Here is a 61717-nt window from a genome sequence, read left to right on the forward strand (position 1 = left end):
ACACTTTCCTGTTAAGAGTAATCCCTGTAAAGAAATGACATAATTTAGAAAATCATATTGTCAGTAACACTCAAACAAACTGGTTTAAAAAGGGAATTATCGTTATTGTCCACTAGAAGGCACTGTCATACTACATGCATGTAGGCAGTGCAAGCACAGGATCTCTGTCTGTCTTTCTGTTTGTCTCCTTAGCCTGATACGGTAACACAATAAACTAAAAACACATCTACATATTGGACAAACTGTGCTCTTACCGACATCTGGAGGGCAAACAGTACAGAGTGTACTTTTTTTTATTTTTTTACCTTCACTGCTTGTATTTCCGCATGTGGGTGGAGACTTCAAAGTGGGACAGGCATGCTTGTGTTACGTTTGGGGAAGTTGCTCAACATCGGAAATAACATATTTTACTGGACTGTGAGCAAAATGTCAGTTTGTGGTGTTCTGATTTCATGGGTGCACCCAATGGCGGACTAGTAGGACCAATAACAGCGCTGTAAGTTGCACACCATGTCAGTCTAAAACACAAACTCAGGTTGTGTCAGTATTTTGTCGAAGAATGAACAATTCAGTAACTCCCTCTACTTACATCCGCAACCTCAGTTATACTTTACGTCGCAAATTGTCCGACTTTTTGGACCCTCAAGACAGGTGGATAGATGTTATTGTCTCGATACGGAAGCCGAGTGGTGAGTTGAGGTACTCTCAGCATCATGTGAGGTAGGTGATCATGGCAGACGAGCTGATGTAATTACTGTGTTATTGTTTCAGTTTAGCTCGAGAATGCTAGTATATACATATATCTGTCTATTTTATATGTGATCTGTCTATCTACTGCGTTTCTCTCTCAGGCGTTTTGAAGGCCTTGTGGGGGAAAGTCCCACAGTGGCTCTGCTGGCTGACTGGGGGACCACCAACAGTACAGTGGGAGACCTTGTGGACATTTTGAAGAGTCACAAGTTACTGGCTGCTGCTAGTATCCTGCTACCTGGTATGATTAAAAAAAACGCTTTTATAACAATCACAGATTACATAATAGAGACACAACCCTATCTATTAAGAGTCAATGGTAATAGTCTGCAATATTTGACAGTGTTGTATAACTCACACACTCAACACCTACATCATCCTCAATAAAACAGTTTTCCAATGTTTGTTAGTTTTTTTCATTTTGGTCAGACAGTTAAATACATCAGTCCAATATGTTCAGTGAGTGAACAGCAACTCACTCATACTTCATTAATTAAAGTCACACCGAGGGAAGAGCTACTTTCCATCTGCAGTCTACAGGCAGGTAGACACAAACACTATCGAATCATGATGTAGGCCACATTGCCTTAAAGGTCAAGTGATCCCTGGGGAAAAAGATGCAAAACTGCAATAGCAAAGAGCACTTAGTACCAAAGGTATTGGTAAAACTTCAACCTGAAAAATAATAATGGCTTTCATAAATGCCAGTGGAAGAATTGTGAAAAATACAGATACTGACTTAACCTGTATTATTAATTAGATTTTATTTGTCATACAATGACATGGCCTTCTTCATGTGGGATTACATTGTGACATACAATACCACATAGAAAGAAATACTTACATAAATTGCCATTTATGATCAAAAAGACAAATGAAACAATTGCCGTACAACACATAAGGGGGAAGAATACTGCTACTACTTCACATCTACACATAGATAATAAAATCTCAGAATTTTACAAAAGTAATCACAACCATTTTAAGGTATTAAGATTATGCTTGTGACACCATATCAACAAAATAACTCATTTTAATTTGTTTTCATCCACACCCAGTGGAAGAGTTTGTCTCAGCAGAGACACAGCCGGCGTGTCCAGCAGTACAAACATACAGCGCCCTTCCAACTCGACGAGTGGAAGAGATGGAGACACAGCCACCACCTGACAGCTCCGTCCTGCAGCCTCAGATTCTACTGGAGAGCAGTGAGCCAGAACACACAGGTGCTCTTCTTTCAAGTTGAGTTCAAGATCATTTTTATGAGATATGTTAACACAGTCGCCTGAAGAGAGGCTAGTATGAATATAATGCTGCTTCTGTGAAAGAATGACCAGCAGGTGGCAGCACTGGGAAGTTAACCACAACACTTCAAATGACACTTTTCTGTGTGTCTCTCATTAGGTTTCTCCAGTTTCTTGTACAATGAGTTGATGCAGATTACAGGCAATTTTGATGACCGGCCCATATCAGACGGCGGCAGCAGACTCGGAGAGGGAGGCTTTGGCACCGTGTACAAAGGTCTCCTTAATGACAAACCTGTTGCAGTGAAAAAGCTCAATCCTGTAAGTGAAACATATTTGTATGCCAATCTCATACTTTTGCAGAACTTGTAAATCACAACGCAAAATATAATCTCATTTAGATGGATGACGTCTCCCTGGACGAGCTGCAAGTTCAGTTCAACCAAGAAATCCAGACTCTGAAAGCGTACGTGTTCTGCCCATATCCTTGTTAATCAGGTTGGTCCAAAGCCAAAAAACGGCTTTGGACCAGCAAATACCTTCAGATTGAATAGATACTTACTTCCCAGATTTTGTAATTAGCAAGCAAATATTCTCCCAAAATGTCGAACAATTTCTTTAAGCTCAACATAGACTCATATATTTGCAGATGTGGTTTGATGAGATTTGTTCCACAGGTTGAAACATGAAAACTTGGTTGACATGGTTGGATTTTCTTCTGATGGACAGCACCCGTGTTTGGTGTATGCCCTCATGGTCAATGGTTCTGTGCTCGACCGACTAGCTTGCTTGGTAAGCACCATTTTTTTTTTTTTTTACAAATACAGACTCTGTCTTCTAGTGCTTGTGCTTTTTACACAGATACATTTGATTGTATGCGTTTCGTCAGGAGGAAAGTCGTTCACTGTCCTGGCGACAGAGGTGTTTGATAGCTGAAGGGACAGCGAGAGGCTTGGAGTATCTGCACAGCAACCATCATGTCCACAGAGATGTTAAAAGGTACATGAAGTGAGGTGTTTCTTCATTATCAAGGCCCTTTTTATATTATCCAGTCTTTTCGCTAAACTAAGTTTATAATAGCTTCATAACAGAGGGATATGAGAGTGTCCAACATGTCCAATTATATCTGAGGTATATAGTTTCACATTTTAGGACATTTTTAGGATTTTATATACATTAGACAAGATATAATGTGCTCATTTAGTGAGTTTTCGAGGAACTGGTATGTGGATTGTGTTACCTTCGGGCAGAGCTAGACTAGCTATGTGCATTTTGATGTTATACTGTTGTCATAATCTTTCTTTCTTTTCTTTCTTGTTAGTGCAAATATCCTGTTAGATGAAACATTTGTGGCAAAAATCTCAGACTTTGGGCTGACGAGAGCATCGGCCAAGCGGACATCAACAACCATAATGACGGAGAGGATTGTGGGTACCCGTGCATATATGGCACCCGAGGCGCTGAGAGGAGAGATCACATCAAAATCTGATATCTTCAGCTTCGGAGTGGTAGACTTTCTACAGACACACACACGCACCTGAGTGCATGCACGCACACACTGAGGGGGATATTATGTCAGGAAAAAGCAAACTGCTTCAGTAATGTAAAAATATTGAACACAACTCAGCAGTTTACTTAAGTGCAAGGTTCCCTCAAAGTACTGACACACACATAATTGCAGGACATAAACATTATAGTATACATTTCTTCCCATTTGTGAAAATAGAGCTCTGTTATGTATCATCTGTCATTATTAAAAATAAAAAAAATCCAAATCAGTCGTGGGCTGCAGCTGTACTGTATTAGCAGCTGTAAATGTCAAACACAATATTCATTGTAGGACATGCGTTGAATGATTTATGGGATCAGCAGTGTATAAAACCGCCTGACCTTACCATATAGTGCAGTATATACAGCGTGTATGTCTTATTAGGGCAGCTGTGGAAACACTGCAGTGTCTGTGAAGCTACCTGGCACATGGCGGAGTAATAAAGGCTTTCTGACATCCCGAGCCACGTGAGTGACCCCATCTCTCTGCCATCTACAGGTGTTGTTGGAAATATTGTCTGGACTCTCGCCAGCCGATGAAAAGCGCGAGCCACAGTTCTTGGTGAGCGGCACAAAAGAGGCTTTCACTGTGTGTCTATCAAGCTGCAGATAACAGTTTATTAAAGGCTCTGCATTTAATTAGTAAAGGCATCGGTTAGTAGTCAAAGAGCGATCTGAAGGGATTCGATCCAGTTTCATCTGTGCTGATCATACGCTCTTCAAATGGTTCTACACGCATCTACAGTGTAGTTCCTCCAGCATGATGAAATCAATAACATTAGCTTGAAAAGTAAGCAATCATTTTTCCTTAAGTCAATACCTTTAGTCACCTGTAGTGAGAGTTCCCCTCCCTCACTCATCACAGATGGAGGTGAGGTATGATATAGATGATGAAGACGAGGAGCTGACTCTTGAAGACTTCCTGGACAAAAAGATGAGCGATTGGGAGCTGAGCCAGGTGGAGAGCGTCTACTCGCTGGCCTGTAACTGCCTCCACGACAGGAAAAACAGACGGCCAGTCGTCAAAGAGGTACAGTGGGGAAGAGACGCCGGCAGATATTAAGATGTTAAGTTTAAGCCATGTGCACTACTTTCTCTGTGTCACCTTCCGCTCCAGGCGCACTGATAAGTCTGGTGAAGGAAGTCCCAGCAAATCCCATGACGCAACCAAAACTAGCCAAGTTATCGAGATACACTGAAGATGTAAAACATCGGAAACATAAATATTTAGTTACATTTTTATAAAAGGTTCAGTAAACTCTTTCCTAAAACAGCTGGGCACTATAGATTTCGGTAAATGTTACCCAAACAGGAGTAAATAGTTTGTATGGGACTATTTTCAGCTGCGGATTTTCTTGCGCCAGTGAGTATTATTGGCTGCAGGACGGTGTACGAGGGATCAACTGTAACACTCTAAATGAAAATGCTACAATGCAAAAGTTCATGTATATTTCATTTGTAGACTGTTTTAGTTATTAACATTAATATTTGTCTTAACAGGTCCTGTTGGAACTAAAAGGAGTTGTCAAATGCATGTTACTGGATTTTACGGCACAGGAGTGAAGCGTAGCATCCCAGAAAGGTCACGGTGCGCACACTGACTCATCCATTTTCTTCTAAAGAGTTTGAGAAATTAATATTACTTGTAGACTGTGAAGGATAGAAATTTTTTTTTTTTGTACTGTCTTTTGTTAAAATAAACTGCATTTAAAAAAAATCTTATTACCTTCATGTTTTATATTTTTAAGAAGAATGTGGCTTAGTTTAGTTACGACAGGTTTGATATCTTAATATAAAGTAATTGTTCTTACCGCAGTGTGTTTGTCATGTATTTATTGTGAAGGAATAAAATCAAAGAAACAGAAAATGTGTGATTTAAATATTTTATTTTTCTTCTTTAAATGAAAGATTGGTAAGAAAACAAATAAGACCGAACATGATTTTTTTTTTTTTTCTATTAGAATGACACAGTATGAATACAGGAAATGATTTTCCCTTCAGACATGAGGTGAGCTAAGTAGTTTGCCTAATATTAATCAGTAGACCAGTGGATGTGGCGACATTTTTGATCAAGGTAATTATAACGTTCCCTTTATTATCCGGTTGCCCTCTTGTTTGGGAACCAGCCATGTTTGAGTGGCTTCCTCTGAAAGAAATCTGAGATGTATTGATGGAATATTTCTGGAAGCCCTGGTTCTTTCCACTGTGATCCTCACCGACACAGACCCGACTGTTTCTTAATCATAGAGCATCACACAGCTACAATATGTACATTTACAGCACTTGCATAGAAAAATAAGTTTCTCAGCAGATGATTTTTTCATGTAAACCACAGTTATATCAAAAAAGAAGTCAACTTTCCAATATAAAATGCACTGTTAAAATGAATCGATGGACACCGATGGGATCACGTTTGTGCTTTGGAGCACTTCACTGTGCAAACAGTGGGAGACAAATTCAACATGTTAAACACGAACACATTAATTGACACAGACTTAAGGAATGCATGTTAAGAATTCAAGGATGTGAACACAAAATGGGGGGGGGGGGTTATCATATTGGCGCAAGTTCACATTAGTCACATTTTCAGTCTCAGAGCTGGCAACAATGTAAAAACCTCAAGTTTAACTTTGGGCCTCTTGGAGTCATTGTAAATAAACGGTGACTCTACTAACAGACATGAATATGGTTCCATTTGACAAGCTACAAATGGAAACTCTGAAGTGTGTCATTGCTCAGTTGTCCTTGGCGTGCATAGTTGGGTCTCTGGGGAACTTTGTGGGAATTTGAGGTTGTCGTCTTATTCGTTTTAAACAAGCGTGTCAAATATGATTTCTCCCCGTCGCAGGAATGTTCCGCTGTGGAACGTGCTCAGGGTGGTGGTTTGGGCGCTGAGGTCTGTTTAATCCCTCTCCTCTCCCTCTGCGGGTGATCGGGTGATGCGGCGGACGCCTCTCTTCCCAGTCGGGCCTTTGGGCTTGGCGAAGGCCTGCTTGTGTGCGTGCTGCTTGGGATGCACCTCATCGTACAGGAAGTCACCGGTCAATTCATCCCCGTTGTCAATCTCCAACTGGGAAACGGACGAAGAGAGCAGATGAAGTCAAATGATCATAATAGTGGGTCGACTACTTGTTGCAGCTCTAGTTGAAGCCACACGCACATAGTCCTGACAAAGTGTTGAACTCTCACTAAATGTCTCCTAAAGATGTTATTTCTGTGATTGTTGCCTATTTATTCATGGCTATTCAATATTTTATAGAAATATTCAAGATTTTAAAAAGCAGGTTTTCAAGTTTGTGACAAAAAAAAAAATTAATTAAAAATAGATGTGTATGCTGTTGACCAGTCTTTTATCAGGATATAGTTTCTCACCTTTTTCTCAATCTCAATCTGGAGATTGTTTTCCACCATGTCGACCAGGGGATTTTTGCAGCTGGAATACAACATCCTCTCTCGGATGCTACAAGTGTACCCGGGCATAGAATAGATGAAGACTGCAAAGGGGAAAAATAGAACAATGAGAGGAGTGGACTAAGAGTACTGTTTGGAGCAACATAAGAAACGTAGCCGTTTAGACATAATGGGGGGGTGTAGAGAGAATCTATTCACCTGTGGACTCTAAGTAGTCGCCTTCGTGGGAATGTTTGTAGAGGAAGAAGTGGTAACGTGCAGACTCTTTAGGGATTCTCATCGGCAGGTCTTTCAACTCTGTTGGCTCAGTGTTGGACAATCGGATCAGCTCCTTGACAGCATCGACTTCCTGTTGACAAAGAAATGAAAAGTTACTGTCGAGGGTGGTGGCGCTTCTGTTTTGAATGCCAGACAAATTAGAAGAATCAGGATGGGGAGGGTGAATAAAAACAACAACAACATCATCTCCCCTCGCTCGCAGGTGTCATCAACAATTGCCTTCATTGGATAAATAGAACAAAACACACTGTTGTCTTGAAAAGCTTTTAGGATAACAGACGTAAAAGGGAACCGAGACAAAGCAGAAACGGTGGCACAATTATTCCTTTGTACTTTGAGATGATCTGATGTTGTGACATAAAGCCTGTGAATTTCAATGAGAGGGACAAAGGCTTTTGGGCAAAATGAGTAACTCATTGTATCGGTCCGTAAACAACTCCAGACCAAACAAAACAATTCTATCTCTCCAACTATATATATATAATGAAAGACAGAGAATTGATTTGCTTATTCAAAAATATTGATTCGAGCGAAGGTCATCGACTGACTAATGATTTGCTCTTAAGGACTCACCAGTTGTACGTAATTGATTCTTTTGTCCCTAAAGCGTTCAAGTGCTGCGATCGCGTCTTGGTGAATAGGGAAGGCCACGCCCTGCAGAGTCTGCTGCTTGGTGTCCACGCCGATGTCCGTCTGCACCTGAACACACCACACAACCAAAAAGGCCCTTTAGCTTTCCATGATCAGTGAGGTCGTTAATAAAGCTGCTCAGAGCGTTATTCAGCAAATATGTAATTTGCCTTCCAATAAAACATTTATATGAGTACATTCAAAAAAAGTTGATTCTTTATTAATAGCTATATTTATGTAGAAACATGCTCCAACACCCACATTTAATTACTAAATCAATAATGGGAACCTGTGGTAAACAGGAAGTGTGTCATTTCTAACATGTTCTGGGCGTGGTCACACAAACCTGTCTACATACACACATAAACATCCAGATGCCACATTCTGTTGACAAGCTGCTAGTGACATTATGTCATCATGCTGACGTTATCAAGACAAATTCTACCGCTCAGGTCTTTAAATGTAATCATACGAAGGGACAAATCCGTGTTCCGTCAGGAGGTTTCCACTCACGATAATGACTTGTGGATAAGTAAAGTAGAATAAATGTCTTTCATTTCTCCGTCATCAGGACGTAGAAAAGGTTTAACAAGTGCAACAAGCCGCTTGCCGGAGCACGATGATTACATGAGGTGCTTGTATCGGCAGTGACAAGGCGCCTCCATGAAGTCACACAGAAAACTGGAAATGCTGGGGGGGGATTACGCTGATGGATTGCATCTATTTTTAGAGCCCTGTTCCCACAAAATGAAATGCCGTGCAAACATGATTGAGCCTCCGATGTAGCTACCTCGCATACCAAAAAGGATTGTGGGTCTTTTATCCATCTGCTTAGTAAAAGTCAGGCAGTCTCCAAGGCACAGCAATGATAAATATTTCAAAGCCTCTTTTTCATCTAGGCGCTTCAGATTAATGGTATATTATCTTCCTTCAACAGCTGGTCAAGGGGGACGAGCACAAACCTCACTTCCCATTTGCTCTGCTGCTTTTAATTGACCAAACTTTGGAGCCAGAGTGCACTACTCAAAGCACGTCCATATATGGTAAGAAAGACAGTTCTTGTTTGTGTGGTTGGACTGAAAGAGCAGCAATTACAAAAAGTAGTTTCTCAAAGAAGAAGAACAGTTCATGTGGGTCCATCTATAGGAACAGTCCCACAAAGTTGGAAAAAGTGAAACTTCCTTCTTCAGGGTGAACACTGCTGGCGTCATTAGCAGCTTGCAATGGAGATCACATGACAGTATTTCTTCATCTTATCACTGCACACAACAAAAGGCAACGCACAATGATGCGGCTCACCTGTGCTTTGTGCAGAATCAGTGCCACGTATTCAAAGCTGCAGAGCATTCACATTAAGCTCTTTCAACATATATTTGAACACATAAAACAAGAATATTTATCAGATTACTTTATTGTCCAGTAGATTTGCATAAAATGGAAATGTGTCTTTGGCGCTGGCACATAAAACAACACACAACATTCACAATCTATAACTGTTAAAGTGACCGAGTGGCAGTAATAAAAGTGTAGAGTGGCTTTATCTTCCTCTGGCATGTAGCGGTATGTTTTGGGTGTGTGCTGTCTCATAGATTAATCTCTGCCTACATCCTGCTGTTCTAATGAATCAGCATCTTTGCACTGAGATGATACTGCCGGGCAAGCATATGCACACTTGCACTGCTGCTGACCTTGTGCTGTTTGGAAGGATGCATCGCTAGCCTTTATTGATACTCCACGCCGTTTCTGGTGAGATTCAGATCTCACACACACACACACACACACACACACACACACACACACACACACAGACACACACACACACACACACACACATCCCCCCCCCCCCTGAAACCTCACGTACAAGTATGAAGTAGTGTTATCTGTTTCCAGAACTGAGAACAAGCCTAATCCACAACACACACACACACACACACACACACACTTCAGATCAAACTCGAGCGAAACAACTTGTCAACATGGCGCAGTGTCTGTGGACACAAGCACGGTGAGGTGCATTACTTCCTCTCAGATGTTCTTAAATTGAAACTATGACTAAGAAATAAAATCCAAATGTCCTGTCTGTGTTTGTGTTTGCTCGTGTGTGTGTGTGTGTGTGTGTGTGTGTGTGTGTGTACCTCGTTTAGTTTAATCTGCCTCAGTTCCTCTTCTGCAGCAGTGAGGGGCAGGGGAGCAGCCTGCGAGGCCAGATATTTCCTGTATCCACTGAGATTAATTTCATCCTGCGGAGGGAGGGGGGGGGGGGGGGGGAAATAACAGCTCGATCACACATCATACAGCAATATACACAGACTCACTAATGCATCATTTCTCATGACAGTTGTTATTAATGTTATTAGCCTGAAGCTTAACTCTTGAATGTTTGTGACTGAAGCTTCGAGTGGTGGATTCAGGGATCACTTATTGTCATTGTGCAGCACAGGGTTGCACAACAAGCTGCAGCTGTAGCTTAGTCCATTATACTTAACACTAAACAACATGACAGAACCAAAATGGAAGTGTTCGTCTTAGCTGCTGTAAGACTTACCTTTGTGTTACCGAAAATCTCATCCTTGATGTGCCCGCCTCCAAACTCTTTCTTCAGTGTGGCTCTGGTAGCAGCGTATAACATTTTATGTCGCACCTGTTGACAATATGAAGACAAGAGAATCTATATTATTTAGAAAACGTGACATTATAAGTGTCATTACTTTTGTCGTTACGTTACATAACTTGAATCCATTTATTTCTCTAGTCCTTCTTGCTTTTTTGCTCTGTTAAGAGTGCGTTTCACTGTTTCTTGTAGAAACAATAAAGAATAATATGGGATGTTATGAACATAATGCATTATGTTGGAGGATTGTTTACATTCTTGCAAACACTTGGAGTTTACTCGTAAATAAACAAAGTGTCTGTTTATATTCGGTGTCACTCACCGAAATGCATCGAGTGAATCTTTGAAGTCTAACAAATGTGTCGAATGCATTTCCTCTTTCATGAAACATTTGCAAAAGTGTTGATCATTTTGAAACATGCATGTTAACATGATAGCGTTCTTCTTCTTCTTCTTCTTCCCTGCCTGTGTTGATGCATTGCTATGTCTCATAGAGTTAACGCCACCTGTAGAACAAGCAGCGTACAGACACTGTAAGATAGCACTGCTGGTGGTCAACAACTCCTCAGGGTACCTTTAAATGCCCTCTGCAAGATATTTAGGATTGTAGGCCGTGGAAATAAAGTTGACTTGAGTGGATTCAAGGCAGCAACATGCACTGGTTGTGAAAGGATTTTGCAACTTCCAGGCAAGCCTCAACCTGAAGCACTGTGCATTGAGCAAGAGGGCAGGAATGTTAAGCTTGGTTATGGCCGTCAGAAAGTGAATTTGTACTCAATTCCACCGTGCAGTTAAGAGTGCAACAAATATCCTGCATGGCACTTTCCTTTGGCATCGGTCTCTCCTTGTAACATTCCTCTTCCCACTGCTACAGAAACAACAGCAGAATGTCTATCTGTCATGGCTATTTTGGAATCACAGTGACTGTACCAAAAGTGTTTGCTAAAGTTTTAATGGAACCAAGTGACAATGACTTAGTTGACATTGCATGAGTCAAGAACATGGAAAATGCAAAACATGCATTTGCATTACAAGGAAACAACACCAGCGAAGCACTAACAGGGGGCATTTTAAGTCCGAGCTGAGAGGTTTATAGTAAAAGCCGTGTTATTTGGAACGCACCATAATCTTCCCGTGTTTAGATTTTTAAGAGGGCTGTTGTCCACATTTATGCAGTTTTTCCATCAAGCATACCAAACATTGCTTTGATGTGGTGACCCCACCCATCTGATACTCAAAGCAGAGGAGGACAGATGCTGTGAAGTAAGGAAAGCTATTCATTAAAGCCGGTCTGGGCTTAGTTTTCTTACAGTGGAGTTGTCCGGTGACCAGGCCACGAAGATCCACTCGTAGCCCTGGTTGTTAGTGGAGTCCAGCCGGTACAGAACATAGCAGGGCACGTCCTCCTCGAGGAGCGGCACAACTAAGGAGTCATACTCCTGGTCCCACTTCTTTGACGCTTTCCCGGTGGTGCCCATCGTCAGTTGCTCTGGAAAGCAGATGTGTGCGAAAACAATGTCAGCAATGTATGGATTTGTTATGGTGAAATTCTAATGTCAGCCTCATTAGACGTTTGGGAAGAAGTACGAGTTAAGCCTTTTTCTTGGCAGAAGAAGCTGTAAACAAACACTAGGACTCTGGGACGCAGCTTACCACCGTCAATGACAACCTTTAAGACTCGATATTGGTCTCCGCTCCTGGCTTTGGCGAAGACGTCCTTCACATCGTTACCCGCTGAGAAGAGACAGAAGGGGGTCAGTCTCCTACTGTTTTAAACAGACGCTTGCTTGACAACAGCACACTCTTGCTAACATGACCATTTTGAGCCATGGATGCAAGTTTCCACCTAAAAATGTTCTTAGTCTTACTAACCTGTGAATAGAATTATCTTCTCTTTTGGCTTTATTAACATATATAGTTCAAGTATCCCTTTAAACAGACTTCCAGTCAAGCAGAACATTTACAAAAATGCTTTGGTCTGATAACTAGGCATCAAGCAACAATAAAAAAAATACTGAACTCACAGCAAAATATTAAAACATTTAAAACGTGTTATGATAACTAGAAGGTCGTTGTGTGTCAGTAGTACAGATGTGACTGAAGGCGGATCACCCCAAACCCAAGAACAATAAAACAGCTCTGTGATTCCCATTCAAGCCAGCATATTAGACAATTTTAGCTACAATGACTCTGCACTTTTCCTTTCTAACAACTCTGCCAATCCTTTTTTTTTTTGTTAGATAAATCATGCAGGAAGGAACATTTTCTATAACACAGACAGGGAGGTAATGGTTACATACCATAATACATTAAACAGCTTTTCAACAGAGGTTAGTCCATTCAAGCACATGGAATATACTTTGATTTTTCGCAACATGTATACAACAGTGACAAACATGCATGTGTAAATGGAAGCAGTGTTTACTTAGAAAGGACCCTGTATAAAAATAAGCTCAGAGCTTTTGAAGGATATAAAAACTTTAGTCTGCCTTTGACACGTGACTAAAACACACATAAGAACACACCTGATTATAGCTCATTTTAAGATCACTTATATAAAACAATGTTGCACGGTGGCATGGGGTTAGTAGACATGTATAGTCGCAACATATCCGTGTTTATTATTAAACCACATAATGTGCACGTTGGTTTACCTCACAAAATACAGAAATGTCAGCAGCTATATATAACAGGACGTCACGCCCTACTGAAGTCCATTTTTTATAATCACACAGAGCAGGTAATGGCAGTGTTACTCATGTGTTTATGGGAACACCGGCTGGTCTACCAGGCAAACAGTTTGTTTAAATGAAGGCGTCGCCCATCCATTTAAAAAAGGCTAAACTAACATTGCAGGATTAAAGCTTTATGCTGAGAAGCTAATGCATAAATGGCTTTTTGCACTATTGTGGGACAAAAAAAGGGAGAAGCACTAGCCGTGATTTAGGTGGCTGCTAAACTGGCTAAATGCTCAGGGATTATAGTCCTAAAGTGCCCAAACAGGGCACCGCTGATCATCAGACACATCACGGCAGCTCAAAGCTAGCTAGGAGTGGCTAGCTAACTTGACGCTAGCTTCTCGTTAGAATGAATTGTTGCAGGTGCTTAAAGCTCAGCCGGGATTGACACACTAGCACAACTAAATGCATTTAGACAGAGACATTAAAAGCAGAGAAACACATCTACCTTGAATGCCCGTTTGATGTGACATTGTGTCTTTCGTCGGATAAAGGGCTGATGCAGCTGTTCAGGCGAAACCAGGGCAGAGAAGCAGGAAGTAGACTACGTCGACAAGCCCCGCCCCAAGTCTGTCGTCATCAAAATCAAAATCACTGTCAAACTATTTATTTAGATTTTATTCTTTATATATTTTTAATAATTTCTTAATAATGACAATATAAAATGTGTTGTATTACAATAATAAAAAATACCAGTGGTAGACTAAGTATTTATATCATTTTCATAAAGTGTAAATAAACTCCATTACAAGTACAAGTCGTGCATTTTAAATGTCACTTAAATATGTAAGTAAAGGTAAGTAAGTACTGAAGTATTATCAGCAACATGCACCTAAAGTATTCAAAGCAAATGTGCTCATTATGCAGCAGAATGCCCAAGCTTTATTATGTTTTATATTATTGGATTTCTATACATAAATGTATAAGCATTATTTTAATTTTGTATTCCCTGGACGAGTACAGGCCTCTGGTAAAAGAGGGGCAAATTAAGTAAATGCAATATTCGCTTCTGAAATGTAGTGGAGTTGAATTATAAATGGAAATATTCAAATAAAATGCAAGCTACCTCAAACAATATGCTGCAGAGATGCTAATAAAGTAAGTCAGCATTACAGGCAGCTTTACCTTAAGCATTGTACATGTATGCATTTATACATCATACTGTTGTATATGCAAACTAGGTGGTATACTAACATGATTAGATTGGTTATTTATGTATTTAACTATAGGTTCACGACCATGATTAAAGCAAGTCAGTTATTTTTAATGTGTTCTATTTTGATTTAGGTCTCTGATCTTTAATACCAGGGAGATTTCCTCCTCTCATGGCAGCAGATCTTATTTGGCGTGAAATCCTGCAACATCTGGAAGCCACCGGGCTTCCTGTCTGCTCTATGTCCCTCCCACTCTTTGTTAAATAAATAAATAAATGAATGAATAGATTTTACAGCAGAAAAATCATGTTCATCCTGCATCCTGTCACCAGAGGGAATCTCAGGAGCTCTGTGTCACAGCTGGAGTCACACCGGAAATAATGTGAACCTGTCTTCAAAATAAAGGTGTTTATTCTGTCACTAAAAAAGATTACTAATAGTACTAAAGCTAAAACTGGCATAAGCATGCATAGCACAGTTCAGAGTTCAAATGATCTATTAATGATATAAATTACATTTTGAAATACCTCAAAGTTATCCCCTAACCTTAGTATTTTGATTGAGTCTTGTCAGACGAATATTAGTTTATAAATGTCAAAGAAGATATTTAATTTGAGAAAGAACATTTCTGACATTCATTAGGCATTATGTGAATGTGTATTTAAATGTATAAATAAATAGCTTTATTACAAATAGTGCCATACAAACACTCATTTATGAAACAACAAAGATAGTGTTATCTATGTACCTGTACTACATACAGGAACTAATCAAAACAGCAGTAGCACACGAAATGAATACAAGATGATGGTAAAAAAGAAATACAAATATATATTATTATTATTGTAATAAAGTATATACATGCTGTTACAGTAGGCCTATATATTGTATCATGTGTTGGATGTGAAATTTACTGACACAAACTTAATCTTTATTCATCACATTTTATTTTGAAAGGTTAAAACGGAAGTTGTATATTTAAACTAACTCTGACTTGACCCTGGTGAATCAATGTGTTGGCTACATTGCGTTGCACAGATGCTATGCGTGCTGTGTGGACCCGGCTATCTCCTTCCACTTTACAGCAGCAGCGTCCCATTAACAGCCCAGAAACTGCACCGTCCGGCGGGAACCCGCTGACGAAGCACCGCCCGGCTGAGCTAGCCCGCCCGGCGCATGGACGCTCCAGCACAATGGCAGAGGATTTGGGGGTGCCTCTGTTGTATACCAACAACAGGTCGCATGGATAATCCCTCCACAACAACCCTCCCGTATCATCTCGTGTTTGGGATGATTAAAGCGCCGCTGTCGGCTTGATGTGACAGGAGAGCCGTGCGGGAGCGGGACGTCTCGTCCCGGCTGTCGACTGAGAGCAAAACGGCGTGGAGCAGGTGCGTGCGTTCACGATGGTGATTTACTGCACATGCACATATAATATTAATAATACCGAGGTGCAGGCACGTAGGGTTTACACGAATTTTGGCCGTCCCAGATGTCACTGGGAGCATCGACATTAAAGTTGTGTAATCAGATAATTCCAGCCAAGCTCGCGTTATCTCCGAGAGACGTGGGGTCGGCGATGTGACATTTGGCGTCGCCGTTGTGACATTAAAGGAGATGTGTGTGGTCACAGACTTATGCTCTTAACACGGTAGTTAATTCAGGAATAGACAGATCTGGCACGAATAGAGGGGCCGTTCAGTGTATTTCCTGCAGCCCTTATGTATATAGTGGGTCAGTCATTGATATGTTTATGGTTTAGAGGAAAGCCAGAGAGTTTAGAGGATGTACCATGAGCAGGATGATGATAATAATGATGATTATGATTTCACAGATCTTGAAAATTCAACTGTAGTCTTCATTGCATTTCCGTCATTGTCAGCCCCCCAGGTTGATGAGTCCTTTTCGTGTGTTATTCTCTGCTGCTTTCATTGGTATCCTTTGGGTGCTCTGGCCGAGTCCCTCGCCATGCATGTTTGGGACTCTCCTCCCAGAAGGCACTGGGATCACAACCACTCCTCTTAATGTTTATAATGGGATAATGACACAAAACTAATTAAGCATTTTGCCAGAAAGATTAAGTGTGTGTGGAATCATTAGTGTATCATCACTCGAGGTGGCACGTAATGACAAGATGGAACATGATGCCGGTGAAATGTAATAGGCACATGGGTGTTTCACTTTGGCAGCTCTATTTCTGGAGCTGTTACATCATCCAAAAGTCCCACTGTGGGGTATTTTAAGAAACTGTGTCAAAGTAGGGAACTGGTTTGGGATGTTCAGTTGAGCAAAGTCACCAGTCACAAGGAGGGTGGGGGGGGGGGGGGGGGGGGGGGGGGGCGTGGGAGTTCAGAGTGGAGTTCATGGGTGACTGAATGTAGTTGGCTTAAAAATACAGAGGGGTGGGCTGTCGGGAAGTTACTCAAGCGCTGCCGCTTGCTTGGGAAGGTGTTCCCGAGCAAAGCATCAGCGTAATGCTGCTACAATCTTTTGAGGGGAGCACAGAGTAGACAGGCTGAGAGGATAAGCCTTTTTAAAAGCCAGTGCGTTACAGCTAAGCACTTCAAGATTCTACTTTATCCAGGTATGACACTTGCACCTCCAACCTGTTTAACTGACTGAGGAAGAATTTAGTCTCTAAGGCTCGTACTTATTGTTCTTGCTTCCAGCTTCTTGTTAAATTGTGTCTCCTGTTTTCATGCTGCTGATTCTTTGCTGTGTTGGCATCACCAACCAGATGGATCAAGACCTCTCTGTCATTTGTGTGATCATCTTAGTGTTGATGGGAAAGCCTGTCCCCCGCGCTAAGAACTCTCCACGTAGGTGCATTATTGGCAGTTCAGAGTTTTTCTGAATTTAGCATAATCTCACAATCTGTACCAAACCTCGGTTATATTCCTACCACTAATCTCAGTCGGAGGGATGTTTCACTCTAATCTGCCCTGCTGATTTGAGTGTAATGTAATCTGACTGAAATCTGACTTTCTCTCTGGCTGTCTGTCTGTCTGTCTCTCTCTCTCTCTCTCTCTTGTCTGTCTCTCTGTCTCTCTCTCTCTCTCTCTCTCTCTCTCTCTCTCTCTCTCTCTCTCTCTCTCTCTCTCTCTCTCTCTCTCTTCTCTGTCTCTCTCTCTCTCTCTCTCTCTCTCTCTCTCTCTCTCTCTCTCTCTCTCTTCTCTGTCTGTCTCTCTGTCTCTGTCTCTGTCTCTGTCTCTGTCTGTCTCTCTCTCTCTCTCTCTCTCTCTCTCTCTCTCTCTCTCTCTCTCTCTCTCTCTCTCTCTCTCTCTCTCTCTCCCAGGTGTAGTGTGGCTGCGGGGCTCAGCAGGATGGAAATAGATGCCCGTTTTCGCTACTATTTCCAGCACCCGTGGTCGCGCCTCATCGTGGCCTATCTGGTCACCTTTTTTAATTTCCTCGTCTTCGCCGAAGACCCCATCTCTCACAGCCAGACAGAGGCCCATATGATCGTGGTGGGCAACTGCTTCTCCTTCCTGTTCAACAAGTACCCGGGCCTCGGATGGAACACCCTGAAAGTAATCTGCTGGATACTGGCCATTATCACTGGCATGTTAGCCGGGAAGTTTATATTCCACCGACAGCTCTTTGGTAAGTCATGCGCACATTAATGCAGTGGAATGTGCAGAGTAATGGCTCTGCTGAGGGAGGAAACCTTCCTCCTGAATGGTTTCTGACCAGTGAAAAGTACCTTTCACTCATTCTCCACATTATTTGCAAACACTAATGTAATAAAAGTCAATTGTCATATCTTTACAATCAGCTCTCATCTTTGTACTTATGCACCTGCGCCCGTAAAACTTGTTTCTGTTCACTTATCATCAGATCTGGGTCTAACAGTATTTGTAAATCTTTTCTGCTTTTACTACACTCTGTTTCAAGTATTGCTGCAGCTAACAATTATGTTCATTGTCCTTTAATCTGATTATTATTTTGAAATGTGATGTCATTTATTTGCTTGTTATGTTGGCTCAAAACTCCCATCACCTACAAATAATCAGTAACTAAAGAAAATGATATAAGTGGAATGTTTATATGTGCTTAAATATTACTCGTTATATAAATATTACTAATATTACTATTATTTAAATGCTTAAAAATGACCTGAAAGGACTCAAATCAGCTGTAGGTTCAAGTAGATTAGTGAGGCTACTGCAATGTTTAAACTCCTATAGGACATTATACAAAGTCAATACTGTACATCAGCGATTTATGTCATGTTGTTGTTGAATAGATGTATTATATACATATTACATATCAGCTCATTACGCATATTCAAATGCGCAAAAGGTTTGAAATGTCTTGGCCTATAGTATTCTTCTTATTTTGTTTACAGACTCTTTTTCCTACTTGTATCTGGTCAGCGGTTCTCTACCTTTTTTTTGGCTTGTAACTTATTATTATAAAAAGATGCACAACCTACTCACACCCCCTCTCCGCCTGTAAGCTGCACATGCAGAGTTGAACAACAACACAAAACAACACGGATACTTTTTGTTCAGCTTGTTGTTTATTTAAGAAGGGAGGCGTAGCTATGAGAAACCATTTAGTGTCTTGAAATGATTGACAGTAATGATGTAGTAGAGTAGAATACAACTCTTCATATACCATGCCACAACATTTATACAACTATCTTTCAGATATAGTAGTACACCCAGACTTTGATGTGTAACATCGGGGGAGTTCTCTCTAATACGGGTGTTAGGCGTGTCAGTTTCAGGGTCCCACGCTCGCACATTCGGCTGGTTTATCGGGACACTTAAATGTAACAGAGTCGTCATCAACGATATTAGTTCCACCTGTGCGCTCTCTGCCATTACAAATCAAAATGTCTTAGAAAAGTAAAGTACATCAATGATGGCTTTCTTCCATTTAAATGTCCCATTAATCCATGCCAGTGAGCAAGCATGCATGCATACTAGCAAGACTATGATGCATCATCAAATGATGTTTTTAATGACACACATTTCCTGCTATATCAGACAGCATATCACACAACACAACAGCCATCATATTGTATTTCCCCCTGTGGCTCACTTCCTCTACCTCTCACACCTCCTCGATGCATTTCCTCCTCTTTTGACATCTTTCTCACCTCTTCCTTACAAGCCCAACCTTTGTATCTTCTCGCTCTCTTGACAGCTTGACTCTTTTCATTTCCCTCTCCTCTCATAAGGCCGTGACTCCAATGTCATCAGCCCGTCATTTGTTTAAACTGGGCAGCAGTTGCACTGTTTCCTATTCAAGTCACACATTTCATTTCCTAGTCACTTCACAACTCACTTAGGCCTGGATATTATTGGCCACCCTGGCTTATCTTCTTGGGATTAACCATTAATGAATATAATTGGAGGGGCACAGAGATGGGAGGAGGAGGGGTAGTGCTCTTGAGCGATCGTCCTCTCTGAGCAGAAATAGAAAGCCAAGAGTGCACGATGACATGGTACTTTCTGCAAATACAGAGTCTGCAAATGGAAACAGTCTCTTTTAGGACATTTAGTTTTCCTGCACACGGTGGACAGTTAGTGGATCCGATTATTCCAGCTGCTCCGTCTTCTCAAAGTTGAAATTGTTTTATTGTATGTAGTGTTTCCCTACTTAGAATCGGGGCTCCACGTGAAGTAACTTGATGCTGTAAACATAATAAGATTTCTTGGACTGAGTACGAGAGGTTAATTTGTACATAGTATTAATAGAATAGTCTTTTTAGATACACAGTCTGGAGCAGGCAAAAGAACAACAACCTCCATTGCTAGCACCAGGAGAATTTTGGGGTCCCAAAAATAGGGTCACCAGCCAGATTAGGTGGAGAAACGCTGATCCATGATGTTAATACATATGAAAGATAGTGGTCGGTTTAACTAACACACAAAAGAGTAGTGTTATCTATCCATGCAGATAGTTAGGGAATACTCTTTCTTTATGGTTCTTAATTAGCTTAGCTTAGCATAGAGACTGGACTGACTGGCTACCACCCTCCGCTTACCAGCACCTCAACATTGTACTAACAAAACATAGTGTGTTACATAAACGGCAATGTAACAATAACAAGGTGTTGATGCTATGGTGAGTTACTGTATGTGCAGTGAGTCTCAGCTGGTTACCTGGTACCTCATGGTGATGACGGGACGAGAACATAATCCACTGAACATGGTGTAGGACTATTTCTTCAGGAGAAAGTCATTCAGATGAAAACGTTTCATAGTACGATATGCAGATTGTCCAAAGTAACTGGGACACTGTTTCTGGAAAAAAACAAATTACTGTGCAGAAATCTCAGAGGCAAATCATTTAAAGCACCAAAAATATAACAACTCCCATCTGCATGGCAAGTTGTTAGTAGAGATTAGTGAGGACATGTTTTGAGGTGAACTGACCCTTTTGAACAACTTTTGTATTTGTATTTGTGTGCATCATTTAAATGTCACACTTAGCACAAAATAAGCACTTTGTTCAGTCAATGCTGTATTGCTCCATCAGCATTTTCTCATTTGCATGACTAATAATAGTAAAGTAGGTGCTTCATCACATGAACTGTAGTATCTCTCAGTGAGGTTTTACACTATCTGAAACAGGGTATATACACTTCCATTCGCTTGAGTGTATAGAGGACAGAGAGCGCGCTGCTCATCCTGCAGCCAGGTACAGCTAATGCGCTTCAACAAGCCTCCGAACAGATGGTTTGTGTTTCTGTGTGTGTGGGTGTGTGTTTGTAAGTGCGAGAGAGTGGGGATGTTTTGTGTGTGCATGTGTGAATTTATACATGCGAGTGAACAGGTTGTGTGTGTGTGTGTGTGTGTGTGTGTTTGTACTGTGGACTGGTGAAGTGAATCTGTGGTGGAGAGCGAAAGAGATTGTTGAGATGTGTCCTGCACAACGTTTCAGTAAAGCAGTTATGTAATCACATCTGAGCTACAGCACCAGGCCCACTGTAAAATCTATCATCTATTATAGATCTGTCACAGAGGCCCACATGGCCCACCTACTGCACATCAGGACGTCTCTGATCGAGCCCTGCAGATCTCTGTACAATATCTCTTCTGCACTCTGGTATGTAGGCAGGCAGTGGGAACACTTCTGGATAGAAACACGGTGCATGCAAATGTTCGAGTACCTGGAAAAAGCACTTTGAGATCGTAATCTGCGAGACTGTTGAAAGTCTTTTTTTTTGATGCCATTTTTACAACACCTTGCATAACTGCAGTCATTTGATCGCTCCTTCTGTTTGCAGCTATGCTTAACTTCAAATCAATTTGTCCCAACTCTGAAAGCAGACATTGTTTTTGAAAGCTGACACATCGTCCTGCATCATTTATCATTTATGATGGCCTAGAAAACATTTTGCAGTGAATTACACCACCTCCTCCCTCTAGCGATTTCGTGTATTCTTCCCCCCCCGTATTTGGCACAACATGTGATTTACCCCCTCAGAAACCCACACACATGTTAATCCAGTTATCGCGTAATGTATCGTTTCTTTGCAATCCTTCCATTCAGTTCTGTCTTTCAGTCATGTTGCTATTTAGAGCGAGCAGAGGTGCACGCTATTGTTCTCTGTCGGAGAAAACGAGAGTAAAGTCGATGATGAATAGCTTGTGACAGATTATGTGATTTAAGACTTTATTTGAGGTTCAAGGAACAACCTATGCTGTTCTATTCTGCCACTCAGGGCTATGTGTGCTCTCTAATGGAGTGGGCGGTAGCCAATGACTTCTGGTCATTCAGAGGGAGACTGGCTGTCATTATGCATCTGTATTAAATCTTAGGTCACTGGGTTTGTGAGCTGTCTATCTTGGTTTGAGTGGTTTGTTTGCGTTCAGCCACCTTTTTTAATTGAACGACGCTTGTCTGGACCGATGATGGTCAAGGACTTTGCTGTAGGTTGCAGCGATTCTTTCACTTTGAGAAAAATGTATTTCATGTCACTTTTTTAGTGGATGTGCTTTGGAAACACTATTAGATATTACCCCGTGGCAATCAAATACAAAGAGTCTAGAGTGAGGCTGTAAGACAAGTCAAAGATTGACTAGTAAAAACTCAAGCTCTCACACACACACACACACACTCACACACAAAGATCACACATATAGCTATATAAATAAAAAAGTCTTTGATGTACATTGGCAGATGTCAATCTGTTCCATAGGCTAGGGGAAGTGACAGCGAAGGATGCCGAAACCTTGACTGAACAGCCATAAGAACAACAAAATAAGAACGCCAAAGGTCAAATGATGTGGAGATTGAAGATATGAAAGACATTCAAGACATTCCAAGCTTGATCCTAACCTCTATCTACCTGAAAGGAATAGTTTGACATTTTGGAAAACACACTTATTTGCATTCTTGCCAAGAGTTAGATGACAAGATGAATTATCCCACGGTCATGTCTGGCAGTCAACAATGAAGCTCCAGCCAGGAGATGCTTAGCTTAGTGACAGCATGTGGGACTGCATGTTGCAAAATGTATCCACAGACGGACAGACAGACGGTCAGACGGACAGACAGACAGACGGTCAGACGGACGGACGGACAGACGGACAGACGGTCAGACGGACAGTCAGACGGACAGACAGACTCACAGACGGACAGTCAGATGGACAGACGGACGGACGGACAGACGGACAGTCAGACGGACAGTCAGACGGACAGTCAGACGGACGGTCAGACGGACAGTCAGACGGACGGACAGATGGTCAGACGGACGGTCGGACGGACAGACGGACGGTCAGACGGACGGTCAGACGGACAGACGGACGGTCAGACGGACGGTCAGACGGACGGACAGACGGACAGTCAGACGGACGGACAGATGGTCAGACGGATGGTCAGACGGATGGTCAGACGGACGGTCAGACGGACGGACAGACGGACGGACAGACGGTCAGACGGACGGACAGACGGTCAGACGGACGGTTAGACTCACAGACAGACAGACGGACAGACGGACAGTCAGACGGACAGACAGACGTCAGACGGACAGTCAGACGGACAGACAGACGTCAGACGGACAGTCAGACGGACAGACAGACGTCAGACGGACGGTCAGACGGACGGACAGACGGACAGACGGACGGACAGACGGACAGACAGACGGACAGACGGACAGACAGACGGACAGTCAGACGGACAGACGGACGGACAGACTCACAGACAGACGGACAGACAGACGGACAGTCAGACGGACAGACGGACGGACAGACTCACAGACAGACTCACGGACAGACAGACGGATGGTCAGACGGACGGTCAGACGGACGGACAGACAGACGGTCGGACGGACGGACAGTCGGACGGACAGACGGATGGTCAGACGGACGGTCAGACGGACAGACAGACGGACAGACTCACAGACGGACAAACAGACTCACAGACAGACGGACAGACTCACAGACTCACAAGCTGAAAACGATACCGTCGTGGCTGGTAAATATATATAAGTGTATCGATATTTTCTGAAACCTCTAACATTCACCTTTGGAAAGAGCCATATGAGAGTGGTATCGATCTTCTCATCTGACTCTCGGCAAGAAAACATTTAAACATGTTTAAGTTCTATAATATATTGAACAAATGCATCATACACATCTAGTTTGTCTTTCTGCAGGGATGAGGCACTAAAGCTTTATGTTATAGACCTTTGCAGTTAATGAGTATCTCACAGTCCATCTCCATAATTGGAAAAGTGAAACTGCTTCTCACTCCTCACATTAGCATAATATATTCACCTTTCTCTCTCCAAGGCTTTGCAACTTCTAAAAGGTAAATTGAAGGGTAATTCTGAGTCATGTGAAACACCATCCTAACCGGATTAGACTCTGCTTTGCATCTTATTACCAACACTTACATTCAATCAAACGCTGACCGCTCATTTACTCGTGGATGAGTCATTTTGAGGCTCTGGAGTCGTATGAACAGCATTAGAAAAGGCTACAGTAATATGTATGTATGTGTGTGTGTGTGTGTGTGTGTGTGTGTGTGTGTGTGTGTGTGAAAATGAGAGATATGTCATTGGTTGCTCTGTTGTTGGAGTGCCTCTCGTCCTCTTTCCCTGATCTTGATGAGTGTAGCCTGCAGGATGCCATCTGGGTTCTGTCATATGTTATTACTGTGCCACGCACAGGCTGAGATGGCTTATGTACAGCACTGCGTGGCTGCGGGTCAAAGTGGAGTTAGTGTGTGTGTAGTAGTGGATGGGTGGGTAGCAGGATAGGGGTTTGCTGTGTGTGTGGGTGTGTGTGGTGTGTGTGGTGTGTGTGTGTGTGTGTGTGTGTGTGTTACTGTTGAGAGTGAATTAATGTCTCTGCGTGTATTCACACTAGTGTAGAAACAATTAGTCTTTTCATTTATCACCAGGATATGATTCAACAAGGATTATGATAACGGTTTAATCGTTTAAGCCATTTATCAAGCAGAAATGACAAACATTTGCTAGTTACAGCTTCTCTGTGTCATCATTGCAAATTGAATATGTTCTAGTTTAAGAGACACAATGACTTTGGACTTTAGGATACTTGGAGGTACATGTTTTGCTATTTTCTGACATGTTATAGACTAAACTATCAATTGATCAAAAGATAAATCAAATGATCGATTGATTGATAATTGAAATAGTGATTAGTTGCTTGTGGTTGCAGACAGTTTTCTTTTTCTTTGTTTGTTTTCTGTTGAAATGAGTTTTATAAGCAGCCAGAAGCAGCTATCTCAGTTATGTCATTACAATACTAATAAATGTAGAAGAAATGTGAAGAGACTCATAAATATGTACCAATATTAAATATAACATTCCAGCGATACATCATAACAAGGCATAAAAGACTCACATTTGAATCCATATTTGAATAATTTCACACAAATATAATTAACACGTTTAAAGTCATTACACATTTATATTTCTGCAATAAACGGAGGGCTGCGACTACAATTATCTTTTATTATCCATTGTTCTGTTGATAAACTTTCTTGGATTAATCATTTAGTTCAGAAACCCCTTGTGAAGTTTTATATAATATAATAATAACTGATCGTCACATTTGAACAGCTGTAACTGTCTCAAACGATTACTTCGTTATCGATAGTTTCAGAGACATTTCCTGTGGATCGACTTTTTGATTCATTTGCTAAACAGTTTCTGCTCTAAATCGAAGAACATGTTTGATTCTGCATGTATTTGTCTGCATACATTTGACACTGTCCTGGGATCTGTTCAGTGTAACGCCAAGTAACCCACACACAGATCTATACGGCCGATCTGCACTTATCTGCGTGATTATCAACCTCAAGACTCTTCAGCTTTCAGCAACCTTATGGTGCCCTGTAGAGCTGAATTGTTTTACACTCTCCTTCAGTAGCAGATCAGTCTATATCAGTTGGCCTCAGACGCTGCCCCCCCCCCCCCCCCCTCTGTAAATAATGTATGATTGCTCTGGTGTCAGTGCACTGCTGTGCCCCTGCAGCCTGAATCTATACTTCTGTCTTACTGTGTGAGGAAGATGTGTGAGGTTCAGTTTAACCGCCTCTTTCTCAGGCTTGTTTCCAGCAACAGCATGTGTTTATGTATCAGTGTAAAAGCTGATACACACATTCATTCCCCAAGATTTGGTGTGGACTAAAAGTGAGTTTGAATAAGAGTAAATGATGGTATTCAACTCACAAGATGTCCAGAAACAAGACTCCAAATGCTATTGTTGCTTCTTGCCTGCTAGACGAGTATATAGCAAATGTTAGCTAGCAGTATATCAACTTCAAAAGATGATGATGTGTGAGTTCTTTGTCTACAGCATGTCTCCAAAGTCTTTACTAAGGTGCTTGTCTTGTGTAGTTCAACACAAGTCATTACAATGATAAGTACAAAATGAAAACATTGACATTTTCCACCCCAAACATAGATTATACTATTTTATAAACCTACAGATCATTTTTTTATTGTCACAAAGACATTGTTAATGTGCCTTCCTCGTGCCAGGAACTTCCATGTGCTTGCAGTAAAGGTTAAAATAAAAAGGTGTTTGCACATCAGACAGGGACGAGAGCTACCAAACAAAGGAAAGCAGCCAAAAGGAAATTGCTTTTTTTTTACCTGAAATGCGTGCCGTCTGTCTGGAGCCAAGCCATAAATAACATAAGGATGATCTAACAGGTCTCTTACAGGAACAGGTACAGTGGCTCTCCGTGTCTCGGCCGCAGTCGTGTTGTCAATTCCCAGCTCTGATTTATTATCCAGACAATTAGCTACTGAGTTGGAGCTTTGGGGATGCTAGTGGCTGTAGTCATGGCTATTCCCAAGCCACCCTGTGATGCTGTGGCCCAACAAATGTGTGATAAATGAGGACGCTCGTGTGTACATGCAAAGATCCAGGCAGTGCTACGGCTCTCCGCCTGCACATTGGGTTTGTGTTTGAGGGAGGATGTTCATTCGGATCCCTAAGGAAGGCAAGAGTGTTGTTCTGATGCTTCACATCAAAACAGGATACAGTAGAGCTGCGTACTGAAAACTAAAATAGATGAAAGTGCACGCTCGAAAAGAGTAGAGCTGCTCTTGACTACAAAGAGTCAGCGATTGAGACCGAAAGACTGCGCTATCTATAGCTCGAGAATCGATATGGATATGACGGATATCACTTACTGTGTGACCAAACATGTTGTCTGATGCTTACTCCTTTCATTGTTCATGTTCATCCCTTCTTTTTTTCCATGTGAGGTTTCTAGTTCACCGCACGACAGTCAAAATATTTGCGCAGGAGGTGTCGGTGGGTGTTTTTGCAGATGTTTTTTGATAAGACTATAACAGGAGTTAATCCCATCACCGCAGCAAATAGATAATAGGACGGTGTATTCATTCACCTGTGACGATAAACTACGCACACAGTGCCGTATACAGATGGGTGACGAGAGAAAGACATCGAATGAGTTTGTCCTGTATGGGATCATCTGGTTCTGCACACATTTATCCGGCGTTGCCATTTAATTGGTTACCAGGTCTGTATGTCATTGACCATCAGTCCATTTAGCAAAGATCAGTCGATTAAACATTCACTGACTCCAGCTTCTTAAATATGAGGATGTGAAGCTTTGCTGTTATATCTTCATAGATTGAATTATTTTAGTTGGACTGTTAACATTGTTTCAGTTTTCTGACATATATTGATAAAACCATTAGTCTAGAAAATAATCACCAGAATAACGGATAATGAAAATGTCGTTAGTTGCAACATTACTTGTGTTAATATATTTATACATTATGTATCACTCAGAGTACAATATGTGTGTAATGAGACCACTGCCAAGTACAATACATTTAAAACATTTTAATACGATGTTTTTGTCATGCACACAATGATGTGGTTTAACCTTGATTTGTTTACAACGATAGCAATTCATCAGTCGCCTTTTTTCATTCCATTTCCACAACAGTGCAATTTATCCACACACTGTAGGCCATGATAATTGTGCCATTAATATCTGCCACTGGCACATGCGTGACAGTGATACAGCCAAGGTAACTAGCCAAAAAAAGTCATGCATTTGATCCACTCAGTCACCCAATTACCCCGACCCTCCTGTTGGCTCTGCAGCACAGCCTCTTGTATCGGTCTCTTTTCAAGGCCAGCAGCTTCCTCTGGAACTGCTCACTCGCCACAATATACAGCACAGGGTCCAGGCAGCTGCTAACGCCGCACATGGCCTCGAAGAACTCATAGGCGGCGTAGAGGACGTTGGTATTAGATGTTGTGACCTGGTTATTGATCCTCATGAACACCAGGGTGATGATCATTACGTGGTACGGCACAAAGGAAACCACAAAGACGAGTATGGCGGCAGTGATGAGCCTCAGAGGCTTCCCTCCCGCACGCTGGGCTCCTATGTGCCTTCTACCCCTCGGGAGACGCCTCAAAACACGAGCTGTCATTATGTAAAAAGCCAGCATGACGCTGAATGGAAGCAGGAAACCTAGTATTGTTCTGATAATGGAGATCGTCTTGACATAGACAAAAGGGCCCTGGATGTGGTCCATGCACACTGTGGCGTTTTCTGCTCGCTGAATAGCAAAAGTTACAAATAGGTCAGGAATGGAACTGAGGACCAATGCGACCCACGCGCAGATTGACAACAGTTTGGCTTTACCCACGTCCCACCAGCGCAGAGAGCTGATCGGGTGCACCGTCCCAACGTAGCGATCGAAACTGATAAGAGTGAGAAAGAGGATGCTTCCGTAAATGTTTATGTTGAAGGAGATCTTCTTGAACTGGCAGAATATCTGTATGTCTCCGAGGTACGGCCTCGTGAACGTAAAGTAGAGGGTGAAGGGGAGGGTGAGGATCCAGGCTGAGTCACACAGGGCCAGGTTCAGCAGGAAAAGATTGCTGGTGCTCGAGGTTTTCCTGAAGCAGGAGTAGTTGATTAGAGCTGCTATGTTTCCCAGGATCCCCACAGGAAGGGCCAGAGAGAAGAGAACCAGCAGGATGTAGCAGTACCACTGGCCATTCTCAAACTGGCTGCAGAATACTGTCGATTGGTTCGGGAACTCCAGAAACCCCTCTGAATGTAAAGAGAGGACAGAATGTAAAAAGAACTGCCAATATCCTCAGGAAGTGCGTCCACATTTGATTCTGCACCTATGGGGTGCCCCTTAGGTTGGGTTAACCCACTATGCAGTTTGATCGTGTCTTTTGTTACACCCTCAATGACGAGTTGTTTGTACCCGTGTCTTTCAGACTGCGTGTTTGTAACACAAGCTTTCTGTTAAAATGATTCTAAGAGTATTTCTTCTTGTCAAAGCTCCTCCAGAGCCACGGACGACAATAAACAACTGTTTTCTCTAAATGCATAGCGCTCACTGTGACTACTAAATTGACCTTGACATGTACAAATTGGTGGAGTACCCTTAAACAGTCAAACAAAACTGCCAAAGAGTTCCTGTTATTTCTTTCATTTAGCCTGAAGTGTCAGATAGGAATGGATAAAGTATACAACACTTAAAATGATACCAAATTGACTTTCTACATTTTGGCACTGCATGCATTATATTATGTAGTAAGCAACAGATTAAAACACACATAAAGAAATGATTGTGTTACGTCCCTGTCATCTCACCTCATGAAGGCCGCGCTGCTAAATTCTCAGTAAATCATGATGTTTTAATACCATCTACTTTATGAAATGTGAGCTTTATGAAACACAGTGGATATGCCGTACTTAATTGCATCCTTATTTTTTAATAACGTGCGGAATAATGTAGGTCGTAGTGTGTTTTATTGGCTGTGCTGGTAAGCCCTGCTCTCAGAGAGTACTTTGAGTCAGATGTGTTTACCCGCTCTCTCCCAGGGCCTTTTTAAATTTACAGTAGCTGTCTCCACAGTCTCTGAGCGTCACCAGCGTGTCCAGGAAGCGGGGGCTCGACTGTCTGCTGCGAACAATGAAACCTGGGGACTGTTGATCTATTGCCTCCAATATGTCGGCTTCTGTTTGCACTTAATCACAGATAATACTTTTCATCTTGTTCGGGCGAGCGGAGCTTAACAATGAACCTTTAGCACATTTCAACCTGTCATGTCTCCCTGTACCCACTGGAAGACAGAAACGTTTTTATATCTTATTTTGTGGAGGAATCTTTATCATCCCGCTTCACCACAAGTAATACTTCTACAAAGTAAGGCTGCTCTGTACTGTAGACCGTACTGACAACAATCCTGGTCAGGAAGTTTGAGTAAGAATACATCAAATAAATAAATAAAATGAGTTCATTATTGTATCATTAATTATTTAATAGTTTAATGCATATTATGTCAAATATTGTAAGTGTTTCAGGTTCAGCTTGTACTTACGTCTTTTAGCCGTGTCAAACTTGTTGCTGTTGAGGTGTGGTATCATGATGAATGGAGACGGTGATCACATCTCAGATCGCCTTCACTCCTCCACCACCAGCTCTGTGCTTCTCATCTGTCAGGAGCTGTTGGTGCACTGCCTTACCTCTGAGACGTGTGTGTGTGTGTGTGTGTGTGTGTGTGTGTGTGTGTGTGTGTGTGTGTGTGTGTGTGTGTGTGTGTGTGTGTGTGTGTGTGTGTGTGTGTGTGTGTGTGTGTGTGTGCGTGTGTGCGTGTGTGCGTGTGTGCGTGATACAGGAAATCGAGGATTAAACAAAACCACACTGTTAAAACATGGGAGATACGCAGTGCAGGTTGTTTAACTGATAGTGTCTGCTGGTTATGCTGTTACGATTGTGTGTCTGGTTCCCGTGATTCTGTGTGTCCTGTGAGTGGATTACTCCTATAAATCTGGTGCTTTTATAGCCGGAGCACTTAAATAAACTGGCAACTCGGTATATAAAAGTCACACAAAGCCCAGTTTATTTCATGGAAATGCTAGTATCACTGGATTTGTGATTTATCTGCTGATTTTGTGGAATGCATGGATACTCTTCTGCCACGCTGACACTGCAATTTATCCTGACCAAACAACATGCGATTTGATTCAAAGTGTTCATCGGTTAATACATTATTTTAAGGTATTGTGGAAGAGATTTCTACTTAAATGGGGCTATTGTGCTCAGTGTGGTCATTAGTTTTAACATAAATGAGCCGTTGAGGCTGTAGAGTAGGCTACACTTACATCATTGGAAATAAATCCCCAAACTATTAGTTTTTCCACAAATGCAAATAATCATGACAACTTGCACTGCATTCAGACATGGATGAAATGACACCAGAGGACACAGTTACCTTTCAAATGGTCTAATGCATTCTTCCCAAAGACTAAGATTCTAATGTAAGACCTCCCAAAGACGGTACGACACAGTATGTTGCTCATCTGTGCACATACCACTCAGCTCTCTGGTGTGTGTCCCTTTATCACCACCAGATGGAGACACAGCTACATGTTGGATATGATCTCATCCCAAACGGAGCACTATAAATAGCATTAGAGGTAACTATACTAAATATTGTAAAATTAGTATTCAAACTGTAATTGCATTCTTTTGAGCTCGGTCCATGGAAGCGGGTGTGTTTGCAGTGTGGGTGAGTGAAAGTAAGAAAGAGATTAAAAGTGTGTACTTTTATTTTTATTTTTTTGGTGTGTGTGTCTGTGTGTGTCTGCCTTGTCCATGTGTGCGTATGTTATTTGTTGTTGTTGTTGTCCCCTGCCGGGCTGAGCCTTGCAGTAGGCAGTGCTCATGAATCACACCTTATAGAGGTCCCCTACTGTCGGGAGGTGCAGTGACTCAAACAGCTTGGCTGAATAGTCTTGAATCACCCCCTAGTTAAATCCTGCCCATATAGGCTGCGAGAGGGCGGCCGTGCTCTCTGGCGCGGCGTGCTACTTTAAAAGTCAGATCTGCCGATACACACTGTGCTCCTACATCTAAGCCAGGGCTCATTGGCACTGGAGGCAATTAAGTTCACCCATGCAAGTCAATTCAATTATGCATCTGTGATGAGCCCTGAAATACCACAGAGCAAGACGTATGGTGTGGCCTCACACTAGGCCACTTTACTTTAGCTAAAGAAATATCTAAAATGTAATGTTGACCATTGTTATTAAGGGAATACTAAAGTGTATTTTCTCGTCTGTAAAGCTCACAATAAGTAATAAAAAACTTTTCTGCATAATATATTTGAACCTACAACAGGAGGGTTCATTCATTAGAACTGCACTTAAACTCGATAAGGATCCTCATTTCTGTAGGTATCTCAACATCTTTGTTTTTATGTGCGCAGCGTAAAAGAAAAACTAAAAGTGAGCAAGCTGAGATTGAACAGCATGTAAAGCTATTGAAGAGTGAACCAGCCAGGCTGTAATGGGAAAATAAATGGAGCTTTTCTGTCTTCGTGTGTGTGTGTGTGTGTGTGTGTGTGTGTGTGTGTGTGTGTGTGTGTCTGTGCGTGTGTGTGTGCACAAACACAATTAGTTCTCAGAGGAGCTGTAACTCAAAGGGATGCTGACTGAGCTGGAAGAGAGAAAAACAAAGAGTTGTTCCTGGAAAGATGGCCGCTTCTGGCACCTGATCACAGCTAGCTGAGCAGAGGGAGAGCCTCAAAGTGTGTGTGTGTGTGTGTGTGTGCAGTATGTGAGGTAGTGGAAATAGAGGTGTATAGCCAAGCTTAATCGTAGACTTACTTCTGTGTCAACAGTCAATTGAGTAACCTTGAAGCGGTTGGTGGTTGCAGTTCACTGCACGAGGACTGTTTTTATTAGCGATGTCTCTATCAAGTTTTTTGGCCCCAATCCAAGTCCTTTAATATTGGCCATCTGCCTATACTGAGTCAATACATATATTTACCGAAATGCAGATTAAATATGTATCTGGTTCAATTACAACTATTATTATAAATAGCAGCTGTAGCCCTAGAATTTAGAATTTTCTACATGATCCAAATACTGAAGGTCATGAAGGACATTGATGGGCTTTAATTATTGATGTGAGGAAGTTGAAAGGAGGACTCCTGAACTTGACGTGAAGCGATCGGCTACACAGAATACTTGGAACTACAAAAACACCCAGGCCACTTGCAGTTGTGCATCGGTGTTACAAAGTGATGCTTCTTTTTTTATTAGACAGAGACCAGACATCGAATTGTAGAAAGTACATAAACCCAAATTAATGTTATATTAACTTACCTGGTTCAAATTGTGTTAGAAAATTATTAATTGGCTGTCAAATATTTGCACATTTTATATATATATATATATATATATATATATATATATATATATATATATATATATATATATATATATATATATATATATATATATATATATATATATATATATATATATATATATATATATATATATATATATATGCATGCTTCTGGAGGGAGCTTTGTGAAGTTTGAGAAAATAACCCAGATGATGTCATTGTTATGTCATCGAGGTTATCTCATCTTTGGATTGGAGACAAAATAATTGGAACAGAACAACATAACAAACCGGATCATTGGTTGCATTATGGGAAATGTAGGTTTGAGTGTTTTTGAAGCTTGACCCACACAAAGAACTTCACATTTTGATATATCTGCCTTTTTAAATGTTTTGAAAAGAAGATCTGTCTGTTGGATTTCATCTATTTTATTTGCAGCTCTTATTTGACCCAGGTCTGATTGATGGTGGCAGTAACAGACACCCAAAAAGTAGATCGCTTCTGTTACACAAGCAGCGTGGGAGGTAGATCAAGGACTATTATATTCTGCGCACCTAATTGCATCACATGACACATGTTATTTTGTATACTGTACTTATGTAATGTGTTTTACATAATGCTAGTCAGACCAGAACAAAATGTGAGCCCTTGAATTAAAGCTATAAATATATCTCTGTTTTTCATCTGGAGTAGCCAAGAAAAAAAAAAAAAAAAAGTCTGTTACTATGTTCATACTCGCCACAAAGGAGCTAAAAGCATCTGTAGTCTTATCGAGGTACAACAATGAACTAAAAAGTCATATAATAAAGCGTGTTGTCTTAATGAGTTCTGCTGAGATCTGTCACCACCAGAGGACAAGCTCGTGTGATTATGTGTTCTGTGCCGAGACCTGCATATATGAATCAATGTCATGCTCTGCCAGAGAGATATTTCTCCATAATTTGATTCCACGCCAGCATTGTATAAAAAAAAGACACCACAGGTCACAAAATGTTTGAATAATTTCTCTAATCATGCAGAACTCGCATCATGAAACACAAGCGAGCGTCACTCCACTGAAAGCTCGTCCAACAGATGCAGGAAATGATGTGTGTGTGTGTGTGTGTGTGTGTGTGTGTGTGTGTGTGTGTGTTTGGAATACTTTCTGTTGGGGTTGATGATGAAACGGTGACGGTTGAAATTGGTCAGAATAAGACAATTACTTCCAAGGCCGTTGAATTGACACCTCAAAGTGGTCTTTTATCTTAATTTCAACGCCTAAAGGGCATGTGTCTGACAGACTAGGACATTATTGATCGATGTGACTAATTTATTTACTTTCATCTCCATCTTGTTGGACATCCATGTTAGCACGTTGACATGCTGTTTGAACCTCCACTGACAGCGGTGTCCTTGTCATGCTCCCTTTAGGTCGATACCTGCGCCTGAAAATGTTCCGCGAGGATCATGGCTCCTGGATGACCATGTTCTTCAGCGCCATCCTCTTCCTCTTCATCTTCTCACACATCTACAACCTTTTCCTGCTGATGGCTGGGAGCATGGAGTAAGCCATTCAATCTCTCTCTCTTTCTCTCTCTCTCTCTCTCTCTCTCTCTCTCTCTATGCCCCTTTTCCCTCATTCTCTGCTTCCCATTTGTAAGAGCCACACTGTACGCTCCCCTTTGGCTTGCCGTGATTGATCTAAACGTCTCGCCTGAACAGAGACTCGATAGCAGTCTGATTAATCAGCCCAGACTTTAAATCACAGGTAGGAGCAGGCAAGAGGAGAGTGGTTAATCCTGAAAGATCACCCCAAGCACCCACACTTATTCTCCCATGATCTTGACTTATTTTGTGACACATCTCTGGCTAAAAACCCATTTAAAAAAAAAAATATTTTTTACCACGTCTCTTTGTTTATGCCCTGGTTTTGCGCTCCTGTTGCCCCAGCGTACCTGCTGAGCAACCACTGCTCACTGCAGAGCTTGACACCCACACATCAAGCCAGTGACAGGAATCCATTTATGCATTTGCAATGTGTCTGTCTAGAGGAAGGAAAACATGCCCTTGAAGCCAGCCAGCCATACATTAGGTCGCCACAGGGTGATTTACCATTTTGTACATTTGTGCTGTAAAAAAAACAAAAAAAAAACCAGCGTGGCAGGTGTCTATTCAGGCACAAGCTGTCAAGAGGGAGGCCAGGGATATAATGGGATCTGTCCGTACAGAGCTGCTTTTCCATATCAACAACAAGCATCAACTATCCAAAAGGTGCAGGCAGATGAAGGCTATTAGCTTGCAGGCAAGGTGTTGTGTTTTTCTATGGCCAGAGGGATGAGTTTGTATAATCAGCCCATCTGTCACTCCGACCAGCGCGGTGACACCAGCATCCATCTTGTCCATTCTCTGTGGTTTGGCCGAGGAAAAAAAGAAACGCGAGCAGCTGAGCAGAGAGGGGCAGGTCCGCTGAGACGATAAATGTTGCTTGCTCAGGGAAAAGTTACATTTGCAGTCGCACCGAGCGCATCTGTCACAAACAGGTTTCCTTTTTACTGCCTCTCATTTGCTCCTTGAAATGTTAAGAAAAGTGTCCGTTTGAGTCCGTCAGTGTTTCACCACATGACATTCTGATAATGCTCAAGGAAAAATAATGAGTTACTCAGACATCTTTGAGAAATGTCATATATAATTTATTAAATGATATATAATTTATATCCATCTTGCAAGTCACTCTGCTCTTGTTAGCTGCATCACTTGTCAAGATATAAAAAGAAGTAACCACGACAGTCTATTAAACTAAAAAAAGTGGCTGACACAACACTAAAACTCATCCCTGAAATGTCTTTTTCTTTGCTTTGACTGTGCGTTGAGCAGCGACATCAGTTATTCGAAGTTGCAAGGCTCTCCTCGCAAAGACAGATGGTGCTGTTGTAAAGCGAGTGAACCCGCCCGCTGCCCGAGACACCTGGTCTTTTTCTGCACTTTGTCCCAAACCCCTCCCCTCCTGTCCCTCTTTCTCCCCTCGTTTTCTTTCTGTTCCAGCAGTGTGTCCGCTGAGGACCAAGACCCTGCCAAAAACCATTAGTGTTCACATCTCTGTTCAAGACCGACATGTAAGAGCAATGTTCACACTCTGCCGGGATGCCCCCTCGGAAGACGTTCTCCGGGCTGCGATAGCATGAATGCAGCAGAGTGAGCAAAAAGGTGGCTGAGAGGATGGGAGTCTGGGGGGAGCGGGAGAAGTGCTCCGGCTCCTAATGATGCAGTGAAACTTAAGTCTTTTGATCTATGTCCAAACACCCCCTCTCACTACCATTCCCTCTCCCCGCAGCGAGGCTGTTGTAGTTTTCTCTTTTGCCACAGCACAAAGGCAAAGTACAATATCCCTTTGTGACTGCAGCTGCCCCTCTATGGGAGTGAATAGTGTTTTTTCCTTTTCATTTGTACTACAAGAACAAGCCGCTGTGAGGTATTATAACACCCAAGGGTTTTTAAAGGGTATTTTGACAAGGGTTAGCCGGCTCTGACATCTAGCCACGATGGTGCACTGCAGGTGATGCTCTTCAGGAGGCTAGACAGGGCGTCCCACACACACACACACACACACACACACACACACACACACACACCAACCACACATTGTCCACGTCTCACACCTTGCTCAAGTTAGCCGGGACATGCATGTATCTGTTGAAGACAGAGAGAGAGAGAGAGTGTGTGTGTCTGAGTGTGGCAGCGGGGGGCTGTTTGCGTCTGTCTCCCTGACCTGATGCTGTATGCCGCCCGTGCCCTCCGCTCATTAATATGCTTTAATTTTCTTTGACCTTTCAGTCGGTCTTGAGCTTGATTTAATTAAAACCGGCGATACATCCACGAGGGGAAAAAAAAAAAAGATCAACCGCGCCATCAGGACTGTAAACAATCGCCGATAAGAGATTGTTTATCTTTTCGGATGACATGCATTTATTCATGATTAGTCATGTAAAATGGATTCATCAAAGCCTTTATCTCTCCGCTCAATGAGATTTCCAGACTGTGTAATCTTACACATGTCCAACAGTGCCAATATTTAAACAGCCACTTCTAGGTCAACAGCTATCAACCTGTTACCTGGCATGCATCATATCAGGGGGAAAGCCTGTCCATTGTGGCACCATGGGAGCTGTAAGCCACACTTGTTACCAAACCCTCACATCTGGGCTATTTGCATTTTAATGTAACTGTCAGATTAGGAGGGGGCTGTTTGTGTGAAACCAGGGGAGTGTGACCGCCCAGGGAGTTTGACGGACTTCATGAATGTTTTGTCACGCCGCACAATCCCATTCCGCCATTTTACGGCGCCATTACCAGCCGAAATTCAGCCCCTAATTAGATGGTGTTATTTAATTAAGACGGCCCAATGCGCGGCGTACACATTAATCACGACTAATTTAGGGAAAGGGGGTGGAAAAGTAAGTGAAGGTGAAAGGAAGGAGGGAGAGAGGGAGTGTGGAGGGATCTACTAGGGAGCTGGAGTGGGACAGTAAAGCTGTAAAAATAACGTCTATACTTCAGTTTGTTACCCAGTAAAGGATAGATGCATGGGTGGGGGGGGGGGAAAGGGGGTAAGCTGGGCAATGGAGGAGTGGGGTGGAGGGAGGTTTGCAGTTGCTGGATATCTTTGATGAGGAGCAGGGAGGGATAGAAGTGGCATTTGACCACAGTGATACCGTGAGCGGGATTAGACCCCATCGTATGAGGGTATTTGTCTTTTGTTTACCATGATCCTTTGTGCTGCGTGCATGCTCGTCCCCCTCGTCTGTCTGTTTGCTTGTCTGGCACTAAGCTGGGGTAATACCATGGACAAGTGGATTTAAAAGGCTGAATAAATAGCATGTTGTGGTATGTAGATGCCTCCTGTTGCCTGCAGTCACACATGGGACTTTCTGCTAACTACAGTACAACGGCGTACATTTCTAACAATAGCTTATCTAATGCTGAAATGTTTTAGATATAGATTCGCTGTATGTACATATAGATGGTCATCGGCGTTGTGTACGGGATTACAATTTGAAATTCAGCAATTCAAATTACACACACACACACACACACACACACACACATGGATTTTTGTAATAACAGTTTATTTAAAAACAACCACATAACAAATTCCAGATTTATTATTACTGGACATTGTGTTTATTAAATTATAAAAGACATTTTTTAAGGCATGTAGGATAATGAGATTGGACCTGAAAAGCTTTGTCGATTGACAAAAAATAAGATTTTCATAAATAATTTTTAATGCACAATTGATCTGCTTCATGCTACTCAATTGTGCCATTCGTCGCTTTTCTGTCATGTCATGGAAATTTGAAGATCTTTGGCTTTTGGACGGTCAGATAAAACAACAAAAGAGTTTAAGAATCACTATGAGATGAATCTACAATGAAAATAATCATTAGTTTCAGCTGTGAACAAAAGAATCCTTCAACATCTCTATGTTTAAATTCACTCATTTGCTTGTCATAATATGTCAAAATACCCTGCTAGACATTGTTAGAAACAGCTTTACTATTAAGACTTGTTATAGAAACCTGTTGCTAATGTCTTGCAGTCTAAATTCATTGATCTTTCTTACACTTCCTCACTCTGCCTCTCGCATACTTTCACACACCCACACGGCATATCTGCTGCTGTCTTTCACACTCCTACACATGCACATTACGTTGGTATCTCGAAAATGACTCATTAGGTATTGAACTAATCTTCATTTAGTGTAAAGCTTTCCCTCCAAAGTCAGTTTCTCTTCTCTCAGAATACCTCTGAAGCAAACTGAGAGCTGTATGAAGCGGTGAAGTCAGTCATTTCCTCTCTGATTATATTATCCTGCTCGTTTCTGGCACAGAAGGGAGGAGCGTCAGCAGTGGCTGCAGCCCAGGTCCTCCTCATACCTCACTGTCATATGAAGCCAAACAGCCACATTGTAAACAATAAACACCAAAACCTTGACAGCGGTGGACGTCCACTGGGAATATACGATATGTATGATATTATAGATGAATGTGCGTGTGTGTATATGGAAGATGGGGAAGGGTGTTGTAGCGGGACAGATGGATTGTCCGTGCATGTGCTCATGTTTGGGTCTAATAACACACAGCCACACTCAGTCTTCTTACAACCTCTTCCTTATGTTTCCATTAATGAGTGATAATATATATTTTGAAGCTTCCCGTTTTTTTTACCATTAGTCTAGAATGCTCAAACTGAAAATACCATTTAAAACAGTTGATATACCTTTCAAATGAGTACTTTTACGTTATCATATCTGGACACATTTACATTCTGGATTACATTACAGTTCATTTAGCTGACGTACAAAAAGTGGATGTGACGTTTACATGAAACGTAAAGGAACCCATGTTCATGTCCCAGTTTACATGATTCTATTATTACTCAGGTTTCTGATCATCTGCGTCACATCAGGTTTCTTTGTGTGTCTCCTTCTCATCCTGTGACTTTTATTCCAATCATCATATTTCTTTTTCTTTACTGACTTAACTGCTTCAAACTTTGGCTTGAGAAAGCACCATGCAAACATGGAGGATACCGATCGGAGTATATTCAGTGTTCTCAACCAGAACACGGTGTTCACATGAGCGAAACATAATAAAAGTAATTAGTAATAACTCAGGGGATGTTATCACAGAGCGACAAATTCCACAGTGGAAGGACGTCGTGGATCAACGGATGGGTCGACTGCTGTTCGTTTCCCGTTTAGTTAAGGTCTTCTAACCTTAACTAAGTAGAAATATTAACATTGTCACATCACAATCAGATATACTATTTGAAAGGCACGGACAAATAATTTCGTCCTCCTCTATGGATCTTCTAAAGCGCCTGATGGTATTCACTCGTACTCCTGAGGTAGCATAATGATGAGGACTAAAGGACTCAACCTCCAGCCACTGTAAAACTGCACATGGGCTAATTCTGTGCTGAGTGATGAATTAAGATTTACGTTTTTAAGTTGCCTTGAGAGATGCGATAGCGATAGTGAATATTTGACATCTTTACGCTCCCTGGTAACTACAGCTCCTCGCCGTTGTATGCGGTAAATACGACGGTGGGTACTGCTGTGCGCGGGGTGTGGGACAGGCAATGTATTTCAATGTGGAGCCATCCAAGGTCGCAATTTAATGTTCTGAATGAATCCAGCCTTTACAGGGCAGAGGAGGTCACTCAGTTGCCACGGTCACTAAATCACTGGCAGTCTGACAGAGAAAACAAGTTTATGAAACTCGGCTTGAAGAACTAAATGCCCAAGCAGACGGTGAACAAATGTATGGAGATCAGAGTATTGATGAGTCAGAGAAAGCTCTCTCAGCGGGCTGTTTTATAAGCGTAGTGATCAAGGCTCCCATAGGTCTTGGAAATCCTTGAGTTAAACTTTTTTCTTTACATCGATGAATATATGGAGTAGTACAAAAGTGCTTGGTTCATAGCAAAGCAGGAAAGGTTTTGTTGGCACTATGCGGCAGTGTGGGTTGTTGGTGAAATGGGACTATAAAGCCTTGTAGTCAAAACGTCAAAAACGGGTAATTGTGGGGTTTTGCAGCTTTTCTTATGTCATATTATACTAAACTAATTATGTTTTAATGTTGGACTGTTATTCAGACAAAACGGGCAATTTCGATACGCCACTTTTTCCTCTTGAGATAACATGATGGGTATTTGTTTCGATGGATAAATCAAAGAAATATTCTGCAGCTGTATTAATATTAAAAACAATCTTTAGCTGCAGCCCTGATTTAAATATCTTTAGGTTTTGGTCTGTCAAAAATGATTGGAGGACATCACCATGGGCCTTGGGAAATTTCAATTGATTCATTTTCTAATTAACCAACAGATTAATCAATTCTGAAATAATAATCAATAGTTGCAGCTTCACATTGCTGGACCTAATTACCACGCTCTAACTATATAATCAGATATTGTAATATTGAATTACCGCCCAGTCTATCACAACTTAATATAAAACAATATCCAACCTATATGTAATTAAAAAAACAATCTGGTGCACAGTACACCTACTGTGCACCAGATTGTTTTTTTTAATTATTGTATGATGAAAACAACAATAGTTGAATATAGATGGAAGAATTATAATGTGAACATGTGTAGTGTTAGCTGAGCAGACAGAAAAGAGGAATACCATCAGAAACTCCAGCTGTATCAAAATAAAATACAATAAGATATTAAAGTGCCAAACACAGTTTTAACCAAGCAATCTCAGAAACATCACTGACTGCTTGGCACTAAAGGCCCTGTCACACAGACACGTATGCAGGCGCATTTGGAAATTACCATATACAACATGTATGAACATATACAGAGCCTATTGATAGCGTATCACGTACTCATACAAAACCTACCAGAGCGAATAACCAACGTATTCGACGAATGCCCAACAGATGCATAACGCATTCCTAGCGTATTCCTTCGCCGTATGGCGGAAACGTATTCCGGCAGTATGTGGAATATCGGCAACACGCTGGTGTACGTTGTTGAACGCTGAGGCCGTGAATTAGTTTTGAGCATGTTCAAAAACCTTTCACGGCATCTGTTGGGCATTCGTCGAATACGTTGGTTATTCGCTCTGATACGTTTTGTATGAGTACGTGATACGCCATCAATAGGCTCTGTATACGTTCATATACGTTGTAAATGCTAATTTCCATATGCGCCAGCGTACGTTTCTGCCATACGGAACAGTGTTACAGGGCCTTAAAGATAAATGAAGCACAAATAAAAATGTAAAGATCCTGCAGATGACAACTTTATTGCAACCGTTAAAATGGCCTTTTTCAATAGTTCATGTCGAACAGGGGTAACATCCAAACTCATAACTCTATAACTCTTTACCCTTTGTAGCGCAAAATTGTAATTTTTTGCATGTGACGGAACAAGACTTTGAAAGGCATTGAAATGTCCTTGAATATTTTGTCTGAACAAGTGTTGGAAACCTGATAACATTCCTCAGAGGGTCAAAGCTGGCTGAGCCGGCCGTTCTGGCACTGACACTGCCACTGGCTCTGCGATTAAGCCACGGGAGCCATTTTGGGGCTGATTATTCATGGTGCTACTGTACTGATGTTCCACTACACTGAATTCTCTCATTAGGTCATCCGGCTCTAAAGGCCATTAAATTTTCAGTCAGCATGAATAAGTCAGAGAGTTCTGCCTCTGATCATGCAGTGCGAAGAGTCCCCAAACTCATCATAGGTGCTCTGCAAAAAAATAAAACCCTCTCTTTCAGCACAGGGGTAACATTTGCTCAATTAAATATGGGATGAGGGCAGGGGGTTGGCGGCGGGTTAGTTTTTTTTCTTTTCTTTTTTTTTTGATTTAAAGCCATGTGGAGCCAGAGAGCATTTCCAGAAGTATCGATCAGAATTTTCCTGCGGGTAAATGACTCCGAATGGGATCTCCTTGGTAACTGGAGCAGTGCCAAGCCACTGAATGTCTAACTGACTTAATGCAGATATAAATCACCATTCCAATCAAGGCTGTTTTATTTGCGGGCTTGAGCGATGCAATACGTCACCAGCGGTACTGCACGTTTTCGTCAATAAAATCCTGTCAAATCTGTTAAATGCATGCTGCATTGACGACGTATGATTTACAATGTTTGCTTCCAAGGAAGAGTATTTCTCACACAATTGCACTAAACAGGTAGTTGGCGTTTCGGGTCACTGGCTTGCCACAATTACTCATCAATGTACTTTATTGCCTAAGAGCATTTATTATGCCGTGAAAAGCGACAAGCAATTAGCATTAATTAAAAAAGGAACACCTATTAAAGCCTCTACATTAACTAATAACTTAAAAGTATTACCCTTCATTGCTTTTCAAGAGATTGTTTAGACGTCTCATTTACAAAGTGAACAGCACACCAAATAGAACTCTTAATGCAATTAGCTAAAAGATTAAATTAAATATAACCATCAAGGCAAAATACAGAGAGAGAGGAAGTGAACTGTACACTAGCAAGGTTGTAGGCGAGATTTTCCGGAGCCCTCTGTGCAATCGAAAACATTTTTATTGGTGTTTGCTGGCGGCCAGAAAATGACCAGGGGAAAACAAAGACGAATGGAGCCATTGACTTCAAATACGACCCATTGAAAGCACAGCCGGAGCCCCATCCATCGCCATCTATTATATTCATGAGTGTGACCTGTGGGGGAGATGAGATGGGGCTTGAGGGGAAGGTGATGGGTGCCCACCTGCTCCACTCAGCCTCTAAGACCCTAGCTGCCATGAGATCAAACAGGCCTCCTCGCTCCCCTCTGTTCTCCTCCTCTCTCCCCGGCACAGGTCCCATATAGGAGGCGAGTGACCCACTTTTCCTCCCTCCCTGCGCTATTACCTGGAGAAAATAGAGTGATGTGGTGTGTGTGAGTGTGTAGGGTGGATGGGTTTGCAGGGCTGAACAAAAGCTTCTCATCTTCACTTACTGTTCAGAGATGAAAGAGTAACTAGGACTCTAAAGAAAGCATGTCATTTCTTATCAGATACTATTGCATGTGAGATTGTTTCTCTAATGGCGTGCCTTCACCTAGTCTATGTTTTGCCTCTGTGCTGCTGCAGTTGATGTTAACTGAGCTTACTCAGATCTAGTGCATTAACATGGGAGACCTCTTTGGGATGACACTGTTGATTTAAAAACAACGAGACATTCGACAAATTTGCCAAACAAATGAATAATTTGCCAAACACTGCAGGACCAAATGAAAGCGATGATAATGTTTGAATACCATTGCCCTGGTGTAAATTGTTTACAATCCTCAGGGCTTTACGTAAGGTAGAGCCATCGCTCATTGTTTTCACTGGATCAGATTGATATTGATTGATTTTGACAGCTAGCATAATGATACTTAGCGTCAGTGACCATTTTCTCTTTCGCCCTCCACTGGCTCTTTTTGTCAGTCGTGTTATCGCCTTCCGTTTCTGCCTCCTTTTACTACCCTCATAACATGTACTTCATTTTTTATGTCCTTTTCACTCTTGGTCTTCTTTCCTTGCAGGCCTCACATGGTGACGGATTACATGGGCATCAGGAATGAGAGTTTTATGAAAATTGCTGCGGTGGGCACGTGGATGGGAGACTTTGTCACTGCGTGGATGGTGAGATTCCAAATGTTAGGTCATTAACATTAGATGGGATTTAGAATTTCAACCGTACATTATTAACAAACATATTAACAAACAAAATAATCTTTTTTTGCCATGCTAGCAGTGTGGTTTTGTAACTTTCAGATATTCATGGTCCCCAGATTATAAATCCGAATGATTTGGTTAACCCTTAATTTAATTTAAACAAACTGGTCAAAATTTCCACTTAACTTCATTACAAGATAACTCTTAATTGAATAACCATATTCAATCATGTTTTAAGATACATGTTCATGTTAAAGATGCTAAATTGCTAAATATTGATATGCTACACCAACATGCTAAATCTTGATATGCCACACCAACATGCTAAACAATTTTGGTACTTAGGCCTATATAAAAACAACAATTATTTCCGTACCTTACAATGAGAAATATAACCTTGTGTTTTCATTTAATTCAACAATAGAAGACCAAGTTCTCAAATGTTAAATGTTATATCAGTAGTAGACAGTTTATAAAATAAAGGTTATGAGGTTTGATACCCAGACCTAGCTAAATGTTAGCATGTTAACTTGCCATATACTTGCATGCTAACATTCTTAAGGTGTTATGCAAAACATGAGCGTATTAACATCCAGTAACATTTATAGTCGCAGAAGCTGTACTAGCTAGCTGTAGGCATGTTAAAATGCCAATGTTAGCACTTTAGTATGCTCATTTTAGGTTTATGTTTTTCAGCATTGAGCCCAAAGCACAACAATGGCTGGTGAAGTACAGCTTGTGCCGTGTACATGTCATATTGGATTTACCCTAATTACAAGTTTGCGACTTGTAAATAGCGTTCAAGTAAACATTCAAATCATATTCCTGATAATTCTGAATTAAAATAAGCTATATTCAATTTGGTGCTTAATAACATGAAAGTGCCTGAAAAAGCAAACAGGATGCCTCAGGTCATCCAAAGCCTGTTGTGTACGGAAATTAAATCCGAATTTAATGGATTTGGTGCTGTATTATATTTGCACATAATTGAACCCTTACATGAGCAATTCTGCAGCCATAAAGCCATCTTAAGTTGTCTGATGGAATGACGTTCACCATTTAATAAACCTGGAAATATTTCCCATCTTTACCGTCCATCCCACATGACTTGGTGGCATTATGCGGAAAAAGGTTAGCGCACGTCTGACAATGCAGAGCCAAATCTGAGAGGTTAAATTAAAGATACGCTTCGAGAGCCAAAGTATAATGGATGCACCCTTTTGCATTTGCTAATTAGCAACAATGGCGTTCCTCTGGCATCATTTGCTCAGGCCAGACTTCAAATGCTTTGCCTCACTGGTGGCATACGAGAATAGCATTTATTCGTCTTCCTTTGTCTTGTGTGTAATAAGCATTGTAGCCTTGCAGGGTCGTAAGTGTGGCTACGTTTAGCCATGTTTTCAGATCACAACTGTTAATTTAATAAGTATATTGAAATCCTAAAGAAGATACACACTCAAGCCGTTCTTCACACACTTCTCTAATTTCTAGGTCATGTGTATCCTCTCAGCCGATGTAAGGCCCACACTTAAAACCCTCTGTGTCGATCTGCTACCAAATCTTTAGAGTAATATGCTGATCTAAGAAGGGTCAGAGGAAACAATGAATGCACAGGGGGGTTGGGGGACATAGTATGTTGGAGGAAGAAACCCACCTCCGTTCATTTGTCAACATAAAGAGAGGAGGAGAGCTCTAGCGGGAGTGGACTACCTGTGGTGGGAGGAGTAGGGCTCTGGCACTGAGATGCACACTGCTGAGACAACTTGACAAGCTCCCTCACCGGTCACATTAGTATTCCACAGTACATACTGCAGAGAAAGAGGGAGGGTGGAAGGAGAGACAGAAGACGAGGAGGAGAAGGAGGGAGGTAAGGAGTAAGAAAGCGAGGTGAAGGGGAAATGTAGTCTGGTCAGAAGAGAGACAGGGGGAAGCAGCGAGTGCGAAGGTGAATCAGGGAGACAGAGGTGAGTGTGTGAGAGAGAGAGAGAGAGAGAGAGAGAGAGAGAGAGAGAGAGAGAGAGAGAGAGAGAGAGAGAGAAAGTTGGGCCAAGGCAAAGTGCTGATTCTAGAAATTACTCACAAGGTTTTTTACATTCGATTAATTCAACAAGGCACTTTGAAGATGACCTCTGTGTCTCCTCCGTCTAGCAGATTTACAGTGTGTCTTCGCTAGATGAGTGAACAGGAAGTGTCTGTTTTTGCAATGCTGCAACAGCAGAAGCATCTCATACGCTGCCTTATTCAAATCCTCTTTTCAACACAAGCTACAGTTTCTGCAGTGAGGCGCTTTATTGATGAACTGACCTTGCTTCTGCAGTGGCTCCACACAAAGAGTGGGAACGTCTATACTCTGACACAACTCTGTATCCACGTAAGAAGATCTACTATTTATTTTCAATGCTGACATTAAAACAGGACAATGTGAAATCAACTTTTACAGGCAGTGGAAAGACAGGTACAACCACAACATTTATAATTAAAATCGCAAAGTAATCACACATTCATTAGTGTGTAATAACACATGAAGTGTAAAGCAATATCAAATATCTAATATTTGACTAATATTGTGTTCTGCATAATTAAAACCGTGTCTAATTAAAATGTTTTGGTGACAGGAGGGTGGTATAATGAATTCCAGCAGGTGAACAGTGTCACTGTTTTTGCATTTGATTTGACATGCACTGCATGGCCAACAGTACTTGGACGCCCACATCACACACATTTGCTGCTCTAACAGAGTTTACACAACATCCCACATTAGTGACGTTTTTAACAACCTTATATTTTGCAGGGGCATTGCCATGTTGACACAGGAATTAGCCTCACCCAAATGTTGGTGCAACTATCATTGTATTTTGTAGCTTTAATATTTCCCTTGAAGTGATATTAAGGGAAATATGCTTTTTTCTCACGCTGAGATATAGATGAGAAGATAAATATCAGTCTCATTTAGCCTAGCCATTAAATCTATAATTTAATTTAATATAATCTATAAAATATATAATCTCCTACCAGCAAGCTCACTAATTAACACGTTAGATCTTGGTTGTTTAATTCATACAATTCACCCCCCCCCCCACAGGTAACACCACAACAATTTTGCACTTTGGTTTTTGCACCAATTACGCAAACAAGATAAACATTATTGTGTTAATTAGGAAGCTTTGTAGGTTCTGGATAGCTCTTTGCCCCTGTTTTCAATCTTTTTGGTAAACTAAGCTTAACTGGCGTAACTTCCTTTACATCTAATCTTCATAAGTAATTAAGTAATTTAATGTGCACGTTCCTTTCTGCAGGTGACAGATATGATGCTCCAGGATCAGCACTACCCAGACTGGGGCAAAGCAGCCAGAAGGTTCTGGAAACAAGGCAACAACAGGATTGTTCTCTTCTGGTATGTTGTCTTCTTACACTGAGACAAACTGCACGTGATAAGATTTCATATCAATCTCGACCTATCTTACTAAATGTATTATACATTTGTACAACGCTGTGTAGATGTGTGCGCATACATGTGTGTGTTTGTTATGTGGTCTCTCCAGCCCGTTGCAGGGTTACACACAGTCAATAGCCGTGTTAATCTTCCCTCACTCAGTGTCAGCACCTTTAATTTGAAGAACAGGGTGAAAATCAATGGACACAGCAAGGTCACGGGGCGAACCACAGCCCAGCTTTTTACTTCTCGCACCACAAGCTGTGACCCTTAAATAACTGCTAAACAAATGCTGCAAACCATGTCTGATGTGCCCATTACTAGACGGCCACGTGGAAGCGTTTCTCTGTTTAGATGTATTACACCACCAGTGCACGGTCCCAGCGGTGTTCATTCACCAAAGTGGCTCAGTGCTGTCAGTCAAACGCGACACACGAACGCCTCTCCCGCTGTTCACTTTAGGGTCAAAATGAGAAGTGAAGGACGTATAGAAGAGGATACAGTTGAAACAGTTTGACATGTGTTTGATATGCACACAGAGAGGTCAGGACATAGACATCTCAAACCACAAAAGTGTTTGTCTGCGGTGTTTAACAGTTCCTTCCGCTGAATTGATTCACCTACGATTAGAATGCAAGCAGTCAAATTGTTCTGTGACTTTTTCTGCCGCCCTTCATTTTATCGACGGACGCTCTGACTCGCGCTGTCACAATCAATGCCGGATTTGACAAGCTTTCGTTTGAAATTCAGAGCTTGAAATATGATTGATAAATGCGTTGCTGGATACATCTTATCGTTATGCGCTGAAGGGTCGTGGCAAATTGTAAAAGACAGTGCCAAAAATCGGTCACTGCTGAGGAAAAGAATACCATAGTGGAGTAATAGAAACTCTTAAAATGCTTCTCCCTTACATTTGAAATGGGATATGAGCTGGCATTCACTATCTGCAATGCAGCCAGCCGATGTGCGGTGTGAGAATGCACACAACAGCACAGCAATCACTGGGTGACATTGAGACACAATGCACAGCGGAGAACAATCCTAGCCTTTCTCATTGTGCCTCTTCAGATGGGACATTTCCCAGTAAACAGTGAAGGCAAAATTACAGGAATGTGACATAAACACAATTTCCGAGAGCGTGAAAGATCGCAGAAAAAAACTGCATGAAGGTAAAATTATATCTTTGGGCTAATGTTAAATATGGAAATACATGGTGATATGTATGCAGCAGGGTTTTGAATTGCATTGTCTCTGCATTCACAAACAGACTCTTTGCACATTCATCTTCCTGGAAGCTATTTCTGCTGCCATTTTTCAAATCCAGGTAAAAATAGTTGTTCAATACATTATTGAGTCCATGAAAAACAGAATTTATCTGATTTATCTTTTCTTGCAATGGCGTGGGTTTTGAAGTAGAGCTGTTTGTCTTCCTAGATATACAATATTAACTGTTCACATCTTCTTCTTTTATAGATGTTTTAATGTTTTTTCCTGCACCTTGTACTTTTTAATGTGCGTCACTCATTGATTTATCTCACCTCCACTCTCTGTGTCTTTGCCTCTCTCTCCCTTTCATTTCCTTCTCTCTCCTCTTCCTGCTTTCTCTTCCCTCCGTCCTTCCCTCCTCTTCCCTCCTTCCTATCTCCTCTTCCCTGCTTCCTAACTCTCCTCTCTTCTACCTCTCCTCCCTGCAGGTCCGTGCTGATCACTCTGACGTCTGTAGTGGTTCTGGTCATCAGTACCGACTGGATCAGCTGGGACAACCTGAACCGAGGCTTCCTGCCCAGCGACGAGGTCTCCAGGGCCTTCCTGGCCTCCTTCATCTTGGTCTTCGACCTTCTTATTGTCATGCAGGTAGACCGCTCCCCTGTGGCCAATTAAAAAAAGAGAGCTGGGACGTCTCTTGGCTTATTCCGCTACCCTTCTTGCCAGTTTCCCCTCCCTCCCCCCTTTCTCCCTTCCTATTCATCAATGGGCACTGCGGCACAGAGCAGCAAGAGGGGTGTTTGATCACTCTCAGTTGGCATGGACACAAATGCATGCACACACACATATACTGTATACACCCACAAATATATAGATATACAAACTGTTGTTTACTCCTTTACATCTCCTCCTCCCTCTTTCCCAGACCTCAGCTATGAACTCACCCTTTCCTCCCCTACTCCCCTGTGAGCCTGGTTTATTTTCTTTAATGATGACTCACAAGATTGGGGTTTTTCTCACTTTCTCCCCCCCCCCCCTCACTTTTTTTTCCCACCCGATGTCCCTCCCACAGGAGAGTGTACATCAATAAAGCCTGTGTCAGTGGCTCTTGAATATGCAAATGTGTTTGTCTGGGCAAAAAACCACATAACTGTGTATTGAGGAGAAAGAGAATGGGAGAAGTCGGTTTTTTTTTACGCCGCTTGCCAGGAGCCAGAATCTCAGGCCAATCATGTATGTGGTTTGACTGCGAGCCTAATTCAACAGGGCTCCTCCAAATGCTTAATGAAAATATTGCACAAGGCCTTGTTGGTGGGTATTAGAGGACACGTTGCAAGACTAATATTTGGTATCCCCTAAATATATGTTTCTACTCTGTTGGTTATGCTAATTACTAAAAGCCTGCAATTGAATAGGAGAACATCTTCTAGTGTTACAAGTACACCGTTCCACAGAAACCTGGCGAGGACACCACTACAATTCCAAAGGTTATGTATTAGAACAACTGCACCACTAAAAGTGATTTCCCGACTTATTTATTGAAACTATTCATTACTTTAAGTAGGGATTGTGGCCGCTCTGGACAGTAATTACTTCACAATGTGGTGTTTTTCTCATTTATTTAACCAATTATTGTGATTATGCAGATTTATAGAAACCGCTCAGCCTACAGTATGCTAGCGTTTCCTCACAAAGATGCTGAAGTCTTGCTGAGGCCAGCTTTTTTTCAGCTTTTTGGAAAAAGCCACACGAAGGGCACGCTCCCTATTTTGACATCTCCGTTTGACTCACCGCGGTCTGGACCCTGCGTCTCCCTCTCCCTGCAACTTGCCGGTATATCACTCCCCATTCGCATAGATTTGTTTACGATGGGCCCTTCTCATTTTCTGCACAGTGTACAGCAAGCACATTTACAACAGTTATTTATGAGTTGAGTTAGCCTGCGCTGTTACACGGCCCAAGCACTGGAGGTCGTTGCTACATACCACCATTCAATAAGAACGCATCCGCCACAGTCTACCCAACAGCTTCATCCGCCTTCATCGTGGAGCACAGGGTGCCATAGTTAATATCTCACCTCCATGAGAAAAGAAGGGTGTTGTTGTTCTCAAACTAATTAATACCCCAATTAATGACCTGTCTGGATTTGCCTCCAAGCTGGGTTTTACTTTTTTCCCCTAGTTTTGTGCATAATTGGTCTGTTTCCCCCAGCTGAATGTCAGATTTCTGTGTCCTTTGTGTATATGCATATACACATTTACATATGTGGATGATATGCCGATACACACTACCAATTTACTCCTCCTATATATGTCTTAGAGACTCATTATTTTGTGGGAGGGAGTTGCATGGCTTAAATGCCATGCCTGTTAGTGCTATAGCAACAGATACTGCAGATATGGAAGAGGAGTGGAGAACTTAATTAATATCCAGGGGGCCATCACAAAGCTGTTATGCTGTTCATAGATATTGGCATGGGAGACTCTGGATCACATGAGGATACAGGAAATGTAACGTGGTAATGTGATGCAGCGAGATGCTATGTGGAAATAATAATGGAAACCGAAGGGAACTGTAGCTAATCTAAAAATGAAATATGCTAAAATTACATGTGCGTTTCTTTCTGTAATAGAGATGATAAAAGCTCATTTGCGAGATGATTAAGTAAACTCAGTAAAAGACACGTTTTTAAAATATTTGTATTTTCTTCGCCCACCAGTCTGCGTGATTTTCATTAGTGTTTGCCATTTTAATTACACACTTTCATCATGCAAAGTAACTAAATACAGTTACATTAGTTAATGCAGATTTTGCATTAATACATAAATGTTTGTTATTGCATTTCTAATACTAGCAATTTATGGACTGTTAAAGCAAGTAATTATCATGTCCAATAATAGACATTTATTTTATTTGTTGAAGGAAACACCTCCAACAAAAAGGTACAAAGTCAGTATTTTGGGGAACAATTTAAGACCGTACATACATTTGTTATTTCTGAACACACACTAACTGAAGCGTGAGTGTCTGTCCGATGAAAACCATGTATCGCCAAATGTTGGTGACTTTTCAGATAAACGGAAGGATTAACTTTTCCTTTAAGGGTTACGCTGAGTAAACCATGGTCTACAACCCTGATCACAGTACTTAAGTTAACCACACACTAGCTAAAATAGGTAAGTGACCACCACAGGGCATGGGCAGATTCTAAATGTCAGTTTTGAGTGCACGTTGATGTGTTTTGACATGTTGAAATCCCAGTGCACATTAGTACACTCCATGAGCCTGTAAACACACAGCTGTAGTCTACAGCAGCTGGCACCATGTTTGACCTCCAGTCAGTGCATGAAGACGATCCACAGGGACTTAATATCAGCTAATATGAGAAAGTTCAAGTGTTCAAACACCCAATAAAGCACAATACATGGCTGACATCAGTCATGCCAATGTGCTTATTTAAATGTGTTCAGTTTGCTACAGCTGAGATTACATTATCACAGTCGCAAGACGCATTTATATGCCTGTGTGTGTGTGTGTGTGTGTTTGTGTGTGTGTGTGTCTGTGTCTGTGTGTGTGTGTGTTTCAGGACTGGGAGTTCCCTCACTTCATGGGTGACCTGGATGTGAATCTACCAGGAATGTCAACAACGCATGTGAAGGTCAAGCTTCCTGTCTGCAAGAGTATCTTTAAAGAGGAGTACCACATTCATATCACAGGTACCTGCACGGCTGCTGCATGCAAAGTACAGGGTCATCCCATTGTTACACGAGGAGTACCTCCAGCGTTACTAAATAGTTCTTAACACAGTCAAATACCACCCATGTTCATAAACTGATTAAATAGCAGAAAGAAAGAGAAATACTAATACTTTGGTCTATTTTTGAATTGTATTGCGAACACCAAACATGCTCTCCCTGCTCTAGTTTTCAATGTGCCTCCATGTGGGAAACAGTTTGATGGTTAAACCACAGCAACCATTTATAATACATGTGTAGCCGATGTGACACACAGGTGGCTCCACTGCTGCGACCGTATTTCCCGTTCCTCGCGTTCCACCCTGCCGCGCGAGACGCATCTCTCATCGTCTTTCACGTCTCTGAGTCTTAATGTTCTCGGCGAGCGAGTGCATTTCCCATTCGAAACCGTCTTCTCCGTTTTGTTCAACCCGCGTGCACACGCCGACTCACAACCATAAAGAGAAGGCAAAACCAATATTCCCGTGCTAAATGTTAAGCTGCTCAGTGATTCGCGAAAGGTTGTTAACCCTAATGCATTGCATATCCATTAAGCATTATGGAAATGGCTCCCACGCGACGTGATTGGTTTAACTAAAAGCTTATTAACAACGTATCTCTGACAGAGGAAGAGAGAGGTGTCACGTATACCCGGGGAGACATCTGCCCGCTATCAGTCAACCTGGGGAGATGGCTGTCTCATGGTAATGCAGTGATCTCGTTAGAAGATACTGTGGAGGAAGTAGCACCTGCAAATGGATCTGTGTCTGAATGCATGAGCTATACGCACAGGGAGAGGGATTCCTGATAAAAACGAAGGTGACAGCATATCTGTCTGTCTGACTCTGCTCTCTAAATCTTGTTTGGAGTTGCGTTGTAGATCAATCTGTCTGTCTGTTAAGTTATCTTTACAGTGTGTTCATGAATATTCTTTGCTTATGCGTCAAAGATAGGCTTCTTTGTAATCTAACCGATGTCTCGTTACAGGTAAGTGGTTCAACTACGGTATCATCTTCCTCGTGCTGATTTTGGACCTTAACATGTGGAAGAACCAGATCTTCTACCAGCCCTACGAGTACGGTCAGTATGTCGGGCCCGGTGAGAAGATCTTCACGGTGGAGGAGCCAGAAACGCTCCGCTTCTTCAACCGCAGCACTCTCACCTACGAGTGGCGCTCCACCACCATAAATCCCGACAGCAACCTAACCTACGTGGAGCGGGACATGTTCCTTCACAGTCGCTACACCGGATCCCGCTTGGACATCAAGTGCCTGGCCTTCATCCCGAGCCTGGCGGCGTTCCTCCTCTTCGGGTTCTTCGTTTGGTTGTTCGGGCGATTTCAGGACAGCGAGACCTTCACGGAAAACCCAGACAAGTCGTATGAGAGGATAAAGAGGAAGTCGCCGTCGGAGTACAGCAAGGAGATGGGTGTGACGCCAGAGGAGGTGCACGTGACCATGATTGACAGTCTGAAACGAGCGGGAACGCCAATGCTTCTCTCAGTGGACGAGCCACACTTTGAAGCGACGCCCTCTACGAACTCAACTATTTCCATGGAAACCCAAGAGACACATCCGAGCATTGTGGTTGACAGCGCAGAGCAGGAGGAACCAGCTGTCTCTTTTGATGTCCACAAGCTCTCTCCGTGACCTTATGAACACCTGAAACTTCGAACTATATAACAGTTTATAAAGTAAAGCTCAAGACGCACTTTGTCAAGATCTTGAGCCGTCACTGTTCTTTCGAATACGACCAAGCTTCCACAGAAGTTGACCACAACTGTTCATGAGATACAGGAGAAAGACAAAGGGATGTTACAGGAACACCAAAGCCAGTCCTTATGGCTGTATTTGTTTGAATATATTTTTCTAAAACAATTTTTTTTAAAAGCCTCTAAAACAGCGCCAATTCTGATAACAACCGCAGAATGCAAACTTATAGTTGAACATGGTGCTTGCTCGGATTTTGCATTTTCATAATTAAATTTTCTCACAGGAAGCTATTTTGGTGCCTATATCAGAGAATGGGAGTATTTCTACAGTCATGACATTGCAGCCAGGTGGAGTTTATTGTATCACACCAGTGTTACAGCTGCACTAGTGCCTTGAGATCTTCAGATACACACAGAAACCTATTCAGTCTATACTACTATAGGCAGCGTAATGGATAATGTCCTACTTACAGTCTGCTATATTAACATCTTATATGTTCTTTCATATCATCATATTTCAAGGACAAATTTTACCTCATTTGATCCTAAGACTTTATCAATTTAATTTATTCTAATGTTACGTCACTCTCTCTCTCTTCTTGTTGAAATGACATGATTATGAAAATCAATGAACTTTGATGACCTATTCATATCCCCCTCACTTGATATTAGTTGCAGAGATAATAAATGCAATCAGCGAAGATCAAATGGTTAACCAACAATCCACCTTGTGATTGCTTGTGTGGCTGCTGCACCTGGACTGAATACCAACAGAGTCAAAAGGGTGGTTTTGCCCTTGGCATAAACATGCCATTGAAGTGCAGAGGAGGCTTCTGCTCCAAAGCTCAGGGCTTCTTTATGTCTAGATAAACCTTAAAAGTTTTAGAAGCAGTTTTCAGACATGCATGAAGATTTACAATTGACAATTTATTCAGTTGAAACATCCTTGTGTAAAAAAAGAAATCCCTGATGTTCAAACGCAACTGAAACCTGCCGCATTTATCTGGCTTTGAAAGTATTCACTGCCTTTTCCTATATTTTCCTATGCTACTTAGTCTCATTAGAATATATATAATTGGAGCTTTTGGTCCAAAAGAGCATGCCCTTCAGTTTTCTTTTTTTTGTGAAATGCAAATATTAACTCAATTATTACTACAGTACCACTATATTTATAGAACATTTCAGTAAGTATAGAAATTTGACCAAAGATACAAAATAATTGAACATTTTTGAACAAATAATGCTGCATAAGATGATATGCTAATTTAAAGGATATATATTCATGATAAACAGAGTGCAATGATCTGTGTTCTTGTATCACTCTGCATTATAATGGACTGTAATGTACTATAATGTCCTGGAAAAGTATTTTCCTCCTTTTCTCTCTAACAACCCAATCGTGAAAGAGCTTTGTTCAACAATAGTATAAGTTATGGAGCCCGGGGTGTGCCACCAGAATAGCTACAGACTCTTGCAGTGTTTAATTTTAATCAATTAATACATTTGACGACGAGGCTATTTTAAATAATTTAATTTAATTTTCTGAAATGTATATATCTATATACGGTAATACATTTAAATAATAATGATTTCAAAAATCTTTAAATTTGCCAATTAATGATTCATTTTCCTTATTCTGACTTTAAATGATAAATTCAATTAAAATATGTAGAATATAAAAAGTATTTTAAGAAAGCTTTTTGTATTTCATTTACTTTAATTTGAATCCTAAGCAGCTTCAGCCTGAGCTCTGATTGGCCAGCTGCTGGCAGGCGTCGGGCCAATCGGAGCTGCTGCTCTGTGGGTTGGATTTCATTAGATTTTTAGGTGGCACACTTATAGTGTCTTATAGTTAATTCAAACACCAATTAAATGTGCCTCTTATTAATTATTATTATTAGAAATATAATAATGGATCAATGTATAATAGTTTTCTTATGTAGTAATGTGTTAATTGATTATAGAATAATGCTCTAAAACTTAATATTTATTACGGTTGCACACTCCAGACTCCTTACAGGAATTCCCTGTGTGTGTGTGTGTGTGTGTGCTTGTGTATGTGTGTGTGTGTGTGCTTGTGTGGGTACATTGTGGTGGCAGAGGTGTCTATTTGTGTCTGTAAAGGATGTTTTGTACTTAATAGTGCATGTTGTGTGTGTGTGCGTGTGCGTGTGTGCACTGGAGGCTTGCGAAGTGTGTAGGTGTTTGGTACACTTGTTTTTGACAAAGGCCATTCTGTGAAGAGGTCAATTTGTTTAGCATAATTGGTTTGCAGCTTTTTGTTCTGTAATTATCCTTTTATACATTACAGCTCTATGAGGACATTAGATATTAGTGTCTCACCAAAGGCCATAACCTCTCTGGACTTGAAGGGCGTCTAATCTGTTTGTTATGTATTGTGTTTAGCTTAAAAGTGAGGGTTTCCTTTTTTGTTTTGTTTTCATTGAATTGTGTTGCAAATCCGACACTCCCTTCAGTTCCTGTGTGTTTGTGCTTTTTTTCCTGAAGCAATGGAAATGTCCTTTTGCTGTTTGCTCGATGTACTGTGTGTCTGTTGAACCTCGTGTTACCAATAAATGAATACATTTTGTTATATCCTCAACAGAGTTCACCACGTTGTTTGATTCAATAATGTTAGAATATTTTTTGAACAAGGTTGCTGATATGGTTAGCGAGAAAAGTTTGAGTTTTTCCATATTCTTGGGAAATCGTTGCTAAGCAACAGCACAGGTCAAGTTTCTTGCAGCTGCTGACCCAATTAATATGGGCGGTATGAGAAATAATGATACTATCTGCACAAGGTCGCTTGAATATGTCGCCTGCGTACACATGACAACCGGCTCAGATTAGTGTGAGCTCTGCTCTGGGCCTGTCCGCTGTTTGATTTATGCCAGTGGGAAACAATTTGAATGTTTTGTTCCCCGGCTGGATTTGCTTACAGAACATGTTTACGTGTAATTGAGTTAAAGATTGGATTAAGAAAAGTGAACAGACAAAATTGGTTTAAGGCCATCGTTCTCAAACCAGGGTCGGGACCTCTCTACGGGGTTATCAAATAAATGTAAGGGGTCGTGAGATGATTAATAAGATATGAAATGAGGAAAAGTTTGCTTATATAATTATAAATATTATTGTAATTTATGTTTTTTCCAAATTTTGCTTTTGTTTTTACCACGGAAGAGCGTCTCAAATAGATTGATAGAAAAGTCGGTTGGTATCCCAACACATAGATTGCCATGACATCTTGTAAAGATATTCACATTCCCAAATCGAAGAGCTCTGTTATGCCATGTGTATGTTTGTGGACTGCCTTTATATAAATTAGCAATCTTAATAACTGTCAATTTTAAGGTTTATGTATCGTCATTGTATGTCTACAGCAAAGAGTTGCACAATGACAGTTGTAGTCCCTTATTACAAGGAACACCTAAACAAAAACAGTTCCTGTGCTTCTTGCACAAGCCCATCCAGGTCCACCCATCCCTACGCTAACAAGCCTTCGTTGCAGTGCTAATTACATCCACCAGGAGGTTTTGTTTTCACTTTGCTTACCTTGTTTGTCTGTTTGTCAGCAGGATTAAGGAAAGACGACTCGGCCAATTTTCATGAAACTTGGTGGAAGGCTCCAAGGAGGAACACATTATATTTTGGATCCGAATCATGCAGCAGATACGCAAATCATTTTCCACTGTCATTAGCATTGTGAGATTTTGGCCTTGGCGGAGATCTGCGCTCTCACATGGTGCTAAATTAAGACGAAAACATTGTACCTAGGGTTAGGGTTAAGCTAAGCTTGCTAAACTAAGCATGTTAGCATGCTGTAGTTAGCCTTTAGCTCAAAGCAGTGGCGTGCCTGTATTCCCTCACAGAGTTAGCATCGCTGTAGTTTTTACAGATATACCATTTGAAACCTCAAATGAAACAATCTGACAGAAGAAGAGACAGTTGATTTTTGGTAAAACTCTTCACACCTCACAGCTTTATATATGACATTTATGACAAGGGGCTGCAAGTAAATATTACTTCCTTTGTAAGGTTTGAAAAGGAGTTGTTAAAGGGAAGGTTCAACCTGAGCTTGCGGCTGGGGAGGGTCCCAGTTCTCTGGAAGACTCATCCCTGTCCCCGAAAAGAAACACCCTAGGGCAGGGGTTCCCAAACTTTCTGTGGCCAAGGCACACCAAAGCCCAAGCCAAAATCTCATATCCGGGAATAATCCCCTCTATAACACATAGTATCACTGTTATCACTCTGTGAACATTTATTTAGCCTAGTCCTTGTAAGAAGCTATTTTCCTTCACACTAGCAGAGAGCCTTTGATGTGTCACACTCTAATATTTCCCACCATGCGCAACTGGCTAAAACGGGTTCGCTTTGACAGATTTATTTTTTTAATGATTGTTTTATTTATATTTAGGCCAAAGCATATAAGACCTATTGTTTCTATATTGTGAAATAAGTGTGTAGGACAAAGTACCGATAAAGTACAGTGTTTCCCTGCGCTGCGCCCCCCCCCCCTGAAATTCATTATTTTTATATATTCACAACTCACTTTTCACATTGAACAGGTGCTCTTTTATTAAATAAACTAAACGCTTATGTCATTTATCTCATTTATATGCACGTTTCAGTTGCTTTGCATATTTACATGTTCTCCTCTGTTCTGCTTCGTGAAGGGCGGAGCTCCGCTTCCGAACACACACACACACACACGCGCGAACGCACACAATTACAGAGACAGAGTGGAGAAAAGGTGAGGAGAGAACTTAAAAAACCTGCGCCACGCACGGAACTGATCCAGCCCAGGCAGCACCCTGCAGAGCAGTATACCTAGGGGAAACACTGAAGTAAATAAAAAATCATTCATAACCTTGTGTACAGTTAAATGCAATAGGCCTAATTGTTTCAAAATCCCACGGCACACCGGGATTTGTCTCACGGCACACCAGTGTGCAGCGGCACACCATTTGGGAACCACTGCCCTAGGGAACCAGATGACTTCCGGCCGGTTGCACTGGCTGTTGCTCCATCACCTCAGACCCCAGGTCCGCCATGCACAAGATCCTCTGCAGTTGGCATACCAGGCGAAGGTGGGCGTGGATGACTTCATCCTCTATCTGTTACACAGGGCTTACTCTCATCTGGACAAGGGGAGTGGTGCGATGAGAATGATGTTCTTTGATTTCTCTAGTGCCTTTAACACCATCCAGCCCCTACTCCTGAGAGATAAGCTGACAGAGATGAGGTTTGACTCACATCTGGTGAGATGGACTACCTCACAGAGAGACCACAGTACGTCAGGCTGAAAGGCTGCACATCCGACACTGTGGTCAGCAGCACTGGAGCGCCACAGGGGACGGTACTCTCCCCTGTCTTGTTCACCATCTACACCTCTGACTTCCAGCACAACTCTGAGCTCTGACACATGCAGAAATACTCAGATGACACTGTGATCGTCGTCTGTGTCAGGAATGGACAAGAGGGGGAGTACAGGAGCCTGGTGGAGGACTTTGTGAGGTGGTCCAAGTCGAACCATCTGCAGCTGAACACCTCCAAGACCAAGGAGATGGTAGGTGGATTTCCGAAGGATCAGGCCACACCTGCAACCTGTGTCCATCGAGGGGGTCGATGTGGAGGTGGTCAGGTCCTACAAATATCTGGGCCTGCAGCTGGAGGGCAAATATGGACACTCTTCATAAAAAAGGGCAGAGTCGTCTGTACTTCCTGAGAAGGCTGGGGCCCTTCAAAATCTGCAAAAAAGTACCGTTGACCAGTTCCACCAGTCTGTGGTGGCCAGCGCTCTCTTCTATGCTGTGGTGTGTTGGGGAGGAAGCAGCAAGAAGAGGGATGCTGGGCGGCTGGACAGACTGGTGAGGAGGGCTGGCTCTGTAGTGGGCACAGAGCTGGACTCCCTGGTGACCGTGGCAGAGAGAAGGACCCTCGATAAACTGTCATCCATCCTGGACAAGCGCCCACCAGCCTCTGCACAGCACATTCACCCGGCAGAGGAGCGTGTTCAGCGGCAGACTGCTGTCCCTGTCCTGCTCCACAGACAGGCTCAAGAACTCTTTTGTCCCCCCTGGCCATAAGACTGTACAACTCCTCTTGCTGATGGCCGGGGGATTCAGATTCAATTCAATTTCAAATCACAACAACCAGTAATTGTTTAATTGTGTAAATGTTTTAAGCTACTGAATGCCTGAATTTTCCTCAGGATAAATAAAGTATCTATCTATCTATCTATCTACCTACTACAGAGGAGTGAGCTGTGAAAGACGTGTTGATGTTGATAGAGCTGCAGTTAAAAGGACTAACCTCTGACCATGATTCAACAGGTTCAGTCTCTGCAGCAGTTGATCTTCAGTATCCTGTGAAGTGTAGTTTCATCAACAACACTGAACCCTACATTACCACTCGCTGTAAATGATCTCTAGCATCAGCTCGGTGCTTTTGATTTTAAAATGTAAAACAACACCTACTCTGAGAACAAGAAGCAGCCGTATCAACACCTGAGGTCTGCGGAAATATATTTCATTATCGGAGAGTATTGGCTTGTTTGACTAAGGCCTCTTCCAAGTCTGCCAGTGGGCTGAGAGATGAGATTTTGATTTTTGGAGTACCATGCAATAATTGAGAGAACACATCAAAACAGGAGTTTGAAAAAAATGTTTGTGCGGCGTCGAAGCCTGATGCCCTACGTTGTGTTAACAGTGTACTGACAGCCTCCGGTTGGAAGCATTTGGGATCAATACATTTGTAAGGCTTCTTTTTTCATGACTTTGGATCTTATGTAGGCACTTGAAACATTTCACACTATTTACTATGTGCTCTTTTCACATGTCTCCACCAAATGAAAAAAGCTAGTGATGTATGTTAAGCTAAATGTAAACCGGAAACATCCCTCAGAGGAGGTGAGCCACAGCGACAGATCAACTGGAATCTCCTCTACTGTCTTTGAGATATTCTCCCATTAGATGAGTGTATCATGTCCCGGCATGACCCATCAGTCTGTGCTGACAGCTCCATGACTCTGGGAGACCCTGTGAAATGTATCAGTGCAGCAGTCCCAGCCAGCTAGTAAGTTTCCCCCTCAGTCCTTTCTCCCCCAAGGGAAATGGTGTAATTTCTTCTGCCGGTTTCCGATACCTTACACAGGGAACATGTGGCTCAGATATTTTCCTCAACACATCCAAAAACTCACTTAGAGGACTGAATCCCAAGACATGGGTTTGTGATAATAATGTCTGCCTTACTATTCCTCCGCGGGGGAAAAGGGGATTTGTTTTTATTCTAATTGTTCATCGAGTGAAGAATTTATTGATGAATATTGAGTTAACTGTTGCCCTGCTGAAACAGCCAGTGACGGGAACTACTGTTGAATAAAGTTTGGCTGTGAAATACTGTATTTATTTAATTTAAATTAGACTTCTTTGGTGTCATACCTTGT

General features: G+C 41.7%; 3 protein-coding genes across 8 annotated transcripts; 2 read left to right on the forward strand and 1 right to left on the reverse strand.

Moving 5' to 3' along the window:
* The first annotated feature begins 363 nt into the window (after positions 1-363).
* On the forward strand, positions 364-5406 carry irak4 (interleukin-1 receptor-associated kinase 4). Of its 2 annotated transcripts, none has more exons than XM_029433341.1 (11): positions 364-720; positions 852-991; positions 1809-1988; positions 2152-2312; positions 2393-2457; positions 2669-2783; positions 2881-2990; positions 3313-3499; positions 4039-4101; positions 4405-4569; positions 5040-5406. In XM_029433341.1, the coding sequence occupies exons 1-11, from the start codon at positions 560-562 to the stop codon at positions 5100-5102; spliced, it is 1410 nt and encodes a 469-aa protein (XP_029289201.1). In that variant the 5' UTR covers positions 364-559; the 3' UTR covers positions 5103-5406. The 2 variants fall into 2 exon arrangements, with proteins under 2 accessions (XP_029289201.1, XP_029289202.1); XM_029433342.1 differs by having other exon boundaries at positions 1809-1973.
* Positions 5407-5408: 2 nt separating this feature from the next.
* On the reverse strand, positions 5409-13681 carry twf1a (twinfilin actin-binding protein 1a). Its single transcript, XM_029433343.1, has 9 exons — positions 13657-13681; positions 12124-12204; positions 11781-11959; positions 10405-10500; positions 9995-10099; positions 7803-7928; positions 7149-7299; positions 6912-7033; positions 5409-6609 (listed from the first exon to the last, which is right to left on the reverse strand). Exons 1-9 carry the CDS (start codon positions 13679-13681, stop codon positions 6442-6444), a joined length of 1053 nt encoding a protein of 350 aa, XP_029289203.1. The 3' UTR covers positions 5409-6441.
* A 1696-nt stretch (positions 13682-15377) lies between these two features.
* On the forward strand, positions 15378-56875 carry tmem117 (transmembrane protein 117). 5 transcript variants are annotated; one of them, XM_029433580.1, is made up of 9 exons: positions 16748-16946; positions 17100-17181; positions 17658-17965; positions 34422-34554; positions 44057-44156; positions 47486-47583; positions 49317-49476; positions 52415-52544; positions 53550-54211. In XM_029433580.1, exons 3-9 carry the CDS (start codon positions 17686-17688, stop codon positions 54209-54211), a joined length of 1563 nt encoding a protein of 520 aa, XP_029289440.1. In that variant the 5' UTR covers positions 16748-16946; positions 17100-17181; positions 17658-17685. The 5 variants fall into 5 exon arrangements, with proteins under 5 accessions (XP_029289439.1, XP_029289440.1, XP_029289438.1 ...); XM_029433579.1 differs by lacking the exons at positions 16748-16946; positions 17100-17181 and adding an exon at positions 15378-15753; XM_029433578.1 differs by having other exon boundaries at positions 16748-17181; positions 53550-56875.
* The last annotated feature ends 4842 nt before the right edge of the window (positions 56876-61717 follow it).

Source organism: Cottoperca gobio, chromosome 6 (genome assembly GCF_900634415.1).
Source record: "Cottoperca gobio chromosome 6, fCotGob3.1, whole genome shotgun sequence".
NCBI classification, from domain to species: domain Eukaryota; kingdom Metazoa; phylum Chordata; class Actinopteri; order Perciformes; family Bovichtidae; genus Cottoperca; species Cottoperca gobio.

Excerpts from the sequence above, each read along its gene's own strand:
- tmem117 (XM_029433579.1), top strand. The coding sequence starts at position 17,686 with ATGGAAATAGATGCCCGTTTTCGCTACTATTTCCAGCACCCGTGGTCG. Across the intron at positions 17,966-34,421 it reads ATTCCACCGACAGCTCTTTG|GTCGATACCTGCGCCTGAAA; the intron begins GTAAGTCATGCG and ends TGCTCCCTTTAG. Across the intron at positions 49,477-52,414 it reads ACCTTCTTATTGTCATGCAG|GACTGGGAGTTCCCTCACTT; the intron begins GTAGACCGCTCC and ends TGTGTGTTTCAG.
- irak4 (XM_029433341.1), top strand. The coding sequence starts at position 560 with ATGAACAATTCAGTAACTCCCTCTACTTACATCCGCAACCTCAGTTAT. Across the intron at positions 721-851 it reads TACTCTCAGCATCATGTGAG|GCGTTTTGAAGGCCTTGTGG; the intron begins GTAGGTGATCAT and ends TTTCTCTCTCAG. Across the intron at positions 2,458-2,668 it reads GAAATCCAGACTCTGAAAGC|GTTGAAACATGAAAACTTGG; the intron begins GTACGTGTTCTG and ends TTTGTTCCACAG.
- twf1a (XM_029433343.1), bottom strand. The coding sequence starts at position 13,681 with ATGTCACATCAAACGGGCATTCAAG. Across the intron at positions 11,960-12,123 it reads AAAGGTTGTCATTGACGGTG|AGCAACTGACGATGGGCACC; the intron begins GTAAGCTGCGTC and ends TCTGCTTTCCAG. Across the intron at positions 6,610-6,911 it reads AGATTGAGATTGAGAAAAAG|TTGGAGATTGACAACGGGGA; the intron begins GTGAGAAACTAT and ends TCCGTTTCCCAG.